Here is a 72,089-nt window from a genome sequence, read left to right on the forward strand (position 1 = left end):
CTTCTTCGCTACTGTACTGACAGTGGAACCCACAGAGTACTTAGAATAAAAGATTAAGGATGGACTTGTTTCTTTTTAACTTTCTGTACGAAGCTGTAGCCACCCTGCAAGTCACGTGTACACTGTACATGCAATTAACTTTTTATAGAGGGACAATCATACACGCAATTAACTCAAATGGATTGGATGTCACTCTATTATTTCCAGCATAAGAGCATCTCCAATGGCAGCCGGCAAATTTCCTCCCGCTTCCTTCCGCGGAGGAAGACATCAAACGCCAGTGGCATACATGTTCACAACTCTAACCAACCAGATGAAATTTGTGCAAACACAGAATGATTTCATATAAGCATGAAGGATTTCGTATAAAAAAGCCGGATCTTCATATAAACATGATGGATTTCATTACATTTACATGAACTAAGCGGTGCCAATCCGGCTCTCTTGGTATAAATAATACTCCCTCCGTCCGGAAATACTTGTCCTAGAAATGGATGTATCTAGAATTATTTAGTTATACATACATACAATTTATCCATTCTTAGAACAAATATTTCCCGCCAGCTGGAGAGGGAGTACATAATCTAAATGGCCGCTCGCGGATCCCTTTGTCTTCCTCGTGTCCGGCAGACACTCTGCGGGGTCGACGAAGGTCCTCGGAAGAGACGAAGAAGCAAAGAAACAACCTGAATGTGCAGTCGTCACCTCGGCGGTGGCCTTCATGGGACCCAACTGGCGGCGGCCTCCCGTGTTCTACTTCTCCTCGATGATGGCGGCGGACACGGAGAAGCTGGCCACCGACTCGTCGCTCTCCACGCACCGGCTTTTGTCTCTGCCTACATGGCGCTGCCGCAGGCACGGGAGGTGTTGGGGATATTACTAGTAGGTATAAACCGGCCAAGGTAGCCGGATTGTCCCCATAATGGATTGTTATACTTAAAGCCCAAGAAGACAAGGATAAAGCGGATTACTATAGAGACTGAAGGCCCAAGGCCCAAGGCCCAAAAGTAGATTAAGGCATGTAGCTATAAGCCGCCATGTAATTCATGACTTGTATTATAAGGTATGACAAAGTAGAGACCGACCCGGTATGTGTATAAACCGGCATCGGGACTCTGTAAGCCGGTGGGCGTCGACCTGTGTATATAAAGGCACGACCCGACGGCGGTTCGGGGGGAAGAGACAACAGCTCGAGATCTAGGTAAAGCGATTCCGCTCCTTGATCCTCGAGACCATAGCAATACCATCACAACTGGACGTAGGCTTTTACCTTCACCGCAACGGGCCGAACCAATATAACTCCTTGTGTCCTTTGTCCGGTTTAACCCCTTTAAGCTAACCCATTGCGATGGCTCCACGACTAAGTCCTTTTGCTAGGACATCTGCCGCGACAAACCCACGACAGTTGGCGCCCACCGTGGGGCTATCACACGATGGTTTCGAGTTCTTGAAGGGAAATTTTGAAGGACTCAAGGGATACGTCGTGGGCCGGATGACCAAGAGTCGTCACGGCAAGCTCTACATCAACGACGCAGGCTGGGGCCCCGAGGCCGGCTCAATCGAGTACGGGTACCGGGTCCCCTTTAGAGGAATTCACGTCTTCATCGGCAAGATCGGCGAATCGGGCCCTGAGCCGAACATCTGCACCGACCTCGTCGAGACGGCTCAGCGTGCAAGCCCTGCCCGGATTCAGCCCGCCGTGAAGCGTGCGTTCGTAGGATTCATCAATGGTGCGGAACTTGAACCGGCGTCCGATGGCGAGACCGCCGTCTACTCAGATGGCGAGTCGTCCACCGGGGAGACCGAGTCACTGTACCAACTGCAAGATGGCAAGTTTGGGGGCTATTCCGATTGCGACAGTATTCCGAACCCCTTTGAACCGTCGAACCGGGTTGCGATCTTCATGGCTGGAACTCAGCCCACATTGCAATCTTCATCCGCGGCAGCAGTAATTTCTGGATCGGCAGCTGGTGTCGGAGGCCCCGCGCGCCGGCCGGCCCAAATCTTATCCGGTTTATTGGATGCCTGGACGACCTTATTGGCCACACAAGTTACCGCCGACACCCAAGTTCAGCATAATGCGGAGGTGGCTAAGCTGCAGGATCAGATAACTCAAGCTAAAGACGACTTAGCCGCTGAAGAAACCAGGGTGAGTGAGGAACGGGCTGCTTTAGAGACACAGGCACAGCGGATTCAAGCGGAAAATTATCGACTCCTGTTGGATCAGAACGCTTCAAACGACGTGTTAAGGAGAAGGCATCGGTCGCGACTGCCACCGGTTTATGAGGCAACGAATCTCTTTTGCGCGCCAGGAGCAGGAACCAGTAATCCGGCAGCGGTGAACCGGATCGAGACGCCGAGGACCGGAGCCCCGGATCAGCCACGGGTGACGGACCCCCCTAGACGGACCAATAACCCGCTGCCGGGTCACTTCTCCACCCCTTTGGATAACATGATTGCCGCCGCATCGCGTTTAGCTACTATTCCAATGGAGGGTGAAACCCCAGCGGCGGTTGAAACGCGGCGTGCTAGGGATCTTCTTCAGACAGCCATGAGGCAGCATCAGGCTTATTCATATAGCCGAGATAGAATTCATTCAACCCCACATCTGAGCCGGAGTTATAGCAGGCACATTGATGAACCGGCTGTGTCAAGCAGCGCGCGGAACAGAGACGCTCCTCGAGGACCTAATCCAGCGCAGGACCTTCAGCTCACTCCGGTTCGTCCGGTGGCCTCCGTCGAACAAGGACTTACTTTCAGCTCTTGGGGTGTGCCCTGCCTCGTCCCGGCTTTGCGCAACGTACGGCTGCCCAAAGATTTCAAGGGCCCCCGTAAGGTACCTAATTATACCGTTGATGTGCCCCCCGAGTCATGGATTGAGAGTTATGAGATGGCTATGGAAATGCTGGATGTGGATGAAGCGGCCTGCGTGAAATATTTTGCTATGATGTTGGATGGAACAGCTCCCACGTGGTTGAAAAGCTTACCAGTTAATTATGTTAGGTCATGGGCTGAGTTAAAAGCCCAGTTTATAGCAAACTTCAAAGACACGTGCAAACAGCCTATGTCAATTGTGGACTTAGCCGCCTGCGTCCAGGGTGAAGGCGAGTCGACAACCCGTTGGGTGCGCCGGGTTTCAGAGATCTTACATTCTTCGGATCGTATCAATGCTGACTCGGCGGTCATAACATTAGAGGGTAATTGTCGGTTCCAGCCTTTAAAACTGAAGTTGGGACGGCTCAAGCGTCACTGGAATGACATGGGTACACTTATGGCTGCTCTGGTCAAGTATGCTGATTCTGATAGTACCAAGGACCCCGAGTCTGACGATGATAAGACAGGGAAGGGAAAGAAGAGCGGCAACGCCAAGGGGCAGACGCATAATCCCTCGAACCATAATCCGACGGGCCACAATAATAATGTAAGCGGAAAGCAGATCATAATTCAGATTTTGTGGCTAACACCAATACACAGAGCAATGGTCTGCGTCGTAAAGGAAAGCCGCCCCAAAGAAGGGGAGAGCCCAGTCCTAATCCGGAGCGCCTGAATTTCCTGTTGAACCGGCCTTGCCCGAAGCATTCACTGCAAGACAAACCTGCCACGCACCTCTGGAAGGATTGTTATATCATGCGGGAATTCAAAAATTCAGATTTCTTCCGGAATGATCATGGACCGTCCGGCGGTTCAGGGTCTGGGTCCTATGGGCCGGGTTATGGAGGAGGCAACCCCGGTTCAGGTTTCCAAGGCAACCAGGGTGGACATGGCAACCAAGGCAATCAGAGCAACCAGGGTGGTTATAACCAACAGGGACAGCAGCAGCAACAGTCAGGATACCGAAGTCACCCGAAGCAGTTGAATAGTGGACAGTACCACGTTTTCACCACCGGTTTATGCAAACGCGATCAGAAGCTTCATAAACGAGCAGTAAACTCGGTTGAACCGGCAGTACCTCACTATTTGCGATGGTCTGAGCAGCCTATCGTCTGGAGCCGAGAGGATCATCCGCCCCGGATTGACAATTCGGGTCATTTGGTGTTGGTGGTGGCGCCTTAGGTGGGAGGTTATAAGTTCACTAAAGGGCTCATGGATGGAGGCAGCAGTATCAACATCTTATATTATGACACCTTCCGTCGTATGGGGTTGGCAGATAAGAATCTTAAACCATCGAACACTGTTTTCCATGGTGTGGTGCCTGGAAAATCAGCTTATCCGGATGGTAAAATAGCTCTGGATGTCAAGTTTGGGGATGAGTATGACTCAAGAACAGAGACATTGACTTTCGAAGTGGTGAAAATCCAAAGCCCGTATCATGCCTTGTTTGGACGGCCGGCTTATGCTAAGTTCATGGCACGACCCTGTTATGTCTATCTGCAGCTTAAGATGCCGGGTCATAAAGGAACTATCACAGTACATGGAAGCCGCAAGATTGCTTTGGAGTGTGAGCAAGGTGATGCGACCTATGCTGAGTCGGTTTGTGCAACAGAGGAGTTGAAGTTTTATAAGGACAATGTTGATCTGGCGGATATGACTTCTTCGAAGAAACCAACCACAGAGCATGATCCGGCCTTGAAGTTTAAATCAGCTGATGAGACTAAGATGGTTGATTTTGTGCACGGCGATTCATTCAAACAGTTCATCATCAGTGCAAATCTGGATCCGAAATAGGAAAGCGCGCTCATCAAGTTCATCCGTGAGAATCGGGATATATTTGCATGGAAGCCTTCTCACATGCCAGGTGTACCGAGGGAACTCGCTGAGCACACCCTTAATATTGATCCCAAGTTTAAACCGGTCCGGCAATTCCTTCGCCGGTTCAATGAAGAGAGGCGCAAGGCCATTGGTGAGGAGGTTGCCCGGCTCTTGGCGGTAGGGTTCATTGTTGAAGTTTTTCATCCGGAGTGGTTGGCTAATCCGGTGCTGGTGCTCAAGAAGAATGGCACCTGGCGTATGTGTGTGGATTACACGGACTTGAACAAAGCGTGTCCAGCTGATACTTTTGCCCTCCCCGTATCGATCAAATCATTGATGCTACAGCGGGTTGTGAGCGTTTGAGTTTTCTGGATGCTTATTCAGGTTATCATCAGATCAAGATGGCAGTTAAGGACTAGGAGAAGACAACTTTTATAACTCCCTTTGGGGCCTTCTGCTATGTGTCTATGCCCTTTGGGCTCAAGAGTGCCCAGGCAACTTATCAGCGTTGTGTTCAGAATTGTCTTCATAACCAGATTGGGCGCAACGTTCATGCTTATGTGGATGATATGTGGTGAAGTCCAGGAAGGAGGAAACATTAATAGATGATTTGAAGGAGACCTTGGGTAACCTCCGGGTTTATAAGATGATGCTTAACCCGGCCAAGTGTGTTTTTGGTGTATCAGCAGGCAAGCTTTTGGGTTTTCTGGTGTCTAACAGAGGTATTGAAGCTAATCCGGAGAAGATCAAGGCGATTACTTCACTGACTAAACCAAAATGCATCAATGATGTTCAGCGACTGGCAGGCCGGATTGCAGCATTAAGCCGGTTTATAAGTCGTCTCGGGGAGAAGGCCATCCCTTTATATCAAATGCTGAAGAAAACGGACAACTTCGTTTGGAGTGATGCGGGTAATGAAGCGTTTGAGGCTCTAAAGCGGCAGCTTGCCGAACCACCTGTTCTTGCTGCTCCCATTGACAAGGAACCATTGCTGTTATATGTGGGGTCTAATGCTCGGGCTGTTAGCGTGGCTATTGTGGTAGAGCGCAAGGAGGCAGGAAAGGAGTATCCGGTTCCTTTGCAAAGGACACCGGGTTGTTGGGTTGAAGAGTTGCCTTCCATTTTATGGAGCATTAACACCACCCCAACAGATCTACAGGTTATACACCCTTCTTCATGGTTTATGGAGCGGAAGTTGTCCTTCCAAGTGATATTCGTCATGACTCACCATGAGTGGCAGCTTATGTTGAAGCAGATAATGAAAGAGCGCGCCAGGATGCGTTGGACCTGTTGGATGAGAAATGGGACGTAGCGGCGGCTCGCTCGGTGATTTATCAGCAAGACTTGCAGCGTTATCATAGTCGCCGGGTTAAAACCAGAGCTTTTCAAGAAGGTGATCTGGTGCTTCGACTTATCCAAGATCAGACCGATATGCACAAGTTATCCCCGCCTTGCGAAGGGCCCTTTGTGGTCAGCAAGAATCTAAACAACGGATCATATTACCTCATTGATGTTCGAGAACATAAAGACTCATGCAAGTCAGAGGAGGAGACGATCCGGCCGTGGAACATAGCTCATCTGTGGCCTTACTACACCTGAGCCATTGGCTCCTATCATGTACATATTTTGACGATGTATATATTATGATCAATATAATAAACCAGAGCCCCAGCTAAAGCGGGGTATCTGTTGTTCTCATATCGTGAGTGGTTACATGGAGGTTTCTGTTTGGAAGGCGACATCCGGTTTACCCTTTGATTCAGCTTCTGCAGCAGTCTATCAATTTAAGTTACTTGGGGGCTTGGTCATATTTGAACCATAGCTACACCTCTTGGTTGGTTCAAGGCCATGAAAGAAAGTCACTTGGGGGCTTGGTCATGTTTGAACCATAGCTACACCACTTGGCTGGCTCAAAAGCCACGACAGTAAGTCACTAGGGGGCTTGGTTGTGTACAAACCATAGCTACACCTTTTGGCTGGCACAATGCCATTATATGGGGGCCAAAGAGTGTTGTCAAGAACAACTCAAACATAGGCACCCCGGGTTAACCTGCCTTCATTAAGTGAGTCACTCCGCCCAGATAAGCCTGGTATGACCCGCCAACTTGACAAGTCAATCGGATAAGATCTGAACTTGTCAATGATAGACCGGCGATTGGTTAAAGACGGAGGACCATCTTAAAAGGCTTTGCAAAATGGTTAACCCAGTGGCCTGGCAGCCCATGAAAAGCCTCGCATTTGGGCCTGGCAGCCCTTGAAAAGCCTCAACTACAAGTTTTCTTCTGGTTTTTATTGGTCAGTTTTTTGTTTCTCCCTTGTTAAAGTTTTGAGCTAAACCGGCGTCCCATGGCCCGGCCTGACTATAAGTCATCTGTATGAACCGGTGGTTATCATAACCCGGCATCACTTATTATATACCAGCATAACATGGTTTGAGTTATCAATGTTCGGTATTTGGGTCGTCACCCTTATTACAAGAATGTTGGTAAACCTACAAAGTGATTCAATATCACAGGACAAATTTTCCTTTGTTTTATGCAGAAACAGGGCGGTATAAACTGATAAAGATCATCAGCAAATATAGCATTATGGATTAAAAATATTGTGTGCGACAAGTATGCACGATGGCATATTAGATCAATTGTTCAAGCTAGCCTATTACAAGGCATTCTGATTGCCCAAAAGAATGATTGTTTTTCAAGGATGACAAAAGGAACACATTAAACCAGTTTCTGGAATATGATTCTGCTTCAGGTTGATGTGAAGGTTGCGGATCTTCCTGCGCCGGTTCATCCTCCTTCTCTCCACCTAATGGCTGGAAGTCAATAGTTGTCCAATCAATTCCTGTTAAGGCTTGAAAGACAGCTTCGTCGAGTATAAGATCAGACGGTTCAACATCAGGAGCGTAAGTGTGCTTATGGGTCGGCGGGATCAGATTTTCCACATCATATGTTGGAGCACTTATTCGCTTACCGTTGGCATAATATACATTCTGATAATTTGATAAGTTAGTTTCTTCAGCCAACTTGCTTGCCAGTGGTCGCATCTCTCTCGTGATAGCCCGGAGATCATCATTACTGAATTCTGAACCGTCCTCTTTTTGGCTTGGAAAACCATTGCCAATATCTTCCGGATCAAGATCAGAGATCCAGGCCTTGGCGCGCGTCAGTGCAGTAAGGGCACCGGACCTAGCAGCGGATTTCTTTAATTCCACAATCCGGGCAGGCATCATAGATAATTTCTCCAGTGTTTCCTTGATTAACGACGGTGGCGGATGGTTATTGGAAGCAGTGCAGATGGCCCATTGTGCGCCGGTATAAAGCTGCTCTGTCAAAGTATAGACAACCTTCAATTTTTTGCACATATGTGTGCCAAGATGAGTGACACGGCTACCTGCAAAAGGATCAAATTATTATTAAACCGGAAGTTTTTATAACTGGTGTTGTTACAGATTGGTGAAAAGATTGCTACCAAAGATGGCAGAGGTCATAGCATCGATCTGCCGCTTCAGGCTGCTAAGCTCCTCTGTGGCCGGTTTAAGGGCGTTTGCATCTTCTGCCCGCTTTAACATTGTGGCTTTTTCAATTTCCCAATCTGCCCGTTCGCCTTTGAAGGATTCCTTCAGCTGCTCCATGGTTGTTAAAGCGGTGGTCAGCGTGTTCTGGATTTTGCAAGTTTCATCTTGCTGAGACTTAATGTTCCCTTGGAGATCAGTAATTTGGGAGTCTTTTTTGGACAACTCAGTCTGCAACATGCAGATAATAAGTTACAACATTGAAGTCCCAAGCACATAACAAGTTATCTACTTGACACTTGGGGGCTAATGTGGATTGCTTCTTATCAACTATTCATTTAAAGTCTCAAGCACATAACAAGTTATCTACTTGACACTTGGGGGCTAATGCGTATTCATTCAGATTCAGATGAGTTATCATCATTATAAGTGAGATTAATAGGATGTACCGGTTATTCTAAAAGATATAAGCCGGTTCATGGGGGCTACACCAGCAAAATTCAAATATTGATTCAAGACCCGGCGAACGACGGAACCCTAATGCAGATCTAAGGTTGAGAAGGAAACGAACTCACCGGTGCTACAGAATAGCGGAGGAGCGTCGTGTTGCTCTGGTTTGATCAGGTTGATGCAGCGGCCTGGGTTGGTGCAGACGCGAAGGTCGACGGCGGCGGCGGAGTTCGGGCGCTGAGGCGTCGCGAGGAAGAAGACTTGAAAAGGAAAATGGGGAGATGGAAAGGGCCCTCTGCCGTATTTATAAGGACGAAAGGATAAAGGTCAAGTGCGAGAATCGAGGAGCCTAATAAACGGATATGTCACAGATTTGTCGCTTCGATTGTCGGAGGCTCGTTAATGAAGGTGAGGAATATACCATTTAAAACAACAGGTGACGTCATGCCGGTTTATTATGATTCTGGATGATGACGTCATGGCGGTTTACAAGATTTATGCGAAGATATGGAAGAAGAAATTTTCTCAAGGTTTTGGAGATTGACATGAACTAGTCCAAATCAATCTGGGGCCTAATGTTGGGGATATTACTACTAGGTATAAACCGGCCAAGGTAGCCGGATTGTCCCCATAATGGATTGTTATACTTAAATCCCAAGAAGACAAGGATAAAGCGCATTACTACAGAGACTGAAGGCCCAAGGCCCAAAAGTAGATTAAGGCCTGTAGCTATAAGCCGCCATGTAATTCATGACTTGTATTATAAGGTATGAAGAAATAGAGACCGAGCCGGTATGTGTATAAACCGGCATCGGGACTCTGTAAGCCGGCGGGCGTCGACCTGTGTATATAAAGGCACGACCCGGCGGCGGTTCGGGGGGAAGAGACAACAACTCGAGATCTAGGTAAAGCGATTCCGCTCCTTGATCCTCGAGACCATAGCAATACCATCACAACTGGACGTAGGCTTTTACCTTCACCGCAAGGGGCCGAACTAGTATAACTCCTTGTGTCCTTTGTCCGGTTTAACCCCTTTAAGCTAACCCGTTGTGATGGCTCCACAACTAAGTCCATTTGCTAGGACATTTGGCGTGACAAACCCACGACAAGAGGCACGCCCACAGACACGGGAGGTGCGGCACCACAGACAATGGTGGCGCGGTACGACGCGGCAGCGATGACGCCCGTACCGGTGTGCTCGCCGCCGTGCTGGCGTGGAGCAACTCGCCACTCATCATCGAGCTGCACTGGAGCGGCGAGTTGCTGAACCACGCGCCTGCTTGGGGCGGTGATACGTCTCCAACATATCTATAATTTTTTATTGCTCCATGCTATATTATCTTCTGTTTTGGACATTATTGGGCTTTATTATTCACTTTTATATCATTTTTGGGACTAACCTATTAACCGGAGGCCCAGCCCAGAATTGCTGTTTTTTGCCTATTTCAGAGTTTCGCAGAAAAAGAATATCAAACGGAGTCCAAACGGAATGAAACCTTCAGGAACGTGATTTTTGGAACGAACATGATCCGGGAGACTTGGACCTTACATCAAGAAACAAAGCAGGAATCCACGAGGTAGGGGGCACGCCTACCCCCCTGGGCGCGCCCTCCACCCTCGTGGGCCCCACGTTGCTCCACCAACGTACTCTTTCCTCCTATATATACCTACGTACCCCCAAACGATCAGATACGGAGCCAAAAACCTAATTCCACCGCCGCAACCTTCTGTACCCACGAGATCCCATCTTGGGGCCTATTCCGGAGCTCCGCGGGAGGGGGCATCGATCACGGAGGGCTTCTACATCAACACCATAGCCTCTCCGATGATGTGTGAGTAGTTTACCTCAGACCTTCAGGTCCATAGTTATTAGCTAGATGGCTTCTTCTCTCTTTTTGGATCTCAATACAATGTTCTCCCCCTCTCTCGTGGAGATCTATTCGATGTAATTTCTTTTGCGGTGTGTTTGTTGAGACCGATGAATTGTGGGTTTATGATCAAGTTTATCTATGAACAATATTTGAATCTTCTCTGAATTCTTTTATGTATGATTGGTTATCTTTGCAAGTCTCTTCGAATTATCAGTTTGGTTTGGCCTACTAGATTGATCTTTCTTGCAATAGGAGAAGTGCTTAGCTTTGGGTTCAATCTTGCGGTGTCCTTTCCCAGTGACAGTAGGGGCAGCAAGGCACGTATTGTATTGTTGCCATCGAGGATAACAAGATGGTTTTTTATCATATTGCATGAATTTATCCCTCTACATCATGTCATCTTGCTTAAGGCGTTACTCTGTTCTTATGAACTTAATACTCTAGATGCATGCTGGATAGCGGTCGATGTGTGGAGTAATAGTAGTAGATGCAGGCAGGAGTCGGTCTACTTGTCTCGGACGTGATGCCTATATACATGATCATACCTAGATATTCTCATAACTATGCTCAATTCTGTCAATTGCTCAACAGTAATTTGTTCACCCACCGTAAAATACTTATGTTCTTGAGAGAAGCCACTAGTGAAACCTATGGCCCCCGGGTCTATTTTCCATCATATTAATCTTCCAACACTTAGTTATTTCCGTTGCTTTTTTACTTTGGTTTTATTTTACTTTGCATCTTGATCATAAAAATACCAAAAATATTATCCTATCATATCTATCAGATCTCACTCTCATAAGTGACAGTGTAGGGATTGACAACCCCTTATCGCGTTGGTTGCGAGGATTTATTTGTTTTGTGTAGGTGGGAGGGACTCGCGCGTACCCTCCTACTGGATTGATACCTTGGTTCTAAAAAACTAAGGGAAATACTTATGCTACTTTGCTGCATCACCCTTTCCTCTTCAAGGGAAAACCAACGCAGTGCTCAAGAGGTAGCGAGAAGGATTTCTGGCGCCGTTGCCGGGGAGGTCTACGCAAAAGTCAACATACCAAGTACCCATCACAAACCCTTATCTCCCGCATTACATTATTTGCCATTTGCCTCTCGTTTTCCTCTCCCCCACTTCACCCTTGCCATTTTATTCGCCCTCTCTTTTTCATTCGCCTCTTTTTCGCTCGCTTCTTGTTTGCTCGTGTGTTGGATTGCTTGTTTGTCACGATGGCTCAAGATAATACCAAATTATGTGACTTTACCAATTCCAACAATAATTATTTCCTTAGCATGCCGATTGCTCCTCTTACCGATACTGAATCTTGTGAAATCAATGCTGCCTTGTTGAATCTTGTCATGAAAGATCAATCTGCCGGCCTTCCTAGTGAAGATGCCGCTACTCATCTAAATAGCTTCGTTGATTTGTGTGATATGCAAAAGAAGAAAGATGTTGACAATGATATTGTTAAATTGAAGCTATTTCCTTTTTCGCTTAGAGATCATGCTAAAGCTTGGTTTTCGTCTTTGCCTAAAAATAGTATTGATTCATGGAATAAGTGCAAAGATGCTTTTTCTCTAAGTATTTTCCTCCCGCTAAGATCATCTCTCTTAGAAACGATATTATGAATTTTAAGCAACTTGATCATGAACATGTTGCACAAGCTTGGGAGAGGATGAAATTAATGATACGTAATTGCCCTACGAATGGTTTGAATTTGTGGATGATTATACAAAAAAATATGCTAGATTGAATTTTGCTTCTAGAAATCTTTTAGATTCGGCCGCGGGAGGCACTTTTATGGAAATCACTTTAGGAGAAGCTACTAAACTCCTAGATAATATTATGGTTAATTATTCTCAATGGCACACTGAAAGATCTACTAATAAAAAAGTGCATGCGATAGATGAAATTAATGTTTTGAGTGGAAAGATGGATGAACTTATGAAATTATTTGCTAGTAAGAGTGTTTCTTCTGATCCTAATGATATGCCTTTGTCTACTTTGATTGAGAATAATAATGAATCTTTGGATGTGAATTTTGTTGGTAGGAATAATTTTGGTAACAACGCGTATAGAGGAAACTTTAATCCTAGGCCTTATCCTAGTAATTCCTCCAATAATTATGGTAATTCCTACAACAATTCTTATGGAAATTTTAATAAGATGCCCTCTGAATTTGATACTAGTGTTAAGGAATTTATGAATTCGCAAAAGAATTTCAATGCCTTGCTTGAAGAAAAATTGCTTAAAGTTGATGAATTGGCTAGGAAAATTGATAGAATTTCTCTTGATGTTGATTCTTTGAAACTGAGATCTATTCCTCCTAAGCATGATATCAATGAGTCTCTCAAAGCCATGAGAATTTCCATTGATGAGTGCAAAGAAAGAACCGCTATAATGCGTGCTAAGAAAGATTTCTTTATAAAAGTGTGTTCTTCTAATTTTTATGAAAACAAAGATGAAGATCTAAAAGTTATTGATGTGTCGCCTATTAAATCTTTGTTTTGCAATATGAATCTTGATAATGATGGGACTGAATATGATCCACCTTTACCTAGAAGGCGTTCCAAAAATTCAGAGTTTTTAGATCTTGATGCTAAAATTGATAAAAGTGGGATTGAAGAAATCAAAACATTAGATGTTAATAAACCCACTATTTTGGATTTCAAGGAATTTAATTATGATAATTTCTCTTTGATAGATTGTATTTCCTTCTTGCAATCCGTGCTAAATTCTCCTCGTGCTTATAGTCAAAATAAAGCTTTTACTAAACATATCTTTGATGCTTTGATGCAATCTTATGAAGAAAAACTTGAGTTGGAAGTCTCTATCCCTAGAAAACTTTATGATGAGTGGGAACCTAATATTAAAATTAAGATTGAAGATCATGAATGCTATGCTTTGTGTGATTTGGGTGCTAGTGTTTCCACGATTCCAAAAACCTTGTGCGATTTGCTAGGTTTCCGTGATTTTGATGATTGCTCTTTAAACTTGCACCTTGCGGATTCCACTATTAAGAAACCTATGGGAAGAATTAATGATGTTCTTATTGTTGCAAATAGGAACTATGTGCCCGTATATTTTATCGTTCTTGATATAGATTCCAATCCTTCATGTCCTATTATTATTGGTAGACCTTTCCTTAGAACGATTAGTGCAATTATTGATATGAAGGAAGGGAATATTAGATTCCAATTTCCGTTAAAGAAAGGCATGGAACACTTCCCTAGGAAGAAAATAAAATTACCATATGAATCTATCATGAGAGCCACTTATGGATTGCCCACCAAAGATGGCAATACCTAGATCTATCCTTGCTTTTATGCCTAGCTAGGGGCCGTTAAACGATAGCGCTTGTTGGGAGGCAACCCAATTTTATTTTTAGTTTTTTGCTTTTTGCTTCTGTTTACGGATAAATACTTGATCCAGCCTCTGGTTAGATGTGTTTTTATGTTTTAATTAGTGTTTGTGCCAAGTTAAACCTATAGGATCTTCTTGGATGATAGTTATTTGATCTTGCAGAAAATTCCAGAAACTTTCTGTTCACGAAAATAATTGTTAAAAATCACCAGAACGTGATAAAATACTGATTCCAATTGGTGCTGATCAATAAACAAATTTCCTAGGTCTTCCTATTTTTGCTGATTTTTTGGAGTTCCAGAAGTTTTCGTTAGTTATAGATTACTACAGACTGTTCTGTTTTTGACAGATTCTGTTTTTCGTGTGTTGTTTGCTTATTTTGATGAATCTATGGCTAGTAAAAGAGTTTATAAACCATATAGAAGTTGGAATACAGTAGGTTTAACACCAACATAAATAAATAATGAGTTCATTAAAGTACCTTGAAGTGGTCTTTTGTTTTCTTTCGCTAACGGAGCTCACGAGATTTTCCTTTAAGTTTTGTGTTGTGAAGTTTTCAAGTTTTGGGTGAAAGATTTGATATTATGGAACAAGGAGTGGCAAGAGCCTAAGCTTGGGGATGCCCATGGCACCCCCAAGATAATCTAAGGATACCAAAAAGCCAAAGCTTGGGGATGTCCCGGAAGGCACCCCCTCTTTCGTCTACTTCCATCGGTAACTTTACTTGGAGCTATATTTTTATTCACCACATGATATGTGTTTTTCTTGGAGCGTCTTGTATGATTTGAGTCTTTGCTTTTTAGTTTACCACAATCATCCTTTCTGTACACACCTTTTGAGAGAGACACACATGATTCAGAAATTATTAGAATACTCTATGTGCTTCACTTATATCTTTTGAGCTATATAGTTTTTGCTCTAGTACTTCACTTATATCTTTTAGAGCACGGTGGTGGATTTGTTTTATAGAAATTATTGATCTCTCATGCTTCACTTATATTATTTTGAGAGTCTTAAAATAGCATGGCAATTTGCTTTAATTAATATCATGAGAAATTTGATGCTTGATAATTGTTTTGAGATGTAAAGGTGGTAATATCATAGTTGTGCTAGTTGAGTAATTGTGGAATTGAAAAATACATGTGTTGGAGTTTGTGATTCCCGTAGCATGCACATATGGTGAACCGTTATGTAACAAAGTCGGAGCATGAAGTATTTGTTGATTGTCTTCCTTTGTGTGGCGGTCGGGATCGCGCGATGGTTAACTCCTACCAACCCTTCCCCTAGGAGCATGCATAGTAGTACTTTGCTTCGAGGGCTAATAAATTTTTGCAATAAGTATATGAGTCTTTATGACTAATGTGAGTCCATGGATTATACGCACACTTACCTTTCCGCAATTTTCTAGCCTCTTCGGTACCGCGCATTGCCCTTTCTCGCCTTGAGAGTTGGCGCAAACTTTGCCGGTGCATCCAAACCCCGTGATATGATACACTCTATCACACATAAACCTCCTTATATCTTCCTCAAAACAGCCACCATACCTACCTATCATGGCATTTCCGTAGCCATTCTGCGATATATTGCCATGCAACTTTCCACCGTTTCATTTATCATGACATACTCCATCATTGTCATATTGCTTTTCATGATCATGTAGTTGACATTGTATTTGTGGCAAAGCCGCCGTTCATAATTCTTTCATACATGTCGCTCTTGATTCATTGCATATCCCGGTATACCGCCGGAGGCATTCATATAGAGTCATATTTTGTTCTAAGTATTGAGTTGTAATTCATGAGTTGTAAGTAAATAAAAGTGTGATGATCATCATTATTAGAGCATTTTCCCAAGTGAGGAAAGGATGATGGAGACTATGATTCTCCCACAAGTCGGGATGAGACTCCGGACTAAAAAAGGCCATAAAAAAGAGAAAAGGCCCAAATAAAAAATGAGAGAAAAAGAGAGAAGGGACAATGTTACTATCCTTTTACCACACTTGTGCTTCAAAGTAGCACCGTGATCTTCATAATAGAGAGTCTCTCATTTTGTCACTTCCATATACTAGTGGGAAATTTCATTATAGAACTTGGCTTGTATATTCCAATGCTGGGCTTCCTCAAATGCCCGAGGTCTTCGTGAGCAAGCAAGTTGGATGCACACCCACTTAGTTTCTTTTCGAGCTTTCATACACATATAGCTCTAGTGCATCCGTTGCATGACAATCCCTACTCCTCGCATTAACATCAATTGATGGGCATCTCCATAGCCCATTGATTAGCCTCGATGATGTGAGACTTTCTCCCTTTTTCCCACATAACCCCTACCATTATACCTTATTCCACCATAGTGCTATATCCATGGCTTGCGCTCATGTATTGCGTAAGAGTTGAAAAGGCTGAAGTGCGTTAAAAGTATGAACCAATTGCTTGGCTAAAGTTGGGGTCGTACATGATATGAATATTTTGTGTGGGGAAGATGGAGCATAGCCAGACTATATGATTTTGTAGGGATAACTTGCTTTGGCTATGTTATTTTGATAAGACATAATTGCTTAGTTAGTATGCTTGAAATATTATTGTTTTTATGTCAACATTAAACTTTTATCTTGAATCATATCAAATCTGAACATTCATGCCACAATAAGAAGAATTACATTGAAATTATGCCAAGTAGCATTCCACATCAAAAATTCTGTTTTTATCATTTACCTACTCGAGGACGAGCAGGAATTAAGCTTGGGGATGCTTGATACGTCTCCAACGTATCTATAATTTTTGATTGCTCCATGCTATATTATCTTGTGTTTTGGACATTATTGGGCTTTATTATTCACTTTTATATTATTTTTGGGACTAACCTATTAACCGGAGGCCCAGCCCAGAATTGCTGTTTTTTGCCTATTTCAGAGTTTCGCAGAAAAAGAATATCAAACGGAGTCCAAACGGAATGAAACCTTCGGGAACGTGATTTTTGGAACGAACATGATCCAGGAGACTTGGACCCTACGTGAAGAAACAAAGAAGGAAGCCACGAGGTAGGGGGCACGCCTACCCCTCCTGGGCGCGCCCTCCACCCTCGTGGGCCCCACGTTGCTCCACCGACGTACTCCTTCCTCCTATATATACCTACGTACCCCCAAACGATCAGATACGGAGCCAAAAACCTAATTCCACCGCCACAACCATCTGTACCCATGAGATCCCATCCTGGGGCCTGTTCCGGAGCTCCACCGGAGGGGGCATCGATCACGGAGGGCTTCTACATCAACACCATAGCCTCTCCGATGATGTGTGAGTAGTTTACCTCGGACCTTCGGGTCCATAGTTATTAGCTAGATGGCTTCTTCTCTCTTTTTGGATCTCAATACAATGTTCTCCCCCTCTCTCGTGGAGATCTATTCGATGTAATCTTCTTTTGCGGTGTGTTTGTTGAGACCGATGAATTGTGGGTTTATGATCAAGTTTATCTATGAACAATATTTGAATCTTCTCTGAATTCTTTTATGTATGATTGGTTATCTTTGCAAGTCTCTTCGAATTATCAGTTTGGTTTGGCCTACTAGATTGATCTTTCTTGCAATAGGAGAAGTGCTTAGCTTTGGGTTCAATCTTGCGGTGTCCTTTCCCAGTGACAGTAGGGGCAGCAAGGCACGTATTGTATTGTTGCCATCGAGGATAACAAGATGGTTTTTTTATCATATTGCATGAATTTATCCCTCTACATCATGTCATCTTGCTTAAGGCGTTACTCCGTTCTTATGACCTTAATACTCTAGATGCATGCTGGATAGCGGTCGATGTGTGGAGTAATAGTAGTAGATCTAGGCAGGAGTCGGTCTACTTGTCTCGGACGTGATGCCTATATACATGATCATACCTAGATATTCTCATAACTATGCTCAATTCTGTCAATTGCTCAACAGTAATTTGTTCACCCACCATAAAATACTTAGGCTCTTGAGAGAAGCCACTAGTGAAACCTATGGCCCCCGGGTCTATTTTCCATCATATTAATCTTCCAACACTTAGTTATTTCTGTTGCTTTTTTCTTTGCTTTTATTTTACTTTGCATCTTTATCATAAAAATACCAAAAATATTATCCTATCATATCTATCAGATCTCACTCTCGTAAGTGACCGTGTAGGGATTGACAACCCCTTATCGCGTTGGTTGCGAGGATTTATGTGTTTTGTGTAGGTGCGAGGGACTCGCGCGTAGCCTCCTACTGGATTGATACCTTGGTTCTCAAAAACTGAGGGAAATACTTACGCTACTTTGCTGCATCACCCTTTCCTCTTCAAGGGAAAACCAAAACAGTGCTCAAGAGGTAGCAGGCGGCAACTCGCTCCGTCGGGCCAAGCGAGGTTGGTGAAGCACCGAGCGGCCTCGCCCGTATCCGGAGGGCTCGGCGGGCCACCCAGGCGGGTAATATGCCGGAGAACGGCTCCTCGGAAGCCATCGGAAGAGTGGAGAAAATGGTGAAGGAGGAGATGGGGGAGCGGCAGAGGGGTGCGATTCTGGCCCGCTGTCCGTCTGGCCTCGTGTAAATAGAGGGCGGACGGTAGGAGCTTAGTCGGCGTCTGGCCTCGTTTAAACTGTGGGCGGACGGGAGGAGCTCGGCCGGTGTTGCGTTTAATTCCGGCCCGCTCATGAACGGACATGCGGCCGGAGTAGGTTTGTCGGTTTGCATGCAGGTTCAACGGAGGGGTTTGATGGAGGCGAGGAGGCGTGTTCAGCCGGGCGTGCAGCGGGCGGTGCAGTACTATTCGATTTGACAGGGGGCGGCACAGTTCCTCATATGGCTTTAATGCAGACAAGGGAGGGAGTAGCGGTTCCCGAAATGTTGAACGGCCAATGCATCCTCCTTCAATTAATGTATGAGGGAATTAATGGGAGGAGGACCGGGAAAAGAGGCTGCACGATGTGAATGCATCGCAGTTTGCCCTCATCTAAAGGCGCCCCTCCATTCCAATGCATCTACCACATCGTACGCACCTAAGCATTTGCCTAAGCACCTACACTAAGCGCAAAAGAGCTCACTCCAGACCCATGGCGGCAATGCGCGTGAGCCGCGAGCGGCTGTGCCAGATGGTCCACGACGTCGGCCTGCCGCATGGCACCGAGGATCATCTCCAGACGGTGTTGGAGACCGGCTGGTGGATGGCCACCGTCGTGGCCAACTACGACTCTCAGTTGGACCAGATGATCGTTGCCACCACCAACAAGTTCACCGTCCTCAAGAAGCTTGCGGACGGCATCGCCGTACTCCTCCAGCCCGCGCGCCCGGGCTCCTCATTGCATGCCACCCTAATCGGCCTCCATGGTCGGAACCTCTTTCAAGCATTGGTGGCCCTGCGACTGCCCGCCAACGCCACGAAGAATGTCCACCTATCGGTCGTGCTCGCCGCGAGGCGCCTCGCCCTGCAAGAATTCGTCGACCTACACATCCACGTGTACGAGCAAATCGTGTACATAGGTATTTACAAGGCCAGTAAGGACGCTACGACGTTGGCCTTCCTCAACCGACTGGAAGCCTTGGATTCCTTTTCTAAGAAGCACCTCGACCTCGCCACAAAAGCCGCCGCTCCTTAGCCGTCGGTCGGTGGCCCGGCGCACTAAGTTGAGGAGGAGGAGGTCGTACGTTGATGGATGCATCTTTCTTCTTGCCTTCTGTAACCACCACTGCGATTGCATCATCATCGTGGCCTTAATTCTTATTGTGCTATTGCATTCTCATTCCAGTCAATACCGACATGTGCGATCCCTTTGCTTAATTATATGCATCACTTTAACTAGTACTCCATCCGTCAATTTATAAGTTCTGCTTACCTTTTCCATCAACTTCGTGCAACACGCGGGCATCTTGCTAGAAACACTAGAACATGTCGGACCGCGTGTGACCAAACCGACGATGTGCCAACCTAGCTACTATGTACCCTGCTTATCTGGCGAAAATAGCCCCGCCCTAGCGTTTCCAATCGTTATTTCTATCTATCGATCGTGCCAAGGAGCAGAACCAAAATGTTACAATTTATACATGTTTCTCTACTCCTACTCCTATAAAAGACTCAGTTGGTGATGGTGGTGTGTTTGCCATCCGTTTCTTTCTGACCATTAGATCTGCATCTAACGGCTGTGAGGTAAGTTGTGGCATTTTTGCAACAATAGCCCACTTCTCTGCTCCAATTTGCAGAAAACCCCTTATTATCTTGAAAGCAACAACATCCCTCCCTCACCTCATCAAAACACTGAGAAATATATTTTGAGTGAAAAGTACTCCCTCCGTTCCTAAATATTTGTCTTTCTAGAGATTTCAATAAGTGACTACATACGGAGCAAAATTAGTGAATCTACACTTCAAAATATGTCTATATAATCCGTATGTGATAGTCCATTTGAAATCTCAAAAAGACAAATATTTAGGAACCGAGGTAGTAATATATTAGGAGTATATCAAAACAAGAGTGATTTCTTTCAAGTTTGTGAACAAGTACTACTATTCTACTACTTTGGATCCGTCGCAACGCATGGGCACATTGCTAGTAAAAGGAAAAGGCCTGCCGCGTTCGCGTCGCACTCCCCCCACACACGCCCGGGAATCAGGAGTACTCCACGGCCTGTCCGACACGACACATAGCTTAGGGAAGGCGTGTTGCCTAGCATTTTCACTTTCATGTGGGACCGCCGTTGAGCAAACCGACTATTGGCAAACCACACCCGCCCGCCGCCGGGTTGGAAAACAGAAATGAGGGGAAGATCTAGCTGTAGCACGGAAGCCCAAGAAATTTGGCGTCACATGGGGCTCGTTGATAGAGTAGGAGCATTCCGTACTACTCTACTCCTACTAGTACCAAGTTTGTACTATACAACTAGTACTACCACTATACAACTAGTAGGTACGTGCACGGCACAACATCGTAGGAACAAAAACCGGGAAGATCTTGTTTTGGGTGGTTTATCTTTTTTTCAGTCAACGTAGTATGAATAATATGATGTGGGGGGCACCCATGAAGCTTATGTGGCTTGGTTGCATGGCTACTAAAGGTTACAAAAAATAAATAGATAATGTGTTTAGAGTGCACTCCACTAAACAGATATACTTTGGATCCATTGCAACGGGCCGGCACATCTATATCTATACCCCCTATATAGTGTGTGAATAAAGTTGGTCGTTGGATGAAGCCAATCCGGCGGTACAAAGATGGCAAATCCGAGCACTACTGGCCGTTGGATATCATCTACATTCCATCAGATTCTGCCACATGTAGAATCTAGAAGACTCCATGGTTGAACTTCATTCATGACTAACTTTTCCATAACTAAGCTTAGGCAAAGCGTGTCTGCCACAAAAAATGTGGCTAACAAAATGGCCACCACAAGTGTGGCAAGATTTGGCAAGAAGTTGAGTCTATGACATGTGGACCATGTAGCTAGAAAAGGTGGCAAGCCACAAGTGTAGCAATGAACCAAACACATGCCTGGTGTGTTTGGTAGGGTGTATGAAGGGTGCATGATCCCAAGAGTTCCCTTCTCGACCCACTTTTGGGTGTTTGGTAGAGTGTATGGAGGGTGCATGAGTCCACACTAGATTAGTAGAAATACACTAGAAGCATGCATGAAGAGAGCATACATGAAGAGGGGTGTTGAGTTGAGCATGCATGAAGAGGGAACAACTATGCTGAGACGAGAACGCAACCAAACACACTTGTGGCACGCCTAAGCTTAGGCGTGGCAACCTTAGGCTGCAAACCAAACATCTATACCGCTATGTAGTGTGTAACTTTGAAAGTTGGTCATTGGATGAAGCCAACCTGAGGGTACAAAGATGGCAAATCCGAGCACTACTGGCAGTTGGATATCATCTACATTCCACCAGATTTTGCCACATGTAGAATCTAGAAGACTCCACATGTAGAAGCATAATGCACAAACCACCAGAATCTCATGCGTGCAATGCACGTGTACCTTACTAGTAGTTGGTAGTAGTAAGAAACAAATTCCGGGTTTGGCACAAGCTCGTACTGCGGGAGCACCACAAGGCCTAGTGCCCGGCCTATGAGTCAATGACATGCGAACCTTAAATGCGGCTGACCCACATGTCATTCTCATGGTGGTGGTGTGGTTCATGACTCACTCGTTCGAGATGAACCGGCCGGTGGTGGCGTGGCCGTGGCGAGGGTGCCAGAGCTGGGCGTCGGGGCGTTACGAGGCGTCGATGGCCACACCGGCGGGTACTACCAGTAGTACAGAAGTACTCCAGCCGAGGATTGATGCCCGGGACGAAATGTGTCACAGCCGCTGGATGAAAATTCGATGGTGCGGGAGTACGGATCGGAGCACAGCAGCGGAGTAGGCAAACCGCGTCCAATCAGGTGTGGCTGTGGTAGAAAGTTGATGGTAGCCGCAGTTCAGCTGGCCCGCATGTCATGCACACAAAGGCAGAGGAGCGGTGGGCCGAGAGGGATGAGGCGCACGTCGGGGGATGAGGATCCCCTGACGTGAACAATCCTACCATTCTATCACTGACATGTGGGACCCCCAAGTGTGGGTCCCACCAGTCAGCGAAGGAAAGTCAGGGTAAGGCAGTGATAGCCACGTTAGAGGATCCATGTCCACGTCGGGGGACGTCGTGCTTACAGGTAGGGTTGGAGCGGCGTCGTGGGAATCGCGTGTGGGTGTGGCAGTGGTAGAAACAAGAAACGTGATGGTCACCGTGGTTCAACTTCCATGGACAAGCTGTCATGTCTGATGGCACATGTATATCAAAACTAGAGTGTTTATATTTCAAGCACGTGAACAAGTATTATTCTACTACTTTGTATCCATTGCAACGCAAGGGCCAGCACATTGGTAGTAGTAGTGTCTATCTCTATCTCTAGAGGCCTTCCCTCGTTCATCCTTTTTTGTCACAAGATAAACTACTCATACAAATGCATCTTGATGTTCCATGGAATGCACGAGGATGTTTCCTTGGGGGTCTCTCCAGCGCGGCGTGGCCGTAGTTGCAAGTTGACGCCCCTTGAGATGCCGACGTTGAGGGGCACTCGGATTTCCTCCGATGAGCAGGTAAGATGAGTTTGATCACGTAGTAAATGCATTGTAAAGACTACTTCCGTGTCCATTTCCTAATTTTCCCCCTGCTCACTATTTCACAGGTTAGGCTCGGTGCGATTTGAGACTGGCTTGCATATGTACGGGAGGGTACCAACATCAATTTGCACAACATTTACAACGGCGATACCGTTCCCATAGAACCTTTGTCCAACATTGGGATCAGCCATGCAACGGGCCACCGCATGAATTGGTACGATGGAACCACAGTGAGATTGAATAAGATAGCACGAACCTTGCACATGGCGGTCAAAGGTGGACCATGCTTTCTGCGGCCGATTTGTTGCCGTACGAGTACGAAGACGATGTGCTCCTTTCTAACCGCATCTTCGCGGTGACAAACGAGGGGACTTGTTTCGTATGGCACACATCCTACGATATACTCCCTCTCTCCTAGTGTATTTGTTTTGAATCTTTTCGTTTTATAAGTTCAAATTCAAATTTAGAGCTCCCCATCACATGTTGAGATTACAATGTCCATTAAATCGTTGCGTGCATGTATAGTAAAGAAACAAATCTCGAGTTTGGCACGAGTTCGTGCAGCGGTAGCACCAGCCTGGCGTAGGAGTTACATTTCCCTCTCAGGTCCCTCGAGCCTGAGCTTCAGCGCCTTACTACACCTGCCTTTGAGTCAATAACATGTGGACCCGATAGGTGGCTGGTCCACATGTAATCCTCCCGAAGGCAGAGGGGCAGTGGGGCCGAGAGGGGTGAGCCGCAGGTCGGGGGACGTGTGGTGTCATGGGTTCGTGCGGCGTCGTGGGAATCGTGTGTTGCTGTGGTAGAAACTTGATGCTCGCCGCATTTAAGGTGGCCCACATGTCATGCACACAATGGGAGAGGGGTGGTGCGGCCGAGAGGGGTGAGGCGCACGTCAGGGGATGTGGTGCCGTGGGTTGGAGCGGTGTCGTGGGAATCTTGAGTGGCAGTGGATGAAACGTGATTGTGACCGTAGTTGAACTTCCATGGACAAGCTGTCATGTCTACGGACACATGCATTGCATACCGATCACTGGAAGGAGTAGTAGAGAAAGTTATGCAGATAAATAGTTCCTTATAGTCAAGCGGACCCACGCTACTACTTGTTCCTAAGACATGCACACCATCGAAATAGTCCATCTATATCAATATACACTGAGAGGGAATATTTTTTTACAAGAGAGGAAATAGTTCATCCATCCATAATGCCCTGCTGCTGGTGCAGCCTTATCTTTTTCTTCTTTTTCTTCTTCTTCTTCTTCTTCTTCTTCTTCTTCTTCTTCTTCTTCTTCTTCTTCTTCTTCTTCTTCTTCTTCTTCTTCTTCTTCTTCTTCTTATTCTTCTAGTCTTCTTCTAGTATTCTTCTAGTCTTCTTCTTCTTCTTCTTCTTCTTCTCATTTTCTGTGGGAGACGGCATTGCAACAAGCTCTTTGGACCTTGCAGCTATCTCGAAACTCACACGGGCATCGAGGGTAGCATATTTTATGTGCTCGTACGTCAAGGGATAATTGTCCCATCCAGACGACCTTAATGCCATTGTCTCGTCACCCTTCTGAAGGTTTGTACGGAGCACAAAATTTGCTACGTCGAATAGGGATGGTGTCTGTTTATCACAATCTTCTACAGGAATTTTGATTCTGGTTTGTAGGTCAGTGATGCTTTTCAAATCAAGGTTGTACGGCTCCAGCTTCTGTTTGTCCCCTTCGATGGCTGCCCCACAGAAGTATATGTCCTCCCGAGACAAGAAATCGTGAAGCTCACCTGGTATGGAGGGCGCGTGTATGATGTGGTACACCAAAACATCATCTTCGAGGCACAGCTGAAGGACGGTGGCGCGTTGTATCTTCCCAGTGGCACGCTCCGTGTACTCTGCGTCGAGACCGATGACCCTCGTCTCTACCTTTTCGAGGGAGTTGGATACATTGTTGATCCACTTCCGAACAACCCTTGGGTGGACGGTGACGGTGGCAACTATGCTCAACGAGCCTTCGACGTGGACATGTTGGACGCTAAAAACCTGCATCTCGATCTCTTTCACCATTTGGAACCGCTGGAACGGAGGGCTATGGTTTCGAGAATTAGGATTAGATGGCTGGTCTAACTGAAGTAGTAGATGATTATTTAAAGAGGTTAAAACAATGTGAATGCAGTGGGCTTTGGATGCAAATGAAGACGAAGGGGAGGTGAAGAAGCCGAGGAAAATCGGTTCCCGATGGAGAAGTAAATGGGAAAAGTGGCGTGCAAGCAGTTGATTAGACGGCTAGGTAGACTAAACGAAAAGGCTATGCGGGTAGACTGAGGAGTCATACCTGTTCGTGTACGTGCCCATCCTTCCTGATAGGTGGGACCTATGCAAACAGATAAAAAAATGTGTCGTAGCTGGTTCAGATGGATATTGGCGCGTGCGTGGGAGACACAACATTCTCTGGTTAAGGAATACACGGATATCCTCATCAAAAAAGAAAAGGCCCATCTTTGCGCTTCCGCATGCACGAGAATTTGGTTCTGCTCGCAATATGGATGATACCTGGAGGATGAAGTGAACAGGCATACTAGCACGGGAGACCTATTTCCGCTATACAGTACTGGAGTACTCATGTTCCTACTAGTAGTAGTAGTAGTACAACTGTGGTACACTTGATGGTCAAAATACTATTCATCCGGTCCTCACAGTGAAGTGACAACACCCTGCGCCTGTCACTAGTCCAGGCGGCATGTTCGGGTTACCAAAGTCAGCCTCACCCTGTGCACTGTGCAGTCTGTCACCGCTGCTGTACAGCACATTAGCATGCCTCGCCTCGTCTCCCTCTCCCTCCCATAGCACCACTCCATCTCCATCTCACTGTGCCCCCGTGTACCGTCGCCTCGCTCCCCTCCCCCAGTACCACTATTCCCTCGCTAGCCGCTCCAGCACCTACAACCTTCTCCCCCGTAAATCAAGCCCCCCAAAACCCCCACCTTCCAAACTCCACCATGGACGAACGTGAACCGCGCAGCATCCATATGAGCCGCGATTGAAGCAATCTCCCCAGTGACATCCTCGACCTCTGTTGTTCGTGTATGGATATGTTGAGCGCCCTACGGCTGGCTGCATGCTCGAGGGACATGCACACGGCCATCGTCGAAGCGAGGCCTAAGCTTTTCAAGACACCCTGCTTGCTGCTATCTGGTCTTTTGAGATTGGCTCACCATGATACGGAGGCGTACATGATGCCCCTCGACTTCAATCCGATCTCCATTAGCCAAAACTTCTTTGCAGGTATGTAGTCGGTCGCCGTACATCATTTCCCTCAACTTCGATCCGATCACCATCGCCCAAAACTTCTTGGCAGGTATGTACTGGGTCGGCATGAACTCCCACTGGATGGCTGCCTTCAGAGAAGACGGTAAAAAGTGGTGCTCGTGAACTTCCAGACCTCCCATGAGATTATCCTTCCTCCATTGGATTATATAGAGTTTTACCATCGCGGTCCTAGTCATCTAGATTACCACGTCAGTTGGACGGACCTTGTTTTGCAGAAGATTGTAATCTGCCAAGTGCCCACACGACATGCGAATTATGCAGACTTCAAGCTAATTGCCTTGTTCGACCGCGGACTCGCCTATCTTTACGCCAGTTCCTTCTTTAGCTGGAGACAACTCAGCTCGCAGTGGATCATCGTCAAAGCCGATACACACTTCTGTGATGCTATTGAACACAACGGCATCATCTACGCGATCGACAAAGCAGGTGGCACCACGTATTGCTGGGATGGCACGTGTAAGTTGTTTCCGTCTCATGTTAATGATGACACCATGACACTGTTTGAACTTTTTGTGATGATTGGCATATCCCTGTTTGAGCATATTTTGAGTAGAACTATGGCAATGTATTAGAGACGCCATAAATCAGCTATATTTGGAATGAGTTAATTCATGCGATTGTGACCATGTCATTACAGCCAATTTGTACCCCTGAATAATCAAACGGTTAGGATATATGGATATTCTCCTTATTTTACAGTAATCTATATACTACTACTAAATATGAGTGTGTATCAATGCCCATGTTAGTTTCCTCATTTTCATGATGTAGAAACTAACATGAGTGTGCACCACACTGTTGGTTTCACCTAACCATACATTGGGCACCACACTGTTGGTTTCATCTAACCATACATTAGGGAAGTAAATGTGCATATGGAGAACTCTATATTTGGAAGTAGTGAAATCCTATAAGGCTTACCATGTGTACATACCTATATTCGCCCTTTAGCAATTAATGGCTAGAATAATATCCTCACAAAATTTTTGCCCACAGTACACGAGTATATAACAATGCATGGTCTGTTAGTTACCTTGAAGAATTTATTTGTGAGGACAGAACATGATTAGATAACATGCATGACATGGTAGTTTCCTGTGAAGAATCGATTGCGAGATAACATGAGTATAACCATGCATGGTACTTCTATATTTTCGAACCCAGTATAAATTTCCCTGTATTTTCCTCACAGTTCCAACAGGGACATATCAATGCTGTTGTAACATCCCAAATTTTCAATTTGGAATGTTATGCATCAGATCATCATTGCATATCATATTTATTGCATTTTGGTTGATCCTAGAAATTCTACGCAACTCAAGGACCCGTGGAGAGAGTTGGGGATTTCATTATTTTCATATTCGATTTTTTCTCGAATTTTGAAAAGAGGATCGTTTGATTTTTATAATTTTCTCTTCGAATAATTATTTTAACAAAATAAAAGAGAGAGAGGATAAAATGACTTCCTCAAAATAAAGAAATATTGGAGATTTAATATTAAAATCAAATAAGATTTTTATTTGGAATTTTATCACTATTTTATTTGATTAGGAAAAATATGCATTTCTCAAAATTGCATTTTAGTCCCAATTAAATGTTCACCTTGTCCGGCCGATTTTTAGAGGACGGGGAAAATTTATTTCGGGACTTTTGGAGTCCGTTTATTATTTCTTTTCTTTCTTTTTCTACACGTCGGAAATTATTTAAAAAAAATCAAACCGACTCCGGGCCGTACCCGAGCGGGACTCCGCCCGGGGGGCCTTTATAAGCCGCCACCCCGAGCCACCGAAGCCCACAAGTGCCACCAACCCAACCCGCGCCGCCGCCCAAACCCTAACCCTAACCGCGCCCCGCCGCCGCCGCCGCCTCGCCGGAGCCCGCCGCCGCCGCCGTTAGCCGACCCGCCGGAGGTAGCTGCCGCCGCCTCGGTTTTCGCGAGAGAACCGATTTTTTTTTCTAAACCTAGATCCGTTTTTTAGATCCGGTTCAGTTTATTTTTTCGGTTTAGTTATTTAGCGAACGCCCGTTCATTAGTTCGTTTTAAGGAACGGTTTTCACCGTTTAGCCGCAGATAGCGAACGTTCGTTAGCCTGTTCGTCAGTTTTTTTTCTTTTTCTCAGATTTTTCCGCGATTATTTTCGATCGCGATTTCTGATCCGATTTTCGTTCTGGTATAACTTTTCGCTCGTTTATCGGAATCAGGCGATTCAAGCGCCTAGAGTTTCATCTCGAAACCCTCTTTCTGTTTAACCAACTTAAACAAGATTTTGCTACTGTAAAATTTGACTTAGTCCAAATTAGTAAATGAAGCTTGTTTCTTTCGCTGTTTGAGTTTTGTTGCTTCGTTTGATTTGATTCTTCTTGCAAACCGGAGTTCCTAAGTTGAACTTTTTGGTTAGATCTCTTATTTGAGTTTTACCCGTGCCCTTACCTGATTGCTTATTATATGCTTGTTTGTTTGCGATAGAGTACCCGGAGTGCGAAGCGTGCTACTACGAGTCTCTAGGTTTCGCGGATCATCAGCAAGGCAAGTAACACTTTGATCATACCTCTTTCATACCCAGTTTTACTGCATTAGATCAATCCTAAAACAATTGCATGGTTAGGATCTAAATTAAATTGTGGGGTTGGGAAGTAGATGAGGTAGTACCTATTCACCTACTTATTATCAAACCCTGGGAGTTACTTCTACGTTGCTTATATTGCTATGCTATGCTCGTAGACGTGTTTTGGGTTTGAGAGTATTCATGACAGATGTGAGATTGTTAATTAATGGTTAACTTAAGGTGGCAACTTAAATACACATCTGGGTGGATTGAGGCACCTGGGGAATTCCAGTGATTGCATGTATTTTTTGGAAATCCCGGGGTACCGTGTGATTCTCCTATGGACTGCCACCCAGGCTCAAAGGGATCATAAGATTATTCATGCTAGAAACTTCCGTGTGCAGCCACATGCCATTATGGGCTCTGGCATAGTTGAGTAAGTTGTGGGAAACCTTTCCAAGACGGGCTAGCAGATGTTGGGGATTGTAGGTGTACCGGCCTATCTATCGGTTAAGGGGCCTCTTCGGAAAGACTGTGTCTCGGTCATCCGTTTCTCAAACATCTTGTAGTGCGAGAAATCAAACGGAGGAGATCGAGTCTTGTGGGGAAAAGTGCACAAACCTCAGCAGAGTGTACAAACTAATCATGGTTAGCCGTGTCCCCGGTTACGGACATCTTGTGTATCTGGTTCTTGGATTATCATGTGGATCTCATCACTCTTAATTATAAAAGTTGATTGGGTTATTGATTACTTGTAATTGGGATTGAGATGGGGTTTACCATTCTCAATGTTTAACAACCAGCATGATAGTTAGATAAAATATATTCCTTTGTTGTAGGAAAAAATTGGCTTTTCGCAAAACATATTAAACATACAACCTCCACCAGCCATATATGCATGTAGTGATAGCTTTATTCTGTTCATTACTCTCTTGTGTTACATTGCGAGCATATTCCATGTGCTGACCCGTTTTCGGGCTGCAACGTATCATGTTGCAGATTTTTCAGACGACGAGTAAGGAGCCTTAGGTCGTGGTCTTTCACTCAGTGATGCCGTTGGAGTTGATGGACTCACTTTATCTTCCAAGCCTTCCGCTGTTATCGTGTTAGATGGCCTTAAGCCATATTTATTGTAATAAGTTCTCTTTTGGGACATTCGATGTAATAAGTGTGTGATTGCTACTCTTTTATAAATCCTTCAAGTACTGTGCGTGTCAGCATTACCGATCCAGGGATGACACTGATGCACAGAGATCAGACTGTTTGAGGTCTGCTTGCTACAAAGATGGTATCAGAGCACACGCTGACTGTAGGACACGACCACTAAGCTAAAGCCCTAGATCACTACTCTCTTCTCATTTCTGACTCCTCTCCATTTTTCTACTCTTTAGGATGGCGGATGAAAGGATCAAGTTCACGCAACCGGATGAAGAGGCCCCTTTTGGACGCCACTTGAAGGAAGTCACTAGGTACCTGAACATCGGAATACCAAGCTTCACCGGGACTTACAATGCCACTTTACCAGAAGAGGAGCGCTGGATGATTCAAGTTCAAGTTCCAGGAAGGACATTCACGCCTGTCACTGAGCCCATAGAGTTTTCTTTTGATGCACCAACCTGGAGTCTAGGAAAGAGTATGGCAGCTCACATCACCATGGGACGCGTCGGAGAAGTTTACCACAATGATCTCAAGGACACTATCTACCAGATTTGTGGGCGCCGAGATGAGCAATGGGAGATGATCAGCACCAGGAAGGATAGATCGATTGCCGCTTTCATCCATGAGTTAAACCAGCACATTCGACGCCAGGAGAACCAGATGTGCGCAGGCATGATAGATTTGAAGAAGGCGATGACAAGGATCACGGAACTGGAGGAAGAAATCAAGGCTACTCGCGAAGATTATATGGAGGAAATTGTCGTACTAGTGGAGAAGAATGACGACCTGACAAGGAAGCTAGGAATTTTCATGGGAGACCCCACGCCAGGAGGACAAGATGACGATTCCACTTGCCCGGAGAACTACATCATCATCGACGACACTGACTCGGATCCTGACGATAGCGATGACGACTATGTTGATGAAGCTGGAGCAGATATCATGGAGTCTTCGACCGATCAATTTTTCTAGTCGACCACCATACCAGTAGTAGTATTCCACCATGTATATAGTATAGTCCAAGCACTTTTGTAACGTAGTTCTAGACCGATTGTATGCCCTTGTTTGATTGATTGAGTGAAATGTTTGTGTTTGTCTCATGTGCATATGGGTAGTGTTTTTCCCCTAGACCTCATTCTATTATGTTTCCTCATCTCTTCTAAACCCAGCAGATGCCTCCGAGACGCGACAACGGATTTGCTTTCGCACCGGAGCTCACTCAGTTGATCCAGCAGCAGAATGCATTGATGCATATACTAGTTCAGAATCAGAACCAGGGGAACAACAACAACAACAACCCACCACCACCACCAGTTGATCACTTAGCCCGTTTTCTTAGGCTGAATCCGCCTGTGTTCTCCAGTAGCACCGAGCCGATTGTTGCAGATGGTTGGCTCCGCAAGATTGAAAGGGAGTTGACTACTGCAGGATGTACAGATGCAGAGAGAGTGCATTTTGCCGCACATCAGCTTGATGGACCCGCATCATCATGGTGGGAGAATTCTATAGTCACTTACCCCATTGACACTATGACATGGGACCAGTTCCAGCAGGCTTTTCGCACTGCCCATGTATCAGCAGGAGCTATGGCCATGAAGAAGCGTGAGTTTCACAACTTATGCCAAGGAGGGCGCACTGTTGGTCAGTATGTGGATGAATTTAGTAAGCTAGCACGTTATGCCCCAGATGACGTCGCTACTGATGCAGCTAAGAAGGAGATGTTTCTGGAAGGACTGAATGATGAGCTGAGCATGCATTTGATGGTGGCAAATTTCAATAACTACCAGGAGTTGGTAGATCGAGCTCTCATGCTTGAAGGGAAGCAGCAGCAGATTGACAGCCCCAAAAGGAAGTATGGACAAGGGAAGTATAATTCTAGAGCTCATCAGAGACCCCGTTTCACCCCGAACTCGGGAGGACTTGTACATAACCATGGAGGCCACACTCATAATGGAGGAAGTACGCACAACCATAGTGGCTCCAAGAATGGAAATGGTAATGGAGGAAGCAGCGGACAGAGCCGTTCCAACCCGGCAACACCCGCCAAGAAAGATCTAAGCCACATTACTTGCTACAAGTGCCAGAAGACCGGACATTACGCCAATGAGTGTCCTGAAGCTAAGAATGGGAACGGCAATGGAAGCTCTGGGAAGAAGCCCAACCCTTTCAACAGGGGACAAGTGAACCACGTTAACGTGGAGGAGGTTGAAGCCCAACCAGATGCAGTAATAGGTAAGTTTTTGGTTTAAGTCATTTACTGCAGTTGTTCTTTTCGATACTGGTGCATCGCATTCATACATATCAAGGGGATTTGTGGATAAGTATAAGTTGCCCACTAGAGTTCTTAAGACACCCATGCTAGTAACCTCACCCGGAGCAGAGTATATGGCAAGCCATGGATGTTTTCAAATGCCATTGACCATAGGTAGGCATGTTTTCCCCTCAGATCTGATAATTTTGGAGTCGCAAGGTTTGGATGTGATTCTGGGTATGGATTGGCTATCGATGTATGGAGGAAACATCGATTGAGCCAGTAAGACGATTTTGCTCACCACCCCAGAAGGAAGAAGAATCAAGTATGTATCCCGGCATGTTCCGAATAGGACTCAAGTAAATTCCTTATCAGGAGTTGTACAGGAGGAAGTACCAGTGGTGAAGGATTATCCGGATGTATTTCCAGAAGAATTGCTAGGCATGCCACCGGATAGAGAAATTGAGTTTTTGGTTGAGCTTTTGCCAGGCACAGGGCCAGTATCTAAGAGACCGTACAGAATGCCCGCAAAGGATTTGGAGGAAATTAAGAAGCAGATTAAGGAGTTACTGGATAAAGGTTATATTCGCCCAAGTTCGTCACCTTGGGGATCACCAGTACTTCTAGTGGAGAAGAAGGATGGACCGTTAAGGATGGTTGTTGATTATCAAGAATTGAATGAGGTGACAATCAATAACAAGTACCCATTGCCGATGATCAATGATTTGTTTGGTCAGCTGCAAGGAGCTAAAGTGTTTTCCAAGATCGATCTGCTATCAGGGTACCACCATCTGAAGATTCGAGAGCAGGATATACCCAAGACAACTTTTACCACGAGGTATGGGCTATATGAGTATACAGTTATGTCATTTGGCCTGACTAACACACCTGCCTATTTTATGAACATGATGAACAAGGTGTTTATGGAGTTTTTGGATAAGTTCGCCGTGGTGTTCATTGATGACATTCTGGTCTACTCGAAGAATGAAGAAGAACATAAGGAACATTTGCGTTTAGTACTTGGGAAGCTCAGAGAACATCAGCTATACGCCAAGTTCAGCAAGTGTGAGTTTTGGCTGAAGGAAGTTGGATTTCTTGGACATGTTATATCCGGAGAAGGAATAGTAGTAGACCCCACCAAGGTTGTCACTGTGACAAATTGGGAGTCACCCACGACAGTTGGACAGATCCGGAGTTTTCTTGGACTCGCGGGATACTACCGGAGGTTCATTGAGAATTTCTCAAAGATTGCGAAGCCCATGACGGAGTTGTTGAAGAAGGACACTAAATTCAAATGGACTGAGGAATGTGAGGCCAGTTTTCAGGAGTTGAAGAGACGCTTGGTTACGTCACCAGTGCTGATTCTGCCAGATCAACGCAAGGATTATGAAGTGTATTGCGACGCTTCTCATCGAGGACTTGGAGCTGTACTTATGCAGGAGGGAAGAGTTGTTTCATATGCCTCACGACAACTTCAACCCCATGAGTTAAATTATGCTACGCATGATTTGGAGTTAGCAGCCGTAGTGCATGCATTGAAGACATGGAGACATTTTCTCATCGGAAACCATTGTGAGGTATACACGGATCACAAGAGTTTGAAGTATATCTTCACGCAGAAGGAATTGAATCTCAGGCAGAGGAGATGGCTAGAACTCATTAAGGATTATGATATGAGGTTGCATTATCATCCCGGAAAGGCTAACGTAGTAGCCGATGCGTTGAGACGCAAAAGTCATGTCAATACACTCATGACCGGAGAATTACCCAAAGAGTTGGCAGATGACCTTCGCGAGCTATGTTTGGAGATAGTTCCGAGAGGATATGTAGCAGCTTTGGAGATTCAATCTACTTTAATGGATAAGATCAGAGAAGCTCAGAATACGGATAAGGAGATTGCCGAAATAAAGGAAAGAATGAGTAAAGGAAAGGCTAAGGGATTTCGTGAGGATGAGCACGATACCTTATGGTTTGAGGACCGCGTATATGTGCCAAATGATCAGAAGATCAGGAAGTTGATTCTGGAAGAGGCCCATGATTCGCCATATTTGATTCACCCAGGAAATACCAAGATGTATTTGGATTTGAAGGATAGTTTCTGGTGGACCGGAATGAAGAAGGATATTGTAGAGTATGTAGCAGTTTGTGATGTATGTCAGAGAGTGAAGGCAGAGCATCAGAAACCAGCAGGATTGCTACAACCATTGCCGATACCCGAATGGAAGTGGGATAAGTTAGGCATGGATTTTATCACGGGATTACCCAGGACTCGTTCAGGCTATCACTCGATATGGTTTGTAGTCGATCGTTTGACGAAAGTAGCTCACTTCATCCCAGTGAAGACCACTTACACCAGTGTTAAGTTGGCAAAGATATACATGACCAGGATCGTATGTCTGCATGGAGTTCCGAGGACCATTGTATCAGATAGAGGAACCCAGTTTACTTCAAAGTTTTGGAATCAGTTGCATGAAACTTTGGGAACCAGGCTAGAGTTCAGTACAGATTTTCACCCGCAAACGGATGAACAGACTGAAAGAGTCAATCAGATTCTGTAGGACATGTTGAGAGCTTGTGCGCTAGACTTTGGATCTAGTTGGGACGATAATTTGCCGTATGCAGAGTTCTCATACAACAACAGCTACCAAGCCAGTTTGAAGATGGCCCCTTTCGAAGCACTGTACGGATGGAGGTGCAGAACACCGTTGTTGTGGGACGAAGTTGGAGACCGACAGTTGTTTGGACCAGATTTGATTAAAGAGTCTGAAGAGAAGGTTAAGCTGATTCGCGATAGACTCAAGGTAGCCCAGTCTAGGCAGAAGAGCTATGCAGATTCTAAACGCAAGGAGACAGTTTACGAAGTTGGAGACAGAGTGTATCTTCGTGTATCTCCACTTCGAGGAGTAAAGCGCTTTGGAGTTAAGGGAAAGTTAGTGCCACGTTTTGTGGGACCATACAAAGTTTTGGAACGTATGGGAGAAGTTGCTTACAAGTTGGAATTACCCGAAGGATTGTCAGGAGTTCACAATGTGTTCCACGTTTCTTAGTTGAAGAAGTGCCACGCGGAGATGGCTGATATTCCTCTGAGAGATACAGTGCCGCTGGAAGCGATACAGTTGGATAGCAATTTGACCTATGAGGAGAAGCCAGTCAAGATACTCGAGTTTGCTAGCCGAGTCACAAGCAGCAGACTAATCAAGTTCTGCAAAGTTCAGTGAGTCACCATACTGAAGATGAAGCCACCTGGGAGCGAGAGGAAGACCTACGAAAAGATCACCCACACCTATTTTCTAGCCAACCCGAATCTCGAGGGCGAGATTCATCTTAAGGGGGGTAGGTTTGTAACATCCCAAATTTTCAATTTGGAATGTTATACATTATATCATCATTGCATATCACATTTATTGCATTTTGGTTGATCCTAGAAATTCTACGCAACTCAAGGACCCGCGGAGAGAGTTGGAGATTTCATTATTTTCATATTCGAATTTTTCTCGAATTTTGAAAAGAGGATCGTTTGATTTTTATTATATTCTCTTCGAATATTACTTTTATAAAAATAAAAGAGAGAGGATAAAATGACTTCCTAGAAATAACGAAATATCATAGATTTAATATTAAAATCAAATAAGAGTTTTATTTTGAATTTTATCGCTATTTTATTTGAATTAGGAAAAATATGCGTTTTTCAAATTAATATTTGAGGCTCAAATAAATGTTCACCTTGTCCGGACTATTTTTAGAGGATGGGGAAAATTTATTTCGGGATTTTTGGAGTCTGTTTAGTATTTCTTTTCTTTCTTTTTCTGCATATTGGAAATTATTAAAAAAAGTCAAACCGACTCCGGGCCGTACCCGAGCGGGACTCCGCCCGGGGGGCCTTTATAAGCCGCCACCCCCGAGCCGCTGAAGCCCACCAGCGCCGCTAGCCCAACCCGCACCGCCGCCCGAACCCTAACCCTAACCGCGCCCCGCCGCCGCCGCGCCTTGCCGCCACCCCGCGCCGCCTCGCCGGAGCCCGCCGCCGCTGCCGCCGTTCACTGACCCGCCGGAGGTAGCCACCGCCGCCGCCTCGGTTTTCGCGAGAGAACCGACGTTTGTTTTTCTAAACATAGATCCGTTTTTTTAGATCCGGTTCGGTTTATTTTTCTCGGTTTAGTTATTTAGCGAACGCCCATTCAGGAATTCGTTTTAACGAACAGTTTTCACCGCTTAGCCGCAGACAGTGAACGTTCGTTCGTGAGCCTGTTCGTCAGTTTTTTTCTTTTTCTCGGATTTTTTCACGATTATTTTCGATCGTGATTTCTGATCCGATTTTCGTTCTGGTATAACTTTTCGCTCGTTTATCGGAATCAGGCGATTCAAGCGCCTAGAGTTTCGTCTCGAAACCCTCTTTGTGTTTAACAAACTTAAACAAGATTTTGCTACTGTAAAATTTGACTTTAGTCCAGATTAGTAAAGGAAGCTTGTTTCTTTCGCTGTTTGAGTTTTGTTGCTTCGTTTGATTTGATTCTTTTTGCAAACCGGAGTTCTTAAGTTGAACTTTCTGGTTAGATCTCTTATTTTAGTTTTACCCGTGCCCTTGCTTGATTGCTTATTGTATGCTTGTTTGTTTGCGATAGAGAACCCGGAGTGCGAAGCGTGCTACTACGAGTCTCTAGGTTTTGCGGATCATCAGCAAGGCAAGTAACACTTTGATCATACCTCTTTCATACCTAGTTTTACTGCATTAGATCAATCCTCAAACAATTGCATGGTTAGGATCTGAATTAAATTGTGGGATTGGGAAGTAGATGAGGTAGTACCTATTCACTTGTTTATTATCAAACCCTGGCAGTTACTTCTACGTTGCTTATATTGCTATGCTATGCTCGTAGACGTGGTTTGGGTTTGAGAGTATTCATGACAGATGTGAGATTGTTAATTAATGGTTAACTTAAGGTGGCAACTTAAATACACATCTGGCTGGATTGAGGCACCTGGGGATTCCAGTGATTGCCTGTATTTTTTGGAAATCCCGGGGTACCGTGTGATTCTCCTATGGACTGCCACCCAGGCTCAAAGGGATCATAAGATTATTCATGCTAGAAACTTCCGTGTGCAGCCACTTACCATTATGGGCTCTGGCATAGTTGAGTAAGTTGTGGGAAACCTTTCCATGATGGGCTAGCAGATGTAGGGGATTGTAGGTGTACCGGCCTATCTATCGGTTAAGGGGACCTCTTCGGAAAGACTGTGTCTCGGTCATCCGTTTCTCAAACATCTTGTCGTGCGAGAAATCAAACAGACGAGATCGAGTCTTGTGGGGAAAAGTGCACAAACCTCAGCAGAGTGTACAAACTAATCATGGTTAGCCGTGTCCCCGGTTATGGACATCTTGAGTATCTGGTTCTTGGATTATCATGTGGATCTCATCACTCTTAATTATAAAAGTTGATTGGGTTATTGATTACTTTTAATTGGGATTGAGATGGGGTTTACCATTCTCAATGTTTAACAACCACCATGATAGTTAGATAAAATATATTCCTTTGTTGTAGGGAAAAATTGGCCATACAGCCTCCACCAGCCATATATGCATGTAGTGATAGCTTTATTCTGTTCATTACTCTCTTGTGTTACATTGCCAGCATATTCCATGTGTTGATCCATTTTCGGGCTGCAACGTATCATGTTGCAGATTTTTCAGACGACGAGTAAGGAGCCGTAGGTCGTGGTCTTTCACTCAGTGATGCCGTTGGAGTTGATGGACTCACTTTATCTTCCAAGCCTTCCGCTGTTATCGTGTTAGATGGCCTTAAGCCATATTTATTGTAATAAGTTCTCTTTTGAGACATTCGATGTAATAAGTGTGTGATTGCTACTCTGTTATAAATCCTTCAAGTACTATGCGTGTCAGCATTACCGATCCAGGGATGACACTGATGCACAGAGATCAGACTGTTTGAGGTCTGGTCGCTACAGCTATTTCTTGCATTATCCTACTCATACTCTGAACAATGCTGATCTTACATTAACAATGCATGTCCTTTTTTATATGATGTAGTGTCCCTACAGTTACTGCCCTTTGTAATCACACCAGCTTTGCCAAAAACAGGGAAGCACAACTGGTTCCTCGCTCGATCAGACGATGGCAAAAGACTGATGATCATTCGGACACATGAGCCAGAAAAGTTATATTGCAAAAAGCCCACTGTATACAAGCACTGTGAAATACGTGAGTATCCGGACAGTGGCTGTTACGTCTATGAGCAGGATACCAGCTTGTTGGGGCCTTCAGGATTTTTTAGTTGGAGGCGGGTAAACAGCCTTGGTTCACACTCTCTGTTTCTCGGACTCAATTATCCGATTAACCAGGAGATCACCGTTGGCAAGGACCTTGATGGCAGAGAGGCTCTGTTTGCTATGGAAAACTGTGTCTACACGGCGAGCCCTAGGAGTTCGGGAGCAAACTCCCCTGATTGTCAATGATAAAGCCTGCAGCCAAAAGAAGGTGAGAATGACAAAGGCATCCGGATTAACTTTGATCCTTGGATGTCTCAATTACGACAGGCAGTGATGTGGTTCAAGCCTTCAGGTTGATAGGTAATTGGGCTGTTGCGTCGAAAGGGTGGAGTACTAGTGTCTCCGGATCATTGGTCGCTGAAGCGGGGCTGCAAATTATGATGGTGTTGGATCATCTCTTCGAATGACTTTGTTGTCTTTGCTGCTTGTTCTGGATGGGTAGTTCTTTCTTTTGTTATGCATATTCCTTGTCATTTGGTCATCCTCGTCTATGTCACCCTTACTATGTAATAGTTGCCTCTGTTTAGAATGTCATTCTTGTGTGGATCACGAGAGTCTGAGCACTGCAGATGGGTGCGTTTTGGTGGTGTAGCAAGACTTCTTATGAACTATCATGTCATGATGTTTATGTCAGTAGTAGTCACAGTCAGTGTTTGAATGTTGTATATATCGTTGTTTCGAACTGTTTATTGTCTCGAACTACTGGTGGGCTAAATGAGGGCATCACCATTCTCCAGTGTTCAGAGTGTATCTCCTTTTTTTCAAGTTATATAATTTGAGCTCAGTGTCTTTTCGATGATGTACACTTGTTTGGGCCAGTGAGGTCTCGTTGAATATGGGCCGAGTAGTAACGCAATGCCAAACAGGTCAATTATGACTCTCAGGCCGGGCTCTGAAAAGATCCTCAAAAAAAGGCCGGGCTCTCCAAAAAAGAAAGAATAAGGACTCGTAGGCCGACATGTGGGCGCCACCGGTGTTTTCGTGTGCTTGCGCGCCGAGAGTATATTGGCACGTGTTCGAAATTCAAGCTACCTTTTCATCCCCAATCTCCCTCCCCTCCCCCTCCTCTGGAATCTCGATTCCTACTCCAGTTCCCCCAAATCCCCCTCCTGTACTCCCTGTACTCAAGCTCACTATCATGTCGCCGGTCAACGCGGATCTCTGAGCCGGAGATCCTAAGGTCCGTCCTGCCTTCGGTCGCTGCGTGCTGTCGCTCAACAGTGGCATGGCGGCGCTTGACGACCAGTTTGCCGGCAAAGTGCTGATGGTAACCATCAAAGGCGGCCGGCCTCCCGTCTCGCCAGACGACCTTGTCAAAGCTCTTGGCGTTGCGCACGGCATCCAAATAAGTGACTTGCTCGTCGAAGTCTGTCCGCCACCGGCTGATTTCTTCGTCAGGTTCCAGACAACTTTCGACTGCAGTCGTGTGTTCGAATCTTCCCGGCGTTTGTTCTGCGATGGCGCGCTGGTGAGCTTTGATCGGTGGCACCCAGGATGGGGCTCGGTGCCCTCTGAGCTTGAGTTTTAAGAAAGCTTACCTTCCACGGCATGCCTCGACGTGCTTGGAACAGTGAGTCCATGAATGAGCTTATCAACGACCTTGGAGGTGAGCTCGTAAGTATGTTTGTTCCTCCAGACAGCTGGGCTCTGACGGTTATGGCATGGATGAAGAAGCCGTCCACCATACCTGTGGCACCCCGGCTCAGAGAAAACCGGGACGCCCCATATTCCAGCCTAGAGATCGAGGAGAAGTCTTCTGGAATACAACACTGCTTAGCATAGAACAAACCAACTTTCTATTATTACACGAATATGAATACAAGGTCTCCGATATTACAATGAACAACATCGGCACGGCGACACTACGCCATCCTCAGTTGCTCTATGCAAGCAGCAGAACAACTCGAAGCAGCGGAACAACGACGACGGTGGTGAACTCCACTCTGCAGGGACTCTGGCTAGAACGCTTATCCTAGCTCGCGAACACATGAACAACACCAAACAAGCAAGAAATCCAGGCACGACCTGCAAACTGGCATGACACGCCAGGTCAATACATTGAATGTACTTGCAAGCTCACAATAACCAGAAGCATTCAAGGCAAACAACAGCATGGCAATTACAGGTTAAGCAGGAATTATCATGAGATCATCAAGATAACATAACATGAACATAATATCGCTAGAACAATATGATGATGGCATGTACATATAAATCTGATGATACTAGCATGCAACATGTCGACACTACATGCACTATTTATTCTGCTCGGGTTACTACGTAACCATCACATGCATCACTTACCAACCTCGGACATCGTACGATTATCTCAGGATCAAATCAAGCTTGGTATAAACAATACCGTAGTAATCATTAAATGACCACGAGGAGCTTGATCTTTACCCACGATTCTCGCACAACATCATGAATATCCAATAACTCGGTATCCTCGATACCACGGTGATCTTTCCGGCGATCACAACCATGACCAACACTTGGTCTCCAACGGTGATCTTTCCGGCGATCACAACCAACTTATCTCCTCAACGAACCGGGGTTGTTATTAAGCACATTATTATTAATACTGTTGACTCATAGTGTGACCGACTATGAACTGGGCCCTTATCCGCGGGCGCGGCTATCGATAGATTTAATATACACTCTGCAGAGGTTAGTACACTGTACCCACACCACGGAACCCATGGCCTCGCATTCCCATTCGGGTGGACCAACGGCGTTCCGAAAAAACCGATCTACTGCCATGACACTCTCCCGGCCACTCCGACTTACTACCCATTGGGCTAGTCTTGGGTGGCCCCGTGTCTACCAAAGACACAACGACCACCGTCGTGGTCCGTCCCAAACAGGGACAAAAGCGTTTATCATCCAACTATGGGCACACAAGGTTATGTCTGCTTACCGGGCCAGGGTACGCACGCCCATAACCTTCCCTAGTTGGAGGCACCGGTGAGAGGCACGACAATATACCCAGTTAGGACCCCCCATAAGGCAAATGTGGTTGCACTGGTCAGCTCGATTTGGTGGCACCATGACTCAGCCAACAGTTGTTCAAGTTCAATTTAATCCAGTTAAACTTGAATGCAATATGCTGAGCCATGATAAAATAACATGATGCAATTACAATGCATGAACATGATATCAACATAAGCACGGGTGCAACATAACTATCCACCATATCCACAATGGATCATATCCAACTGAGCGTAGTATAATGACGAGCATGAATATCACAAGTACAACACTACTCATAGAAACCTAGCATGACCACTAGCATCAACAATAAATATCATGCAAGACATATCAACAATGCTACCATGTAATCATTTAACCAACTGGATGCAATGGGACATGCATAACGACGACGCTCGGAACGGACGATAGTCATGCACCGAAGGCCATCACCAACATCAACATGTACTACTTGCAAGCATAAGCATATGAAAGGAATACTAGAAACTAGCAGGACATGATAACCAGGTGCATAACAACATAGCAAGCAAGTAAGCACTAACCCAGAAGCATTACTGAAACAACGATAACCATATTTTAAACAAGAAATCATTTAATAAATATTCAAGTCGAAAACCATGGCTACTCCATGACTATCATGCAAGTGGGTATTGTTGCTTGCCTGAGGTGGAAGAAATCACCGGGACAAAGTACGAGAAAGATCGCGGAAGATTCGCCGGAAACACTTCTCTCTCGAAAGGGGCTGGTTAACGGCAAGGGCAAAATGGTCATTTTCAGAATGTTGAAACATAATTAAACTGATACCAACAGAACGGGCTCGACGAAACAAAGACGCGGGCGTTGGATTCACCTCAAACGGAGTCTCGAGCAAAAAGTTATGAGGTGTAGAAGAAGAAGGACCAATCTATGAATATTTCTTCAGCAAACAGGTCCCTGAGTGGATAAGACAGAGGCGCAAAATCAGAAATACGCTTTCTGAACTAGAAAACGCACTCTGCGCCGAAGTAGAAGCAAAATATGCTTTCCTAAAACAAAAAACGTATTTCAGCAAAAGACGTCTCCACTTACGTGACGTGGCGGTGGCGGGGCCCGGCTTGTGCAGCTGACAGGAGGGTCCCACCTTATCCATCTCTCTCCTCGCATCTGTCTTCTTCCTCCTCGCTACCTCCCCGATCAGAGACAGAGGAGCGAGGGCAGGGAAGAGGCCGGCGCCGGCCCGGCCAACTCCGGCCATCTCCGGCCGAGGTGAGGACACCGGCGGCCGCGGGATGCGACGGAGCACCCGTCCAGAGGAGAAAGAGGCGCCGGGGAGGAGTGGAGAGGAGGCGACGGGAGGAGATAGAGGAGGTCAGGGATGGCGGTGGTCTTCGGGGCACGGCCCAAGAGAGGCTCCGGCGAGGGGGCAAGGGCATGGGGGGAGTCGCCGGAGTGTGGGGAAGACGATGGTGGTGGCTAGAGGTAGAGGAGGGCTCGGCTTTGGGTCAATTTAGGCCGAAGCCGAGGCGGACATGGTGGCCATGGAAGAGGAATGAGGGGCTCTGGAGCTCGAGGGAGAGGCCAGGGAGGTTGCTGGAGGTGGTGTGAGGCTGGTGGTGAGGTCGCACGGCCTCGGAGTGGGCTTATATAGCCGCGGGGTGAGGAGGCCGAGCTGTCGTCGCCGTGGACGCGTGGCCGGCACCGCGGACGCGTGTGCTCGCGCATGGACTCGGGGGAGTCGACGAGAGGGAACAGGAGGAAGAGCTCACGGGGAAGAGGCGGCCAAGGGAGCGCAGGGACAAAGAAGACGGCGAGCTCCTAGCCAAAACCGCCACTGCTCGTCCGTGGGCGCGCGACGGCTTGCGTCGGTGAGGAAGCGGACGGAGGGGGAGAGGGGTCCAGGGAGTGGGAGACGACGAGGGCTAGCTGCTGGACACGCTCACGCGCGCTAAGGCGACGAGAGGAGGAGGGGGTCCAGCACAAACAACCACTGGACGCGACCACTGCACATAGAGCGCGTGCACAGGCACGCCATTGTCGCGGTCACCACGTGCACTGGCATGTAGCAGGGGAGATGGGCTGTAACTTGTTGTCTACGGGTAAGTTCATCCAGGGGAGGTCTCAACTATGGTGGTAGTTTGGTTAAAAGTGCTCTGGTTAAACGGTAATTAACCTCTGAAGTTTACTGCACTAAACTTGGCCATGCACTGGTGATCCACAGGAACTTGATTGGGAGAAATGGAGTTGTCTTGGAGGTTTAACTAAGGAAGAACTACCATGCCGGGGAGTTTGGTAGGAAATGGACCAAGATTTAATGCATTTACTTTGCAACTCCATAATCTGGTCCAGAAACTTGATCAGGAAGGTGCACTCACATGGAGTGTCAAATTGAGCTCAAATTGGGCAAGGAAGAGTCATTTGGTCCTATGAAGATGCTCAAAAAGTCTCATACCAATTGGCCAAGCCAAACTGGTACTTGCTTCACAAACATCTCCTCTGGACAGAAACTTGCAAAAATTCTATAGGAATAATGGCTTCATGAACCATGCCCAAAATGGGTGGAGGTAGGTTACATGGACAATAGAAAGCCCGGAAAAAATTGGCAGCCATAATGGAGCAAGATAAAATATACTTGCTTCACAAACTGGAATTTTGGACAAAATCAAAGAATTGAAGATGAGCTCACATGGAGGCATGCCATGATCTCTACTTTGGTGGAGGGCTATTATATGATGATATGAGGGATCATGCAAAATGGCAACTCATTTGGATATGCCTAGCTTGCACCTCCTTCACAAAGCTTCTTTCAGGATAGAAACTTTGGAAAATCATAATTAAATAATTACTAGGCAAATGAGGTTGCATTTTGGCATGTGGCAATGATATGGACAGGAAAAGGTGTCCAAGGAGTTTGAGGTCAATTGGGAAAACGAAATAGCACTTGCTTCACAATGTGCCATTAAGGGCAGAATAGGAAATGAATTATTTGAGCATGATGATAAACATGACAAATGAAATATTTTGCCATATTTGAGAAATATATGTCCCAAACAATTTATGAGAATTATTTGGGAATTTTAGGAGTGATGGAAATAAAGGTTGCTTCACAACCTAGGGCAATTTGAGTTATTCCTTTAATAGAAAGGAATATTCCCAATGAAAAGAATATTGGGATTTGGGATAGGATGAAAATGACAGGGTCTAGGGAAGGATTTAGGTATGACAAGCTAATCTGGAAACAAAGAAGAGGGCATCTTCTTCAGTTTCCAGACCACAAAGCCAAGGAAAAAGAAAACTCAAGCAAAAACCTCAGAAAAACAAAAGAAAAAGAAAGGGCCAAAAATCAGGCTGTCACAATACCGAAGGTGATTGGTGTCGAGATACCGGTGCAGGAACCGGGGTTGTACTATTCGTCGCCACCAAGGCCACCGTGGACCACGTTAGGGATGTACCTGTATCGAGTGTTCGTGCATGTCGAAGAAGTGGTCAATCCATCAATCGAAGTCCTGCCGCCGCCGCTGGTGCCAGGGTCCGTCGACGACATCCACTAAAGTAGTCAACGTCAGACTTTCCCCGTGTTGCTTGGAACGATGGATGGCACAGGGCCTACTCCATCGCGCAGCGGAGGCCACTGCTTCTTTGGGAGAAGAGGCAGGGCTGGCTGCCTGGATGTGCTCTAATTTGAGGTAACAACTGAATCTTGTCAGATACTAGTTAAATCCGAGCTATGGGTGTGAAGCACTGATGTGCCAGTACATTTGATTGTGACCTGTTCTAATTTTGTATGTGAACTTTTTTTAGAATGGGCTGTACGTCAACTTAATGTGCTAGCAGAACTTATTGTGTTGTCTGTTTGTTTTCTTTGGACAGCATTCAAGATATTTCCCCGTCATTGATAAAGGCGATGAACCGTTATGTACGAGTTCGTTGGCTTCAACATAGCCCTACCCGTAGCGATCCACTGCTTCCATCCTGATTGTGCCGCCTGCATGAAATTTTTGTATGCAAGTTCAGTGTGCTATGATGTTCTATATGATTGTGTCAACTATATAAGTTTTTACTGAGCATCAGCAATGGATATGGCTGAAAGATGTATTTACGAGCATCGACCGATGGGTCTCTCTCTCTCTCTCTCTCTCTCTCACACACACACACACACACACGCACACACGCACAAGTGGGACCCGTTGAATTATTTCTTTGCTCGTGACAACTTTTAATTAGGTTCCACTGTAATCTAACTTTTTTCTTAAGTTATTAATTGAGCTCAGTGACTTCAAAAAGTTGTACAGAAGCCTTGTTTGGGCCACTCCGGCGTCGTTGAATGTGGGCCGAGTAGCCATGTTAGGTTGTACTGTACCACGCAGGCCTTTTTTCAACATCAGCAATACAACTGGGCCGATAGTTGTACACAATATCCGGGTCAACTTGTTATTCTCCGCCCCACTGGGTTGCAAACTTTCCTAGGATGTATGCATTAGGCTTAACAAGAAATTGGACTTTAAGAAATAATAAATGGGATGTAATTATAATAACTAGGCAGTAACTATAAAAAATGCACCAAACGCATAATTAGTTTAAAAAATATATTATTTTGGAATTTGAAATTTTTAATTTCATTACTTGTTGCGCGCGCAATATTTCGTTTGATTTTAACGTAATACAACTTTATTTTGAAATTATATTTAATCTGACTAGAAATTTCGGATCCCATAAAAATGTGGGAATTTTTTTTAATTCTGTTTTGAGCGGTTGGTTGAAATTCTTAATTGTTGTCCTAGCTAGAAAATGGGTGGTACTTTTAACAAACTGTAAATGGGTTGTAGTAAATTCCATTAGAATTAAAAAATGGGATGTACATTCTTACAAATCGCAAATGGGCTATATGTTCTCTGCCACACACTTGTGGGCCTTCTAAGTTGACGCGTCCCCTAAAAAAACTAAGTTGACGCGTATGCAAGGCTTTATCAAGAACACACGGTTCTGGCAGCTGTGGCCGTTGGGTGTCCATCCAACGGATGTCGTGTTTCTTCTTTAATCTCGGATATTCTTGCTTCAGCCGCCCAAAAAATGATTCCTCCCCCTGACATCTGGGGTGCACCGTTTCGGAGGCTGACCTGTGGGTCTACTAAGTTGACGGGTACCTAGGGCTTTGTCAACTTAGTCAATATAAATGATTCTGGTTGCAGTGACCGTACGATGTCCATCCAACGGCCGTAGTGCTTCTTCAACCTCTGGTCTTCTTGCTCCGGCCGCCCAAACCAGCGCCGGTCGTGCCTCGCGCTCCTGCCTCCCATGGCCGGCTTCGATGCGGCGGAGGCCTCAGCGCCCCCATACTACTCCCACCGCTGGCCAGGCCGTCCCTCCACTCACCCCACACCCCCTGTTATTCTGCGGCGACGGCAGCCTCAGACCGCAGCCGAACCAGTGAACCCTCGTACTCCTCTCCGCATGGGCATCCACTGCCGCGTCTTCCCCGGCTCCGCGTCGTCCCCTTCCTAGGCCTCGCCGTCGTCAACCGCCTTGGTGCTCTCGGCGCGGCGTGGTCAATGTGGTCAAAGACCGACTTCCACGGAAGAGTACTGTACGTGGAGAGGCTGACAGCTGGGTCCACGGCCGCAGCTGGGTCCACGGCCATAGCCCAGTTTTTTTGTGATTTGCCAAGTAAGTCGCTTTGTCAGGCCTGTTGGGCTGCAAATCTGTCAAGACGAGGAGAGCTTCATTCGGCTGGCCGAGAAAATGGCCTATCAGTAATGAGAAATGGGCTGTACATTTTTAAAACACATCAAACTGGCAATTAGTTTCAAATTTCTTTTTTTCATTTCAAGATTTTAAATTGCAATGATTTTTATGCGTGGAAAATTTGTTGGATTTTATATTGATATATATTTATTTTTAAAATCAGTTTGAATGTGACTCGAAATTTCGGGATTAAAAACAGTTCGGACCGCACCGAAATATGCAAAATTCCGTACAATTTTTTAACCGTGGCCACAATATGGGCTGTAATGCTAACAAAAAGAATATGGGATCCAAAAAAAACCTTAAGAATTAGCAAATGGGCTGTAAATTATTAGAAATAATGGCAGATGAGTTGTATGCTGTTTTCCATAGATTTGAGGCTTTCCTAAAAAAAGGTTGAGGCACGAGCAGTGACTGTTGGATGTCCATCCAACGGCCGTCGTGCTTCTTCAATCTCTGCTCTTCCTGCTCCAGCCGCTCAAACAAGCACCGGTGGGACTGCCTGCTCCCTTGTCCCCGCGGTCGGCTGTGCTGCCGCGCAGGTCTCAACGCCCCACCGTACTCCCATCGTTGGCCTAGCCATCCCTCTACACACCCACACCTGCTGTTATTCTCCGGCGATGGCAGACGAACCAGTAAACCCTCGTACAGTCGTACTCCCCTCCGCGTGGGAAACAACTGCCGAGTCTTCCCTGCCTTCGTGTCGTTCCCTTCCTAGGCCTCGCCGTCATCCACCACCCTGGTGCTCTCGGCGCGGCCTGGTCAACGTGGTCAACGACCGACATGCATCTGAAGTGGACTGTACGTGGAGAGGCTGACAGCTGGGTCCATGGCCGCACGCAAGGAAATGCCTCTGTATTTCGCGAAAAAACGTTACCACCTGAAATCTGGGACCCACCAGCTATATCTTCGCACGCAAGGAAGTGCCTCCTTATTACGCACAAAAAATGAATACTCCCCCTACTAGCTGGGACCCAGTATAGTGGCAGGCTGACTTGTGGGCCTACTAAGTTGACGGGGACGGAGGGCTTTGTCAACTTAGTCAATATGCACGATTCTAGCTCCAGTGACCATACGATGTCCATCCAACGACCGTAGTGCTTCTTCAACCTCTGGTCTTCTTGGTCCAGCCACCCAAACCAGCGCCGGTCGTGCCTCGTGCTCCTGCCACCCGTGGCCAGCTGCGATGCGGCGGAGGCCTCACCGCCCCTACTACTCCCACCGCTGGCCAGGCCATCCCTCTACTCACCCACACCCCCTGTTATTCTGCGGTGACGACGGCCTCACACCGCAGCGAACCAGTGAACCCTCATACTCCTCTACGCGTGGGCATCCATTGCCGCGTCTTCCCTAGCTCCGCGTCATCCCCTTCCTACCCCTCGTCGTCGTCCATCGCCCTGGTGCTCTCGGCACGGCGTGGTCAACATGGTCAAGGAATGGCTTCCATCGGACGTGGACTGTATGTGGAGAGGCTGACAGCTGGGTCCACGGCCGCAGCAAGGAAGTGCCTCCTTATTACGTGCAAAATAATTATTCCTCCACCTGACAGCAGGGACCCACCGGACGGGCCACCGTATTTCGTGAAAAAAACGTTTCCCCCTGACTGCTGGGACCCACCAGCTACATCTTCGCACGCAAGGAAGTGCGTCCGGAAAAAAAAACGATTCGCCCCCCTGACTGCTGGAAGCCACCAGCTACATCTTCGCACGCAAGGAAGTGCCTGACAGTCGGGACCTACCTGGTCGAAGCATACGTAGCATTGTCATTCTGGTCGCGAACGTGTACGTACATACTGGTCGATGTAGAGGCACGCACGTAGCATATACACGTACGTACATCGGCCATTGTGCAAGAAAGAAAATACGGCCACGTACGTACATATGGGCGGGGTCTCGAACGCCTACTCATGCATACGTACGGCCAGGGCTCGTGTACATGGCTGGGTCAGAATGGAGAACAGCGTCGTCATCGTGTTCATGGGGAGCCAACCGGCTGCGTCAGAACGGAATGCGTCATCGTGTTCATTGGGAGGGCTTGGATGGAACAACCGATGGAAACGAGGCCTGGCATACCGCAGAACGGAGGAAACGGCATTGTGTTCGACCGGCCATGTTCGAAACGGGATCCTGTTCATCGGGAGGGGTCTGGCGTACCACAAAACAAAGAAACGGACCTCCTACGGTCGAAACGGGGGTCCTGTTGATCGGGAGGGGTGTGGCGTACCGCAAAACGGAGGAAACAGACTTGTGTTGGAGCGCTACGGTTGAAACTGGGGTCCTGTTCATTGGGAGGGGTGTGGCGTACCGCAAAACAGGACTCCACGGGAAACTGTTCATCTCCACCGCCAACCCCCTCCAGCCTCCACGGGCTACTGTTCATCCACCGTCGACCTCCTCCAGCCTCCACCTGCGACTGTTCATCCACGGGCTCCTGTTCATCCAGCCTCCACTGCGCGCTACTCCACCGGCTACTGTTCAACCAGCCCTCTCCACGGGCTACTGTTCATCCAGCCCTTCACTGTCTATTGTTCATCCAGCCCTCCACGGGGTGGTCCTGTTCATCCAGCCCTCCACGGGGTCCTGTTCATCCAGCCCCAACCGGCTCGATCGATCGGGGTCCTGTTCATCCAGAGGCAACACCACAGGGTCCTGTTCATTCACCCCCACCGGGAACTATTCATCCAAACCCCCCAGCAACGCTCACTGTTCATCCAGAGGCAGCATCGATCGGCTTCAGTTAGCAGCAGTAGCGAAGGAATCGCTCGATCGGGTTCAGTTAACAGCCATCGATCGATCGCTCGGGTTCAGTAACGTGTAGCCTGCAGTGCAATCGCTCGGGTTCAGTTAGAGCCCAACGCCTCGCTCGGGTTCAGTTAGAGCCCAATGCCTCGCACCCACGCGCGTGCGTGTACGACAGAAACGCGCATCGCTCGGCCCCGACCACCCACCGTAACTGGGAACACCCCGAAATTTTCCTCGCCCTCGCTTCTACCACGATTTTTTCCATCATGGACGGCCCAAAGAATGTCATGTAGCTGCGTCTCCGGCCCGCCCAGGGCGAAAAGCCCATTTTCTGTCATGATTTTTTGTCATAGAAGTAGGAGCCCATCACATCTATGATGATACCGGGTTTTGTCACAATTATCGTCATAGAAGTGTCATAAGTATGACAGAAAAAATTTCATTCGGCCCAAAATGTCACGGATGTGTCTTTTTTTTGTAGTGCAAGTAGGCCTCGGTTTTGGTATTCTCCAAAAAAAAGAACTGGGCTAGCCATTTTCAGAAAGAAAAATAATATCAACTGCGCTCGTCATGTGCTTAAATAAAAGGGATAATTAGATTTATGCCCCTAGTTGTGTCCCACTCGTCTGTTTTACCCCTAATTCCAAAAAGTCACCGGTTCTGTCCAAGTCACTTTGCTCCTCTTATGCTTTTGCCCTTTGACCGTTTGACCGTCGGTTTGGAAACTTCATAACTAATTCATACTAAACCAGAAAAATGCAAATAAGATACCAAAATGTTCAGAAAAACATCACCTATATGTGAGTGTCATTTGCATTCATGAAAAAAATGTTGGAAAGTGCCCATCCGAGTTTTAGCTCTTTTGATACCGCCATGAATAGTAAAATCTAAAAAAATTCAGAAAAATTCAAAAAAAATATGGTGGCAAAGAACGACAAATGTTCTAAGTGCTTGCCAATTTTCATCAGGGAACGACATTCGTGGAAGTCGTGGCAAAAAAAATAATCTATTTTGGAGTGCTAATTGTTTTTTGCCGCGGCACCCACAAATGTTATTCCCTGATGAAACTTGGCAGGCACTTAAAACATTTGTCATTCTTTGCCACCAATTTTTTTTGAATTTTTTGAACTTGTATAGATTTTACTATTCATGGTGGTAGCATAAGGGCTAAAAGTCGGATGGGCACTTTCCAACACTTTTTTCATGAATGCAAATGACACTGACATATATGTGATGTTTTTCGAACATTTTGGTATCTTATTTGCATTTTTCTGACTTAGTATGAATTAGTTATGAAGTTTTCAAACTGACGGTCAAACGGTCAAAGGGCAAAAGCATAAGAGGAGCAAAGTGACTTGGACAGAACCGGTGACTTTTCGGAATTAGGGGTAAAACAGACGAGTGAGACACAACTAGGGTCAGAAATCTAATTATCCATAAATAAAAGCGTAAGCGTGGGCTAGATAGGCCACAGCCCCCGCACAATGCGGAGTTGAGCTCCGTCTCTGAAACTAAAAAACAACTGGGCAAGCTGCTGGGTCCCTGGTGTTATCCGCTCGTTGTGTAATTTTCTCGTTTATTGACTACATTGACAATGGCGTGGGACCTAATTGTCAAATAATTAGGAGGAAGTATTTTTTTGTCTTGTAATAACGAGGCACCTGCTTGCGTAATGCAATGACCCTGGTGGGTCCCTACTATCAGCCTCTCCACGTACAGTCATCTCTTGATTCCTCTTGGTTGTTGACCATGTTGACAACGCCAGACGGCGGCGGGCACAGCGAGCGAACCAAGGCGGAGAACGACGGTGAGGCCTCGGACGGGAACGAACAGCAGCTGTGGAAGATGCGGAAGTGTAGTGGTAGGTGGAGGGGAGTACGAGGGCAACAACATGCAACTCAAGCTTACAAACGGTACAAAAAGCCCAGGGATTAATTGTTCATCAAATTTTTAGACAAAACCCAGATTGAACATGGTAGTAACATCTAACCCAACCACTCTTTTTCGCAGTTACAAACAAATGGATCGGTCTGATCCATAAAATCAACATCCTGTGCAAAAAATTATTATTTCAGGATGACTACAACTTGTTGTAAATAGAAGCCGAGCACGTTTAGAAGCCCATTTGTCCACCTGAAACTTCTTTTTTTGCTGTTCAACGTGTCCGTCCATGAGAAATCTCTTGCGGTAAAACTTAAGCCTCATGGACAATAGTAACCTCGCATTCAACAGGAAGAATGTGACAAAGCTTCTGTTTTCCTGGTTGGATGCATATCCTTCCATCGTTATTGTCCTCAAACGAATGTCATGAGAACTGAGAAAATCCTGGTGCTTATTACGCCACCGATTGGTTATACATTTTTGTCCAGGTGGTTGCAGTACCTAAGTAGACATGAAGATTTCAAAACAGTTTAGGTCTGGAAAAAGAGTATGTCGAAAGAGCAACAGCTGAACGGTTAATTCTAGTACAATATATACGGTCTTTCAATGTGCATGAAATCATCACCTTTATATATAAATTCTCCAGATACCAAAAGCATCGCAGTAAGCAAATAATTATGTTCAGATCATAACTAAACATTCCGATATATTAGATCTTAAAATCCAGCAGCATTGATAGGCTATCCATGGTCGAACTCTTCATTGAGCATATAACATAATATTAGTACCCAAAGTGTACTCCAAGATGATATAAAACTTATGCGCACAAATGAAAAATGCAGCTTATGATTACAAGTGTGTAGATGATAATATACGGTACCTGAAAAAGTGAGGAGCCAAACACCAACTTGTTGTGATCATCAAACGGAGCACTAATTAGACCCAAGGTCTCCAGTTTGGGTGCAGAGACGACATTTATTTGTGAAGGTTTATAACAATCATCAAGGAGCAACCTTTGAAGTGAAGGGGCATCTTCGATGATGAGCTGCTGTCCTTCAAAACAAATTCTAATGCTTTTAAGGTGAGGCGACTTTATTTGGAGACAACTGATAGGGATTTCTATTCCCAAAACAATCAGCAAACGCTCTAGGGCAGGGCAAGTAGAGTGGATGATGCTTTGCATTGAGGCCTCCGACAGATAAACCACCACAAGTGAAAGTTTTTTTAGCAGTGGGAGTCGAAGCATTTGTACAGATCGCGTGGTAGATGGCACCGGGTGAAGGTGGCGGTGTGGAGAGAGGAGGAAAACCGCGATATGGACAACGATTTTGTGGGCACGAATTCTTGGTGTGTTTGTGGTATGAAACTTTGGTGGTAAGGGTAGAACTCAAACTGCTGGAGTTTTCCGAATTGACGGGATGTCAGCCAAGCGTCCACCGTGCCGGGTATGGACAGCAGGTAGCGTGTCGGGATGCAGAGGCGTTGAACGGGGCCCTGCTAGTGAGAGGAGATGATGGCTCTGAGGAGATCAAATTTAGGAAGGACAGATATCTGACAACAGTCCAGATTGACGGGCGCGGTGCACCATAGAGGGCGCTACCGAGTTGAGAGGACTTGTGTGCGGCACCAATCCTGGGTGGGGAGAAGCGAGATGATCTCCTCAAGGATGACGTCTGGGAGATCGCTGATGCGGTCCACCGGAGATTCTATCGGTTCCTCAGATCCGGGTGGGGGGGGGGGGGGGGCTCGCCGCTTCTCCCCGCGCTGCCGAGTGCGGGATCTACAACCGGCGTCGCCGCTGGCGGGAGCCTCATCTTCTTGGCGCTGGCGCTGGCGCTGGCGCGGGCGCCAGCCGACTCCATTTTCCTTGTGGGCGTCGCGCCGAGCTCACGGGTTTGAGCAGAGTAGCCAGAGACGAGCCTAGTGGCAGTGCGAGTGGGGAAGAAGGAGGGCTGGGGTTTTCTGTAGGAGTGGAAGAAGAGGAGCAGGCGTTTTTTGTACGAGTGAGGAAGAAGGTGAGCGGGGGTATTCTATACGAGTGAGGAAGATGGGTAGCGGGGGGAATTGGGGGGGGGGGCGGATGCGGGAGAGTCCAGCGAGCTGTAGTATAAGTGGAAGCGAGGAGGAAGGAGCGTTTTTCTGGGATCGCGTCCTCTTCAAGAAATATGGGCTTCTCCTCGCAAAAAAACAAAAACAAATGGGCTTTAAGATGGATAGGCTTTTGTATCGGCCCAGTCGGCTTCCCGTGTTTCATACTGGAGGGCCTTAACACTAGAGGCAGCCCATTAGAGACATTCTCCAACTCTCCAGCTTATTGCCCATTCGAAAGAAAATAAGAGACGCCTCCAGCTTAATTATGGCTCCTCATCGGTAACATTTTTCAATTTGAAAAAAAGTTATAGCTCCTTTTCAGGATGGCTTGGCATCCACAAAATTAGAGGATGGTGTACTGCATGCAGACACTCACACTGGTCGTAGCGCGGCAGAATGAGGGGTCAAATAACATGCCCACAGTATACATAGATTAACAGGGATTGTGGGGGATTAAATCATGTACAAGCCAAATTCCCCTCCATTCCTCTCCAAACCCCTTGGGAGGAGGTTGAACCGAACATGGACTAAGACTAACCATAGTGGGAGTAACTTAGGTAGTAACATAGCGCACTCCAAGATAAGTTTGCTTATGTGGCATGTAGTTAATGAGGAGAGAGATGTTTAGAGTAACATACTAATATGTTACAGTATAAGTTACTCCCACTATGACCAGCCTTAGGCCTCTCCCAGTGCTCCACCAAGTATAGGTGCTAAGCCTGGCACATAGGCATAAAATATGATGTTACAAGTTAATTAAGAAGAGAGAGGCTAGTTTGGCGACCCCGGGAAGAAACGGTGCTAAGCGCGTGTACCTAGGTGGAAAGACAGTTTTGAGTCTAAGCTAATTAAATGAAACAAGCTTAGGCGCTGTTTGATAGCAAAGTATTTTCTAAGTATTTTGAGAATACTACAGTTTTCGAGATTACCACAGTTTTATCTACAATGAGGTGTTTGGTTGCCCCTAACAACTGTTCTTTTAATATTGTAGTATTGGGCAAACTGCAGTTTTTTCTCTGCATAAAAAAACCCCAAACCTCTTTTTTTTTAAACAGAGCTGCTGAGTGCTTAAACACAATGGCTAAACAGCAAAATTTACAACGTTATGCGGCAACAGCCAAACAGGTTCTATGTATTGTGAATACTGCAAAATACTCTGTTTTGCTAAAACTGTGGTATGTCACTCCTACAGGCAAAATTACTGTAGTTTTTGATACTTTGGTTTATATAATACTTTGCTATCAAACATAGCCTTAGCAACAACAAACTAAGCACCTATGCATTGGAGACTTGAGTTGCTAAGCCATTTAATGCACTTAGCACCTCATCTAAGCACATTTGCATTGGAAGAGGTCTCCATACAGTATCATAATATGATACTCAACCATCTCTTTCTTCATTTAATTCTACGCCACCTCATCAAATTTTCCTACTACTAGTTGGCATGCATGATACAACTTATAATATTCCCATTACAACCAGCCTGGTAGAATTAAAATACCAAATCTAAATGGTCGCCGCCCGATCTCTTTGTCCTCCTCCAGCATCCGGCAGAAGAAGAACATGCAAGACACCGGCTGTATTCGTCGGCGTCGCCTCGGCGGTGGCCTTCATGGGATACAATCGGCAGCGGCCTCCCGTGTTCTACTTCTCCTCGATGATGGCGGCCGGCGGGGACGTGTTGCCCGTCACCTCATCGACATCCGCGTAGTCGCGTCGCCTCGTCGACATCCACAATGGCTTCTTTCTCTGCCTACATGTCGCGGGTACGCGCGCGTCAATAGCGGATGGCGCAGTCGCAGACACTAGAGGCGCTCTACGACGCAGCGGAGTCGAGGGCAGCGATGATGCCCGTGCCGCCGTGCTCCCCGACAAGCCGGCATGGAGCAAGTCGGCACTCTTCCTCGAGCTGTATTGGAGAGGCCGGCTGCGGAATCACACGTTGGCTTAGTGCGGCAACTGCCTCCGATGGGCTAGGCGAGGTAGGTGGAGAAGCGAGTTGCCTCGCTCGTAACTGCCGGGCTCGGCGGGCCACCCAGACGGCTTTTATGCCGGAGAACTGCTCTTCCTGCTCGTCGGATGCCGCCGAAAGAGTGGACAAAATGGTGGAAGGAGGAGCTTGGCCGGCGTCCTGCTCCTGAACAGACATGTGTGGCCGGAGTTGGTTTCTCACATTCCACGCGGGTTTAAATGTAGGTTTTTGAATGCGGCAAGGAGGCGGGGTACATATGGGAATGCAGCGGGCGGCGCCCTGGGCCGGTGCGCCGCTTCAAATGGTGGACGCAGTGAGAGGTCGCGTCCGACCTGACCCCCTTGACCGTGGACCTTGACGGTGTCCGTCACCTTGTGTCCAGATCTGAGATGCCACGTGTACCAGTGATACGTCTCCAACGTATATATAATTTTTGATTGCTCCATGCTATATTATATTCTGTTTTGGACATTATTGGGCTTTATTATACACTTTTTTATTATTTTTGGGACTAACCTATTAACCGGAGGCCCAGCCCAGAATTGTTGTTTTTTGCCTATTTCAGAGTTTCGCAGAAAAAGAATATCAAACGGAGTCCAAATGGAATGAAACCTTCGGGAACGTGATTTTCGGAACGAACGTGATCCAGAGGACTTGGACCCTACGTCAAGACTTCAACCAGGAAGCCACGAGGTAGGGGGGCGCGCCCTCCACCCTCGTGGGCCCCCTGTTGCTCCACCGACGTACTCCTTCCTCCTATATATATACCTACGTACCCCCAAACTACCAGATACGGAGCCAAAAACCTAATTCCACCGCCGCAACCTTCTGTACCCGTGAGATCCCATCTTGGGGCCTGTTCCGGAGCTCCGCCGGAGGGGGCATCGATCACGGAGGGCTTCTACATCAACACCATAGCCTCTCCGATGATGTGTGAGTAGTTTACCTCAGACCTTCGGGTCCATAGTTATTAGCTAGATGGCTTCTTCTCTCTTTTTGGATCTCAATACAATGTTCTCCCCCTCTCCCGTGGAGATCTATTCGATGTAATCTTCTTTTGCGGTGTGTTTGTTGAGATTGATGAATTGTGGGTTTATGATCAAGTTTGTCTATGAACAATATTTGAATCTTCTGAATTCTTTTATGTATGATTGGTTATCTTTGCAAGTCTCTTCGAATTATCAGTTTGGTTTGGCCTACTAGATTGATCTTTCTTGCAATGGGAGAAGTGCTTAGCTTTGGGTTCAATCTTGCGGTGTCCTTTCCCAGTGACAGTAGGGGCAGCAAGGCATGTATTGTATTGTTGCCATCGAGGATAACAAGATGGGGTTTATATCATATTGCATGAGTGTATCCCTCTACATCATGTCATCTTGCTTAAAGCATTACTCTGTTCCTATGAACTTAATACTCTAGATGCATGCTGGATAGCGGTCGATGTGTGGAGTAATAGTAGTAGATGCAGGCAGGAGTCGGTCTACTTGTCTCGGACGTGATGCCTATATACATGATCATACCTAGATATTCTCATAACTATGCTCAATTCTGTCAATTGCTCAACAGTAATTTGTTCACCCATCATAAATACTTATGCTCATGAGAGAAGCCACTAGTGAAACCTATGGCCCCCGGGTCTATTTTCCATCATATTAATCTCCCGACAACAAGCTATTTCTTTTGCCGTTTTTATTTTACTTTCTTTACTTTGCATCTTTATCATAAAAATACCAAAAATATCATATTATCATATCTGTCAGATCTCACTCTCGTAAGTGACCGTGTAGGGATTGACAACCCCTTATCGCGTTGGTTGCAAGGATTTATTTGTTTGTGTAGGTGCGAGGGACTCGTGCGTGGCCTCCTATTGGATTGATACCTTGGTTATCAAAAACTGAGGGAAATACTTACGCTACTTTGCTGCATCACCCTTTCCTCTTCAAGGGAAAACCAACGCAGTGCTCAAGAGGTAGCAAGAAGGATTTCTGGCGCCGTTGCCGGGGAGTCTACGCAAAAGTCAACATACCAAGTACCCATCACAAACCCTTATCTCCCGCATTACATTATTTGCCATTTGCCTCTCGTTTTCCTCTACCCCACTTCACCCTTGCCGTTTTATTCGCCTCCCTCTTTCCTTTTCCCTTTTGCTCTTTCCGCCGTTATGTCTGAAATTGGGGAAATTATTGTCGATAAGGACAATAATAATATCACGGGAAATTCTGATGCTCCTGCTAAAGAATCCCTTACCTTACATACAAAACAATTCCGAATTGGTAGTGGTAACATTATTGGAAAAGGAGTTTCCAAGATTTCTTTCCTTGTGCCGGTGCTTTGCCTTCTATGGGCAGTTCTATTCTTCATAGAAATAGTAGTCTTGTGTATGCTATTGCCATGCTTGTAGTTGAACTTGAAAGACAATTTATGCATATGCATCCTTGCATACAGAGGATTTTCCTAGAATTTTCCAACATTGAACACTCTTCTGTTAAGTGTGCCGCTACTATCTTTTTGGCTCATGAGTTCAGATTTATTATAAAAGAGGCCAAATAAATCTTTGCGCATTATAGGGCGGACACTGGACGTCCTCCCATAGAAACTATCTTATTTGATCAACAAGAAATAATGCGTTTTCAATCTCTAGATTATGTTGCTTTTAATGAAAACCTTAGAAAAAAAAGGATCCTACCAATATTCTAATTGATAGAATTTCTGAACTTAATGATGATTTTGCTATTCGAAATAATGAGCTAGGATATTCTCTCGAATATAGGCTCACCAAGTTCTGTCAAAAGAATGCTTATAATGATGAGTTGGTTGTGCAATATGAAGGGCCGAAGGAGGAACCTATACCTCCTAAAGTTGATCTTGGGGATTTTTGTCCCATTAAATTTAGCCCTTTTGATTACTTTTGCTTGCCACAAAGAAAACTTGCTGCCGAACATAGAGAGTATGAAATGAGTTTAATGATCTATCTTATTATTATGGCAATACCTAGATCTATCCTTGCTATTATGCCTAGCTAGGGGCGTTAAACGATAGTGCTTGTTGGGAGGCAACCCAATTTTATTTTTAGTTTTTTGCTTTTTGTTTCTGTTTAGGAATAAATCTTTGTTCTAGCCTCTGGTTAGATGTCTTTTGATGTTTTAATTAGTGTTTGTGCCAAGTTAAACCTATAGGATCTTCTTGGATGATAGTTATTTGATCTTGCTGTAAATTCCAGAAACTTTCTGTTCATGAAAACAATTGTTAAAAATCACCAGAACGTGATAAAATATTTATTCCAATTGCTCCTGATCAATAAACAAATTGTCTAGGTCTTCCTATTTTGGCTGAATTTTTGGAGTTCCAGAAGTTTGCGTTAGTTACAGATTACTACAGACTGTTCTGTTTTTGACAGATTCTGTTTTTCGTGTGTTGTTTGCTTATTTTGATGAATCTATGGCTAGTAAAATAGTTTATAAACCATAGAGAAGTTGGAATACAGTAGGTTTAACACCAATATAAATAAAGAATGAGTTCATTACAGTACCTTGAAGTGGTGTTTTGTTTTCTTTTGCTAACGGAGCTCACGAGAATTTCTGCTAAGTTTTGTGCTGTGAAGTTTTCAAGTTTTGGGTAAAATATTTGATGGATTATGGAACAAGGAGTGGCAAGAGCCTAAGCTTGGGGATTCCCATGGCACCCCCAATATAATCTAAGGACACCTAAAAGCCAAAGCATGGGGATGCTCCGGAAGGCGTCCCCTCTTTCGTCTACTTCCATCGGTAACTTTACTTGGAGCTATATTTTTATTCACCACATGATATGTTTTTTGCTTGGAGCGTCTTGTATGATTTGATTCTTTATTTTTTAGTTTACCATAATCATCTTTGATGTACACACCTTTTTGAGAGAGACACACATGATTCGGAAATTATTAGAATACTCTATGTGCTTCACTTATATCTTTTGAGTTATATAGTTTTGCTCTAGTACTTCGCTTATATCTTTTAGGGCACGGTCGTGGATTTGTTTTATAGAAACTATTATTCCGTCATGCTTCACTTAGATTATTTTGAGAGTCTTAATCAGCATGGTAATTTGCTTAAATAATCCTAATATGCTAGGTATTCAAGACTAGTAAAAACTTTTTATGAGTGTGTTGAATACTAAGAGAAGTTTGATGCTTGATGATTGTTTTGAGACATGGATGTAGTGATATCAAAGTTGTGCTAGTTGAGTAGTTTTGAATTTGAGAAATACTTGTGTTGAAGTTTCCAAGTCCCGTAGCATGCACGTATGGTAAACGTTATGTAACAAATTTGAAACATGAGGTGTTCTTTGATTGTCCTCCTTATGAGTGGCGGTCGGGGACGAGCGATGGTCTTTTCCTAACAATCTATCCCCCTAGGAGCATGCACGTAGTGCTTGGTTTTTGATGACTTGTAGATTTTTGCAATAAGTATGTGAGTTCTTTATGACTAATGTTGAGTCCATGGATTATACGCACTCTCACCTTTCCATCATTGCTAGCCTCTTCGGTACCGTCATTGCCCTTTCTCACATTGAGAGTTGGTGCAAACTTCGCCGGTGCATCCAAACCCCGTGATATGATACGCTCTTTCACACATAAACCTCCTTATATCTTCCACAAAACAGCCACCATACCTACCTATTATGGCATTTCCATAGCCATTCCGAGATATATTGCCATGCAACTTTCCACCGTTCCGTTTATCATGACACATTCATCATTGTCATGTTGCTTTGCATAATCATGTAGTTGACATAGTATTTGTGGCAAAGCCACCGTTCATAATTTTTCATACATGTCACTCTTGGTTCATTGCATATCCCGGTACACCGCCGGAGGCATTTATATAGAGTCATACTTTGTTCCAGTATTGAGTTGTAAATAAATGAAAGTGTGATGATCATCATTTTCTAGAGCATTGTCCCAAGTGAGGAATAAAAAAGAGAGAAAGGCCATAAAAAAAGGAAGGCCCAAAAAATGAGAGAAAAAGAGAGAAGGGACAATGTTACTATCCTTTTACCACACTTGTGCTTCAAAGTAGCACCATGATCTTCATGATAGAGAGTCTCTTGTTTTATCACTTTCATATACTAGTGGGAATTTTTCATTATAGAACTTGTCTTGTATATTCCAACAATGGGCTTCCTCAAATGCCCTAGGTCTTCGTGAGCAAGCAAGTTGGATGCACGCCCACTTAGTTTATTTTGTTGAGCTTTCATCTATTTATAGCTCTAGTGCATCCGTTGCATGGCAATCCCTACTCCTTGCATTAACATCAATCGATGGGCATCTCCATAGCTCATTGATTAGCCTCATTGATGTGAGACTTTCTCCTTTTTTGTCTTCTCCACATAACCCCCATCATTATATTCTATTCCACCCATAGTGCTATATCCATGGCTCACGCTCATGTATTGCGTGAAAGTTGAAAAAGTTTGAGATTACTAAAGTATGAAACAATTGCTTGGCTTGTCATCGGGGTTGTGCATGATGAGAGCATTCTTGTGTGACGAAAATGGAGCATGACTAAACTATATGATTTTGTAGGGATGAACTTTTTTGGCCATGTTATTTTGAGAGGACATAATTGCTTAGTTAGTATGCTTGAAGTATTATTATTTTTATGTCAATATTGAACTTTTATCTTGAATCTTTCGGATCTGAATATTCATACCACAATTAAGAAGAATTACATTGAAATTATGCCAAGTAGAATTCCGCATCAAAAATTCTGTTTTTATCATTTACCTACTCGAGGACGAGCAGGTATTAAGCTTGGGATGCTTGATACATCTCCAACGTATCTATAATTTTTGATTGCTCCATGCTATATTATATTTTGTTTTGGACATTATTAGGCTTTATTATACACTTCTATATTATTTTTGGGACTAACCTATTAACCGGAGGCCCAGCCCAGAATTGCTATTTTTTGCCTATTTCAGAGTTTCGCAGAAAAAGAATATCAAACGGAGTCCAAATGGAATGAAACCTTCGGGAACGTGATTTTCGGAACAAACGTGATCCAGATGACTTGGACCCTACGTCAAGACTTCAACCAGGAAGCCACGAGGTAGGGGGGCGTGCCTACCCCCCTGGGCGCGCCCTCCACCCTCGTGGGCCCCCTATTGCTCCACCGATGTACTCCTTCCTCCTATATATACCTACGTACCCCCAAACTACCAGATACGGAGCCAAAAACCTAATTCCACCGCCGCAACCTTCTGTACCCGTGAGATCCCATCTTGGGGCCTGTTTCGGAGCTCCGCCGGAGGGGGCATCGATCACGGAGGGCTTCTACATCAACACCATAGCCTCTCCGATGATGTGTGAGTAGTTTACCTCAGACCTTCGGGTCCATAGTTATTAGCTAGATGGCTTCTTCTCTCTTTTTGGATCTCAATACAATGTTCTCCCCCTCTCTCGTGGAGTTCTATTCGATGTAATCTTCTTTTGTGGTGTGTTTGTTGAGACCGATGAATTGTGGGTTTATAATCAAGTTTATCTATGAACAATATTAGAATCTTCTGAATTCATTTATGTATGATTGGTTATCTTTGCAAGTCTCTTTGAATTATCAGTTTGGTTTGGCCTACTAGATTGATCTCTCTTGCAATGGGAGAAGTGCTTAGCTTTGGGTTCAATCTTGCGGTGTCCTTTCCCAGTGACAGTAGGGGCAGCAAGGCACGTATTGTATTGTTGCCATCGAGGATAACAAGATGGGGTTTATATCATATTGCATGAGTTTATCCCTCTACATCATGTCATCTTGCTTAAAGCATTACTCTGTTCCTATGAACTTAATACTCTAGATGCATGCTGGATAGCGGTCGATGTGTGGAGTAATAGTAGTAGATGTAGGCAGGAGTCGGTCTACTTGTCTCGGACGTGATGCCTATATACATGATCATACCTAGATATTCTCATAACTATGCTCAATTCTGTCAATTGCTCAACAGTAATTTGTTCACCCACCGTAAATACTTATGCTCATGAGAGAAGCCACTAGTGAAACCTATGGCCCCCGGGTCTATTTTCCATCATATTAAGCTCCCGACAACAAGCTATTTCTTTTGCCGTTTTTATTTTACTTTCTTTACTTTGCATCTTTATCATAAAAATACCAAAAATATTACCTTATCATATCTATCAGATCTCACTCTCGTAAGTGACCGTGTAGGGATTGACAACCCCTTAGCGCGTTGGTTGCGAGGATTTATTTGTTTGTGTAGGTGCGAGGGACTCGTGCGTGGCCTCCTACTGGATTGATACCTTGGTTCTCAAAAACTGAGGGAAATACTTACGCTACTTTGCTGCATCACCCTTTCCTCTTCAAGGGAAAACCAACGCAGTGCTCAAGAGGTACCAACCAGATGAATGACTCCAACTTTGACCACCGTGATGGTAGAGGTGCGAGCCGAGGAATACTGTTGGAGACACCCCCCTTAGACTAGCCATAATGGGTAGTAACATAGACTAGTAACATGCTCATGTTACTAGTCTATGTTACTACCTCTATACTGGGGACATGCAACACTTCATTTATTAGGCTATAGACATATCTTGCCTTGATATTTGTGATGTTACTCATACTACTAGTAACTAGCTATGTTACTACTTTCCTCTCTTTCTTCATTTATTGTTTTCCACACCATCTACTTTATCTAGATATGTGTGATGTTACTACCTATGTTACTCCCACTGTGGGTAGTCTCATAATTTTTCTCGTCATCATCTGAGTCCTAGAAGATCTCACGCACATCATCATTAGGCATGCAGCTGCCTTCATAGACAACGTGCGCAAAAGGAGTAGAGGTGACTGGGGACGCACCACGTCGTGGGCACTCCGTACGTTCTCGTGTGCATGCAGCGTGCGTGCTTTTCCATCGGTGCTAGCTCTAAGGCCGAGGTTGCGGTCGTCTTCGTCTCCGGCTAGTCGTTGAGCAACGACGACAAAGAGGTGCTGCAAGAGATGCGTAGGCGCCGTTGTGTGCGAGCTTCGCCGTAGCACGACAAACCGGATGTCGCAGCAGATGGCGCACGCCTCCATGCAGCTGAGTGAGTGCGCATGCATGTGTCATTCGCGTGCATTCTTCGGTCGAGTGTGTGCGCATGCATGTGTTGTGTACGTGCATTGTGTGATCCATGATGTGCGTGTATGTGCATGAGTTGGATCGGCATGAGTTAGTGCGTTGGCGTGTGTACATCCGTGGCTGCATGCGTCCTGTACATGTGTGGCTTCTTGCGTGGTTATCAATATAAACTATAAAATATCTCCAACTTAGCATCCGTATCATCTCTAGTGGTTAGCGAAGAGTTCATGTTCTTTTATTTGTTTATAGGTGGGCAGGCGGCAAAAAATAGGGGAAAACGCGCAAAGTTCCTTGCATACGCTCCACCGCGAGGTTCCTTGCTCCTTCTCGGTTGTCGGGAATCTATGTTCTTCCACTCTTTTATTTTTATGTGAGCTTTGTTCATCCTTTTTCCAACACGCGAGACATCTAGCATCAAGGTGCACATGTCATGCAATAAAATGGAGATAATCAGATAAGTAGTGCGTAAGTGAGTCGTGCACTTCGATGGCACCTACTACGCAATATTTTTTCTCCTCGATGGCACATGAATAGTGCACGTACTCAACGATGGAGCACGGGATGGTAGCCATGACATGGTCAGCCCTTTTTTGGAGAGAGTGCGTACTAAATAACTTTGATGTGTCCCATCAACTCGCAGAACGACGAGAAGCTTGCTTACTACGCCGTCGCCCTCGCCAATGCGTGCGCTGTGGCTCGCAGCACGAGGAGAAACTTTTTCTTACAAGCGGTGGACGTGCAGCAGTTCATTTGGTGTCAGATTGCCAGAAGTACTACTGTAGTACCATCATTATTGTTCGACTTCCGGAAGAGGCGAAGAGCCAAGCACAAGGTCACCTACTAACCTTAGGCTAGCCATAGTGGGAGTAACATAAGTAGGAGTACCTCCTTTTTTTATTCTAGAAACAACCACACGCGAATATTGGACGGTAGCAGCACATCAACTGAATCAAAAATCGAAACCAACCAATGAACTACTACTACTGGTGAGCGTTTGCTAGTATCATGTACTCCGTCTGTCCATGTATATAGGGCTTAATGCGTTTTCCGAGACTAACTTTAGCCCTGTTTGGATCCATGAGTTAGAGTTAGTTTGAGCTAGTTGGGGCTCAAATAGCCCTAAAGTATCCAAACATGAGGGTTAAATTGGAGCAAGTTGCCCCAAACCCACCAAAAAAAACTATCCCACCCAAGAGTTGCTAACATGTGATGAGTTAACCGACCTCATTAGACGCCAAAACGCCAGCCCGCCGCACTTTGAGAGACACGAGGAGCGAGAAGAAATACGGGCTGGTGGATTACTAGAGCTAGGTGTCGCACGGAGGCAAAGAAATATGGTGATAGCATAGGTTAGCCATGTTGTATGATGGAACTACACTGGGGTGCCGTGTTTCGTACTCTTCCGGTCTACTGTGGAGATGATTGGTTGATTTTATATCGCTGAATAATATAAAATATTATGAGTGCAGACGCTCCACCACGAGGTTCCTTGCTCCTTCTCGGTCGTCGGGAATCTATGTTCTTCCACTCTCTTTTTTTGACGTGAGCTTTGTTCATCCTTTTGCCAACACGCGGGACATCTAGCATCAAGGTGCACGTGTCATGCAAGAAAATGGAGATAAGCAGTGCGTAAGTGAGTCGTGCGCTATGATGGCACCTAGTGCTACGCAATATTTTTCCTCCGCGATGGCACGTGAATAGTCCACGTACTCAATGACCGAGCACGGGATGGTAGCCATGGACATGGTTGACCCTTTTTGGAGAGAGTACTAAATACGTATTAACTTTGATGTGTCCCGTCAACTCGTAGAACGACGAGAAGCACACACTGAATGACGGAGCACGGGATGGTAGCCATGGACATGGTCAACCCTTTTTGGAGATTAATGCACTACTTCTGATGTGTCCGGGCCCCATGCTCATGTATGTGAACGTCGTACTAGTCAATTATTTTGCCAGAGTCAGCTATCACACCCTTTCGATGCCACGTCAATGGTACCCACTAGAAACAAGTTAGACTTGTTCGGTTCAACCATCTCCCTAGGTGTTTGGAGAGGAATTGGCCAGCGCGAGGTGGTTCTATAGGTGGACAGGCGGCTTAAAACAAGGGAAAACGCGCGAACCAGCTAAGACGAGGGAGGGAAACTTCTACATTCGCAGGGGGCGTGGCATTGGCTATTGGGCGGCAACATGCGGTCATCCGGGTACGCCATAAAGGATACGAAGAGGCATCCTATATCAGCAAGGACCAACTTCCCTACTGATAGCTCATCTAACAGTACTCCCAAGTTAACTGTGCTGAGGCTGGTGTAGTCATGAGATGGGTGATCGGATGGGAAGTGGACTCGATGTTAACTACATGGATGGGTTACTGCAAAGGTTTATTATAAACCTTTGCAGTGACCCATCTGTCTAGTTAATATCGAGGTCTTTGTTTTGTAATTTTTGACATTTTTTTGTTTTTTGAGCACATGTTAATCGCATGTTTTTTGAACATAACGCATCCCAAGATATATATGCTTATGTGGCATGGAGTTAATGAGGAGAGAGGTGTTTGTAGTAACATAATATGTTACTGTAACATAACACACACCAATGCAAAATGAGTCTACAACATAATAAATGAAGGCTTGCATGACACTACATTTATGCTACTACCCACTATGATGATAACATGCATATGTTACTAGTTTAAATTACTGCCCACTATGACTAGCCTTAGCATGGTTAATAATATAGCCAACTGATGGCTACAAGGAACCACCATGTCATCTACAGCCATCATCTATATGCACTCATGCAATAGTGTGGGCTATAAGGTTGGTTGTTAGTACATTAGTACTTTTTTCCGTCTTCTCTCTATCTCTTTCTTCACATTCATTGCATTTACCTAGGAATGCATATATAGCTAGGATCTTGCATTAGAGCCCGCTCCCCTTAATTTTTCACATCTCTCTCTCTCCCGCAAGTATAATAGTGGGCTTATAGCCCGCTTACATGGCATTATTGCCTATGTGGAGGAGAGAGTGATGAGACTACCCACAGTGGGAGTAACATAGGTAGTAACATCACACATATCTAGATAAAATAGATGATGTGGCGAGTAATAAATGAAGAAAAAGAGAAAAGTGGTAACATAGCTATAGTTACTAGTACTATGAGTAACATCACATATATCAAGGCAAGGTGAGTCTATAGCTTAATAAATGAAGTGTTGCATGTTACCACACATATGTTACTTCCCACTGTAGAGGTAGTAACATAGACTAGTAACATATGCATGTTACTAGTCTATGTTATTCACTACTGCAGGATGCTGCTAATGCGACACTACGATCAGAGACCCTTCAAGAAACTGTGTGCGATGCAATAATCGCAAACGGTGCTGTATGAAAACCGCCAGAAATGATGCAAAACGTTTGCGATGAATGATACATCAAACACGGTTCAAATTATAGTTGCGTGTGCGATGAGGGGCATACGGTTGATTTGTACGAACTGTTTGCAATGAGACAGAACAACAGAAACGGGCAGCCAGATCAAGGTGTGTGAGATATACGGCATACAGTTCACTCCGATGAACCGTTTGCGATGAGTGAGGTGAACACAAACGATTCGGCGTAACAAGATGTGTGTGATACCCGGCAAACAGGTCGGTAATCAGAATTGTGTGCGATCATTATAGATAGCCCATACGGTCTTTTTTTGTGAATTGTGTGCTCGGCAGGGCACACAGTTCAACAAACCAACCTCTTGGCGATAATGTAGAAGATCTCTGTCGAATACATATTACTAACCATCTGCAATGAGATTGACAGGATAAACAGAGATATATACGGTCTGCTTAATTTAGTCCTTCTTCTTCTTGTTGGATGGCCCCGCGACATCGTCTTGGCGAGGACGCTTCTTGCCGCTGACCGTTGGCTTTTCATCGCCACTGCCGTTGTTGCTGTCATCGTCCTCCTCCTCGTTCGACCATTCCTCCTCCTCATCATCATCGTCCTCTTCTTCGTCCTTCGACAGCTCCTTGTCTGTCTGGTTGTCGTCTAACGACTCCGGAGGCGGTGTCCCTTCCATGAACCGGATATAATCGAGGTCTGGGCTCGACGCCAGACTCATGGAAGACGAGCAGGATGATTCCGATGTTGACCTATCATCAGGCGCCAGACTGCTGGCTGGACTGTCGTCCTAGCTATCGCTCGACATGGCTGCAGAGTGTGTGCCAGTGTGTAGTGCGGCCTGCCGGGGATGATGAAGATGGTGGGCACTTAAGCGGGGTATGCAGAGAAGAGGAACTGCCAATTGAAACGGGGGTTGACGCATTATCTAACCGCTGATATAATCAACCGCAATTATTTGTACCCAGTCGCTCCAAATTCCCGGGGTTGCGCATGACTCCTATTGGCTATTTGGTTGGTTTCCTTTTTCAGGACAAAAACAAGGAACGAGTTTTGGGATGATGCACCGGTACCGGTACGAACAGAGTAGGACAGTTGGCAAGCAATACATTGAGTTCTTCTTATTGATAAAGCCAGTAATAGTCAAACTAGAAAGGAAAAGAAAAAAGACAAAGAAAAATATTTGCACGAATCTTCGCGTAACATCAATGGCATAGGACCTAGATGTGCATTACTTAGAGCACATCTAGATGTGCTTTAGCAATACTGTCAAACAAAACCCCTAATCATCATTGCAAACAACGCATAGAACATGGCTAAGGAGACAACCACAACTATACATGCTAGTTCCTCCTTGTCTCTTGCTTTTATCTGTTGCCTGTGATTGATTCTTTCTTGCTTCATCGTACTGATTGTACATTCCAGATCAGCCAGTTTCTTCTTCAGCTTTATGTTATCTTCTGCGAGCTTGGTGATAACACTCTGAGCCCTGCCATGCCATTCTTCATCCAGCCAGTTAACAAAGGCACAAGCCTCATATCCCTGCCCATGTTAAATAGTATTCTGGATGAGCGGTGGCATTAACTGAAGCAAAATGATGAACTTAATTAGCACTAACCTCTAAGGGGCAACTGAGAAACCGCCAGCCAATGTCGAATCCCTCCGTGCATACACGTCGAGCGGGAGTGTGCCCGTCCACACAACTCAGCTTTTGGTACTTCTTGGTGGCGCAAAACTCAGAGTCAAACTCGTGTTGCGGGAGTCTGGAGTCAAGCTCCGGATCCGGCGGCAGATCGCTTTCCTGGGGAGGGGGGTCATTCAGGACGGATTCAGCAAGGATCTATACTTTGGACATGCTAAAAAGATCGGGATAGATTGGAACCTGACAGGACGATTTGGATCCGTAGTACACCTTCCTTCTGATGACCTTAGGCAAGTGCTCGGCGGCGACCGCCGTCGTGGCGGCGATACGAGCAGGAGCAGCCGCACCAAAACCATCAGCACCACTCGTCCGCATTCCCCCAATGTCAGCGCCACGTGAGGGAATTTGGAGGCTATGTAGGGATTTGGGGGAAATGGGTAAACTGTGGAGAGAAGCTAATGGTCGGGAACTACTAATGGCACTATATATATGTTGTATACGGCACACTGTTTGTACATGTCATTTGTGTTAGGTATTACAACGTCACACACGATTTCTGCACCAAACCGTGTGATAAGACAACGTAGGTTAGACACGGTTGCCATTACATCACCGTATGTGATGTACTACCCTGTCCACATAATTGAGTTACCATGAGATACCGTGTAAACAGCCGCTCCGCGGATATCCATAAAAAAAACAGCCGCTCTGCATATAGAGATGGCGGCGGCGGCCTAGGCAGCGGCTACCGGAGAAGAGGTCAATCCTCGGTCGGTGGCGGCGTCATAGGAGGTCAATCCTCGGTCTGCGACGGGAGATAGGAGGAGCTCAACCATCGATGTCGGTGGCGGCGTGATTCGAGCACATCCATCGCGGTCGATGGGGGATAGTGGAGGTCGAAGTACAGGCGGTAGCCGCACTAAGCTTTGCTCCTCGACCCTGCTGTCTCGGCGTGCCGCCGCATCACGCTTGTCTGTCTGCTGGGTGGAGGTCGCCGTGTGGCTAATTAATTAAGGTATTCTTTTCATGAGTGGCTTAATTAATGTATTCAATTCCTAAGTGTAGTGTTGTACTAGTACTCTGCGTGTAAATTGACTGGCCATTAATTTTTGTCATTGCACGTCTGGATAACAACTTGGAGCGCCCTCAGTAATTATTAAAATAAAACCTTGTGATTTATGCATGCATCTCTGGGCAGCAGTTAATCCGTGTATTAATGTTGTTGTTTTGTTTTTAATTACCATTCGTCTGCTGCAGATGGAAGGGTCCCGATGGATGTAGAATCAGAAAACCATATATTTTATTAGTGGCGTGACAGAATTCATGAATTTGGCTGAAAGTACAAAGAGGAGAATTGGTGATGCGGATTACATCCTATGTCCATGTACTGATTGTGCCAATAAGAGTCACATGAAGTTGCAGATGTCCAGATGCACTTAGTCTCTAGGGGATTCATGGATCGATATACACGTTGGACCAGACACGGTGAAGAGGAGGTCATGGATGAGGAAACCCAGGGCAGCGAGATGCCAAACCCCGATCAGTGTCACATGGATGTTGAATCTAACATCGGGGCAGAGGCGTCAAGCTACCAATGGAACACCGGAAAGCCGAAACGCCTACTGGAAAACCAAGACGTCCACGCAGATGACGACGATCTTGATATGCCAGATTTTGCTGCTATGATTGTAGATTTCGAGGGCCCAGAAAAGGATATGATTGGGTACAAGGATCCGCCAACCATTGATGCGGAATCCAAGAAGAATTGTATCCAGGTTGCAAAAAGAAATATTCCAGGTTGAGTGCTACCCTGGCGCTTCTCAGATTTAAAGCAGCAAATGGTCTATCAAACAAGGGCTTCACAGAGATCTTAGGTATTTTCAAAGATATTCTTCCAGAAGATAATGTGCTCCCCAGAAGCACGAATGAAGCGAAGAAAATTGTTTGCCCATTGGAACTTGAAGTACAGAAGAAACATGCTTGTGTGAATGATTGTATATTGTACCGTGGTGAGTACAAATATTTTCGTGCATGTCCCACATGCAAGCATGCATGATACAAGTGCAGGAGAGCAAAGGACAAGTACAAATTGGATGACGAGATCAAGACAGGAATCCCATTCAAGGTTGTTTGGTACTTGCCTTTAATTTCAAGGTTGAGGCGTTTGTTTGCAAATCCTAGAGAGGCAAAGAGGTTGCGGTGGCATCATGATGAGCGAATTGTGGATAGGTTTATGAGCCACCCGAAAGATGGGGCTCAGTGGGAATTAATCGACAACAAGTTTGAAAATTTTGCCAAGGATCCTAGAAGTATAAGGCTCGGGGAGTGTACTGACGGGATGAATCCTTTTGGCGATATGAGCACCCATCACAGCACATGGTCGGTGCTTCTGTGCATATATAACCTAGCTCCTTGGTTGTGTATGAAGAAAAAATACATTATGATGTCAATGATTATCCAAGGCCCGAAGCAACCTGGAAATGACATCGGCATTTACTTTCAGCTACTGGTAGAAGAACTGCTGACAGTGTGGATAGATGCGGCTGCTGTACAATGTTATGATGCTTACAGAAAGGAGATTTTCGATCTACATGCGATGCTAGTGCACACCATTCAAGATATGCCGGCATTAGGCAACACATTAGGGCAGAAAACAAGGGGTGATGTAGGGTGTGTCACATGCATGGATATGACAGTTAGCAGAAGACTTCCCAACTCGTGCAAAACAGTGTATTTGCGTCATCGTAGGTTCTTACAGAAAAATCACCCATACCAAAAGATGAAAGCTGAATTTGATGGTACGGTAGGCAGCTGAGGTCCCAAGACCCTATGAAGGGAGGTGGTCCACTACATGGATAAAAAAATTAATGTTGTTCTTGGCAAGAACCACCCTTTGACGGTGAAACTAACACCCAAGGATCAAGTGTTTAAGAAGAAATCGGTGTTCCGGAAATTACCTTACTGGGAGATTCTACGTGTACGTCACTGCATCGATGTCATGCACGTAGAGAAGAACGTATGTGAAGCATCCTT

This window comes from Aegilops tauschii, chromosome 3 (assembly GCF_002575655.3).
Source record: "Aegilops tauschii subsp. strangulata cultivar AL8/78 chromosome 3, Aet v6.0, whole genome shotgun sequence".
Classification (NCBI taxonomy): Eukaryota; Viridiplantae; Streptophyta; class Magnoliopsida; order Poales; family Poaceae; genus Aegilops; species Aegilops tauschii.